Here is a 72,089-nt window from a genome sequence, read left to right as displayed (position 1 = left end):
AAGAAGAGCCAGTGCATACCTGTGAAGGCTCTGTTCTTGTTGCTTCAGTCTCTGTGAGCACATGCGAATCTTGCTTACTAGATTCAGAGGGCCTTGTTCTCCTGGTGTCTTCTATCCCTTCTGGCTCTTAAACTGCTCTGCCTTCTGCATGATACCCTGAGCTCTGAGAGGAAAAATTTGCTGAAGACCTCCAATTTAAACTCTATGTCTAGCTGTGGGTCTCTGTATCTGTTCCCATCCCATTGTCTCTATGACAATGGTAGGAAAGGGCACTGTTCTGTAAGTATAGCAGAATATCATTAGGAATCATTTTATTGATGCTTTTTTATCAGTAATATTTGGTTTTACCCTGGATTACTGGGCCATTGAATCTCTGGCTCTTGGTTACCCAAGAAGTGTTAGGTATGGGTTCCTTCTCATGGAGCGGGCCTTAAATCAAATTGGACATTGGTTGGTTACTCCCACAAGTTCTGTGCCACCATTGCCCTAGCATATTTTGCAGGCAGAACAAATTGTAGGTCAAAGGTTTTGTAGCTGGGTTGATGTCCATGTTCTCTTTTGGTAGCCTGCAGAATACTTTCCCACACCAAAGAGACTAGAAAGTAGGGGTGAAGGCTCCATGTAGGCACAAACTCTACTTTTCCTCACTCATTGAGTTGTGAGAGTATTGTCCTTGGCAATGGGACCCTGCTGTTAAGTTGTAACAACCCTTTTTCTTAACAACAGTCTGGGTTGTTTGGAGGATTTCCAAAGGACCCCTTGGCCAACAACTTAATTGAATTCAGCCCAGTCTCCCACTGGAAATCTTGGCTGGCAGTAACAGATGGCCAATTGAAACTCCATATCCCTCATAGTAGGAGTGCTCATTGTAGGGTAAAAGGGTTAACCAAAGAAACACAGTGCCCTGACCCTGAAATCAGAGCCAACAAAACCATACCTTGGCCCTAAAACCAGAGTCAGTGAAAGAAACACACCCTGTTCCTGAAACCAGAGCCAAAAGTTTAAAAAGGGACAGTGAAAGAAATATACTTTGGCCTTGAAACCAGAGCCAAAGAAACACACTCTTTCACCAGAATGGACTGGAACTGAGAAGTAACAGCTTTTGTCAGAGCAGGATAAAACTGCTACATTTATGTGGGGGCTGTCCCCCCTTAGCTCAGTGGAGCAGAGAAGTAACAATTTTTGCTGTGGCAGAGAAGCTATAACCATATCTGTGGGGAAACTCCCTTAGCAGAGTGGAGCAGAGCAGAGCTGTAACTACTCTCTTGGAGAGGAGCAGAATTGCTACATTCATGGGGGGAACCATCCCCCACTGGAAAACAACTATAAGTATATAGCATGGCTTCCAACAGTCAGGATAGCTTTCCTTCCAATCTATAGATATAGCCAGGCTTCTGGCAGCCAGGATACCTTTCCCTTCAGAGCTGTAACACTTATACTCATTGGGATCACCTTCATAGAGTCTAAGATATTTCTCCTGCACTAGGTTTCTACACTACCCTCCCTCCAAATGCCCTCCCCCAAGTCCAGCTTTCTTTCTGGACAGTTGCTTCCTCCACCCCATCTTCCCAGCACCACCTGGTTCCTCTTCCCCACTAGGCCCCCTTGCTCCTACTCCACCTGTCCTATTTCCCTCTTCTGGGGAGATACATGTATTCCCATTTCACTTCTCATCTTTACCTAACCTCTCTGGTCTATGGATTGTAGTTTGGTTATCATTTACTTAATGGATGATATCCACGTATAAGTGAATACATGCCATATTTATCTTTCTGGGTCTGGGTTACTTCACTCACAATGATTTTTTTCTAGTTCCATTCATTTTCTGCAAATTTCATGATGTCATTTTTTAACAGCTTAAGGCATTTTAACAATTTAAGGCAATACGCCAATGTATAAATTCTTCTGTTGCAGGACATCTAGGTTGTCTCCAATTTCTATCTATTATAAATAAAGGCATAGTGTACATGATTGAGCAAGTATTCTTGTAGTAGGTTGGAGAAACCCTTAGATACTGTCAGATACCAGATTCCACAAAAATACCACTTACCAGGGGAGGGGCATGGGGATTAGAAGAGTTAGTAAAGGACACGAAGATGCAAGTGAAAATAATAAAACAGAAACAGGATAGTACCAGGAGGGAGTTCCATTGAATACTGAAATCTCTGCATTTAATATTCTATACACTTTTATATTCCAATACCACAGGGGGAAGAAGACAAAAGACTGCTTTAACATGGTACAAAGGAGAACTAGAACAGTTATTTGCTTCAATACTTTGAGTCATCAAGCCATTAATCTGTGAGAAAAGCATTCTGTTGTTTAGGCAGTGAACTCACCCTAGACCAAGTATCCTGAAGGCAGCCTCTCCCAAGGTCAAACTTCCTAATTCAAAAGAAGGAGCAGAAGTATGCTTGAATATCCTGACCATTGGTGTGTGTGGGGGGAGTAGATCTACCTGTATGTACCATCTTAATGTCAAAAACTATCAAGTAACCACACCCTAGGTAAGGACGTTTGCCACATTGTTGTCAACAACTTTGAATAAGCTAAAACTATCTGACCTTCAGACAAGATGGAAATAGGCTTGATGTGGGAGGGTCTTCTGTTTGAGTTGATTTCATTGGTTAATAAAGAAACTGCCTGGCTCATTTGATAGGCCAGGCCTTAGGTGGGTGGAGTAGACAGAACAGAATGCTGGAAGTTAGTCAGACCGCCGTGCCTCTCCTCAGGGAGACAGATGCGATGAAGCTCCAGCCCGAGATGGACGTACGCTAGAATCTTCCCGGTAAGGCACCACTTTGTGATGCTACACAGATTATTAGATATGGGTTAGTCAAGATGTGAGTAAGAGGCTGAAACTAATGGTCCAGGCAGTGTTTAAATGAATGCAGTTTGTGTGTTGTTATTTCGGGGCATAAGCTAGCCAGGCAGCCAGGAGCAGGGTGGCGGGAACACGGCCCACAGCTCCACACTACATAGGCTCACATTTTTGGGCCTTCACAGGATACATGACCAAAAGTGGTCTATGTGAGTCTTAAGGTAAACTGATTCCCAATTATCTGAGGAACTGCTGTATTGATTTCCATAGTGGCTGTACAGGTTTACATTCCTACCAGCACTGGAGGAGAGTTCTACTTTTTCTACATCCTTACTAGCATGAGCTGTGCTTATGTTATTGCTTTTAGCCATTCTTAGAAGTATAAGATGGAATCTCAAAATAATTTTGATTTACATTTCCCTGATGACTAAGGATATTTAGCATTTGAGTGTTTCTCAGCTGTTTGAGTATCATCTACTGGGAATTCTCTGTTTAGATCTGCATCCCGCACTTTTTTATTTATTTGTTTGTTTGTTTGTTTTCAGTTAGGCATTACTTATAAGTCTATCATACGGTGACATACTGGGCATATGGCTTGATACTTAGAAGGTGCCTACCACTCTCCCAACCTCCACCCCCAAGTCCTTTCTACAGATGGGGGAAGGGGCTCCTGGACATGTTCCTGCAGGGATGAAAAGAAAAAAAGCAGGATTTAACCCTGAAAGTAAAACAAAACTAAACACAAGCCTTGCCATGGTAAGGCCGTGCCATGGTGAGATATTATTTGGGAGCTAGTAAATGGACGCAGGAGTTCTCTGTTTCTTGAAACTCTTTTGTGAGTCTGAAGTTATTTCAAAGTAAAATAACATTTAAATAAGTACATAGATATTGTATACACGTATTTGTGTTCATAAAGCTCATTTTAAAAAGGCCATGCAGGATTAAAAAGGAAACATCAAAATGTTCTCAAGTCAGAAATATTTGAGCTCTAATACAAAAGCACAAGTGAAAGTTCAACTTGATCGTGTATGACAGGTTGCAGGCTCATGAAAAAGTACTGTATTAAGAGACTCTCAGGCCATGGGAACACAGCATGGATGAGGCATCACTGAATTCTTGCACCCCACATTTAATTGGATTATTTGGTTTTTTTTGATAGTTTCTTGAGTTCCACTTTACATTTTGGATACTAGACCTCTATCAAATGTGAAGTTGTTAAAAAATCTTTTCTTGGGGGCTGGAGAGATGGCTCAGAGGTTAAGAGCACTGGCTGCTCTTCCAGAGGTTCTGAGTTCATTTCTCAGCAACCACTTGGTGGCTCTCAACCATCTATGAGATCTGATGCCCTCTTCTGGTGGGCAGGTATACATGCAGACAGAACATTGTATACATAAAAAAATAAATAAATTTAAAAAAAAATCTTTTCTAATTTTGTAGATTTTAGCTTTGTCCAATTGATGGTGCCCTTTGCCTTAAAGAAGCTTTTAACTTTCATGAGGTCCCATTCATTAATTATTGATTTTGGTTCCTGCACTATTGGTGTTCTATTCATAAAATCTTTTCGTGAGCCAATGTGTTGAAGGCTATTACCCATTTTCTTTTCTATCAGGATTAATGTACCTGGTTTTATGTTGTGGTCTTTAATCCATTTAGACTTGAATTTTGTACAGTGTGATAGCTAAGGATCTATTTGCATTCTTTTACATATAGACATCCAGCTTGGCCAGTATCACTTTTTGATGACACTATTTTTTTGTCCAGTGTGTGTTTCTGCTTTCTTAAAAAAAAAAAAAACAGGTGTCTATATGTGTGGGGGTTTATGTCTGGGTCAATTAATTGATTCAATTGATCAACATATATGTTTTTATACAAATACCATATAGTTTTTGTTACTATAACTTTGTAGTACAACTTGAAATCTGGAATGGTGAGACCTCTAGCAGTTCTTTTATTGTGCAGGATTATTTTAGCTATCTGGAGTTATTGTCTGTCATATATGTAGATGGATATTCTTTTCCACCATCAGCCTCAAATAATGACACAGAGACTTTTTATTAATTATGAACACTTGACCTGTAGTTTGGGCTTGTTTCAACTAGCTCTTATAACATAAATTAACCCGTTTACATTAATCTACATTCTGTCATGTGGTACTATCCCTCTTTCATCCTGCACCTCCTGTTTCCTCCCTGTCTAGCTATAGACTCTGCCCTGTTTTTCCCAGAGACCTTGCTGTACCTGGAAACCTCAACTAACCTCTTCCTAGCTAGTGATCATTTAGCTTTTTATTACATCAATCACAGCTCTCACCCCCTAATATCTGACTCCAGGTTTTTATTATTAAAACCAATTAGAATTTATGCAACAATCACTCTTGGGTATGATTATTTCTTTTTGTTTTAGAGCTTTCATGTATGCTGTTAAATTGGCAGTATCAGATTTCTCCAGTTTTTTTCATGCAGGCACTTAGTGTTATGAACTTTCCTTTTAACACCACTTTCATTGTGTTCCACTGTGTCTTGTGTATTCATTTTTATTGAATTCGAGAAGTCTTTAATTTCTTTATTTCAGCCTCCCAGCTTTTATTCCATACAGAATTGTTCAGATTCCATGAGTTTGTAGACTTTCTGTTGTTGTTTTTGTTGTTGAAGTTTAATTTTAATCTCTGGTGATCTGATAGAATGCAGGGAGTTATTTCAATTTTCTTGTATCTGGTGAGACCTGCTTCGTGATTGAGTATGTGGTCAACTTTGGAGAAGATTCCATGAGGCGTCAAGAAGAAGGCATATTCTTTTGTGTTTTGGTTAAATGTCCTGTAGATTTCTGTTAGATCTATTTAGTTTATATTATCTGTTAGCTACAGTATTTCTCTGTTTAGTTTTTGTCTGGATGACCTGTCTATTGGAGAGGACAGGGTATTGAAGTCTCCTACTATCCAGGTGTGAGGGTCAATGTATGATTTAAGATTTAGTAACGTTTCTGTTACAAATGTGGGTACCCTTGCTTTTGGGTCAGAACTTTTAAGAATTGAAACATTATCTTGGTGGGTTTTTCCTTTGATGTGTATGAAATGCCTTTCCCTGTCTCTTTTGATTAATTTTGGTTTGAAGTCTACTTTGTTTCTTGGATCCATTTGTTTGAACTGTTTTTCCAACCTTTGAGCCTAAAGTAATGCCTTTCCTTGTTGTTGAGGTGTGTTTCTTGGATGCAGCAGGAAGATGAATCCAATCTATTAGTCTGTATCTTTTTATTGGATAATCGGGAGTCCATATATTGGGAGATATCACTGACCAATGATTGCTAATTCCTGTTATTTTTGCTGTTGTTGGTAGTGATTGTATGTGTGTGTACTTCCCTTCTTTTGGTATCTCGGTGTGAGATTATTTATTGTGCTTTCATGGGTGCAGTTAATCTCTTGGGTTGGAGTTTTCCTTCTAGTAACTTTTTGAAGGCTAGATTTGTAGGTAGATATTGTTTAAATTTGACTTTATCATCTGTATTTGTCTTTATATGGCATTTATTCCCCCTTGGTTGCTGTTTCCTCTTTGGTCTTCTGGCTGGTAGAGCAGGGGATCTTTGCCTGAATTGGGTCTGGGACAGGACTTTTGTTTCCCTATATTTCTTTAAGTTTTTTTTTCCCATTTCCTCTTCAAGGACCACTATCATCTTCATATAGTTGGCTTTAAGGTCTTTTCCTTTTGCTTCAGCTATGTTTGAATATTCAGGGTCTGCTGTGGTAGGATAACTGGGCTCTAGTGTTGACATATTGCCCTGGCTGTTTTTGAGTGTGTTATTATGCTGGATTCTAGGCATCTGGGTTTGAGATGGTTATAGGTGTAAGTGCTAATTTCTGGATTTGTCTTTTTAAATGGTTGTTTTGTTCCTTAGTTTCTGCTTCCTTCCTGTATTTTTTTGCTGAGGGTGATGGCTGTGTGTTTCCTGTTTTTCTGGCCTACTCAGCTAGTATAGTCACAAGGAATTCCTGTTGGTGTTGGAGTCAGCCAGATCTGGACACCACTTGCTCCCTGTTTGCTTAGGGCTTTCATACCTACAGCCAGTCCTCCTTGGCCCCAAGTTCAAGATAAGCACCAAGTTTTCAGCATCGGAGATTTCTCACGCCTTTCATATTGACATTTCCTTTGAGCCATTGTTCTGTCGCAATTAGAAATGCAAATCTGTGAGCCCTACCCTAGTTTGGCAGGATTATAGCTGCAGGAACATGGCTTTTCAGGAGCTGGCCTAAGAATGTGACACAAGGACTGTGAGAACCAAGGGTTTAATGAGTCTTTGGAGGGGCTCAAAGGAAAGAGAGAAATCTAAGTTTTTTCTTCTGGTGAACCATTATCTTTTCCTTTCTCTTTTCTTTCTGTATCTGGCAAGAAGGCAGAGGAGAGAAAGAGACAACCCTTGCTTCTCACTGATGAACAGATGCTAGAAAAATCCCTTATGTAACTTAAGGATTTTCTTTTCAAAAAATTTTCTTTTATGTGGATATGTTGAATGCTTATATGTATACCACTTTTGTGCCTGGTGCCCTCAAAGGCAAGAATTCATCAGATCCCTTGGAACTGGAGTACTGGTAGTTGTGAACTTCCATATGTATTCTTGGACCCAAACTCGGGTCCTCTGTAAAGGCAGAAAATGCTCTAAGCTGCAGAACCATCCTTTCAGCCCCCTCATAATGTTTTATGTTGCTAATAACACAATTATACAAACAGTGAAAGGGTTTTGTGACAAAAAGGTATCTCAGCAATCGGGGTGCAGGAATACCACAAAATCACAACACACAACACACCTCATGCAAGAGATTTATTGGGGACTGGCAGAGCACAAAATGACTGCCTCTGAGTGGAGCTGGAGATAGCAACAGACCAAGATGTAATGGCATAGAACATGCACATAGGGAAAATACATCAAAAACTGGCATAGGGAAAATGTGTCACATTGACTATTAGTGATGATGGTAGGGCTGTTGTTGTTAAGTCATTGAAGTTGGGGTAGGTGAGGGAGATTTGAGGAATCTGGTTCCAGACTGTGAGGGGCTCTTAGTTGACCAGTATACAGTGTTAAGTGTAATGGTAATCTTCACGGTCAATTTGAGTGGATTTGAAACAATCTAAGACAAACACCTCTGAGCATGTCTGTGAGAGTGTTTTCAGAAAGGTTTAACTGAAGAGGAAAGGTACCTTGGACCTAGCTGCCATAATCCCATGGATTAAAGTTCTGGGATGAATTGAAAATAGAAAGGAGAAAGCAAGATGAGCACCAGCATTTACATATCTAACTGCAGATATTCTGTATTTTTGGCTGCCCTCCCTTCCTAGCTATGACAGACTATATCCCCTTGCACCATGAGCCCAAATAAACTTTTCTTCCCTTAACTTGCTTTTGCAATATGTTTTGTCACAGCAAGGAGGACAATAAATACCATAAATTACAAAGGAAATAGATTTATTTTTGGCTCATAGCTCTGGTCCCAGGTAAAGGAACTGGATCTGGTATCAACCTTCTTACTGACAATGGCCCAGGACAACACAGAGAATCATATGACAAACAATTGAAAACACAAAGGGATCTCACAAAACAGTACTTTAAATATCCACTCTTAAAATAACCCATTAATTTGGTAATTGTACCAATGGATTAATCAATTCAAGAAGACAGTTCTAACCACTTCTTAACATAACAAGAATTACATTTCCATCTGAATTTCGAAAGGCAAGTGTGGTATGCCAGCCTAGCTCAGGCCTTCAATTCCCAATGCTCTCTTGACCTAGGCCTTGTGCTACAGCATTAGTGGATATCTTCACATATGCTCTGAACATCACAGACAACTGTAGATTTTATGCTTTAGACAGGAATAACTCTTTCTCTCATCTCCCTTCCCTTGTTTTTATCAGAGTCAAGTATATTCTTCTTCCAGGCTTAATGTCCTTCATCAACAGGTCTAGTCATCCTCTTTTTTTCTCAGGATCTCAGAGTCTTAGTCCCAAGGAAGTAGGGGAAATGGGATGAAATGGAAAAGGGAAAGGGGGGCTCACATTAGCTCTGGGGAAAACTTTGAGCTTTTAATGTTGCATAATGAATAATGATACTAATTCTAACTTCTTTCTTAGACTTTGATTCAGGGTATTTTTATCTTCCTTACCACTCCCTTATTATCAAATTCTAGGAGATGTTATTTCAGTGTAGGTATTCCCATCCCTTGCAGAGGAAATTAAATCACCAGCTATAAACCAATGTGTCTTCTAGGAGGGGAATAAAAAGGCTATGTACAATTTTTCCCCAAAAGAGAGGTTTCAGTCACATTTAAAAGCAAAGTAAAATAATAACTAAATCAAAAATGTAAAAACAAGAAGAAAAAGAAAAGACTCTGCCTTGTCTGAGACCACCTCTGTCTCTTCTCTCTCTCCAAACTCTGATGACTTACCACCTTTCTGAAGAGGGATTGAAGTTGAATCTGTGAAATGCAATTTTTAATTAATCTTTTTCTTTATTGGAAAAAGCTTTATTATGGATAATTTCAAACATTCAAAATGCAGATAGAATAGTACAGATACCCTGAGACTCAATATAGGCCCATAACCAGATGAACTTATAATCTACTGAAAACATTGAAAGTGGACAAGAATTTAACACACCTGTTATGGTTGAACTTTTAAATGTGTCCTACAAGCTCATGTATTCAATGTTTAGCCCCAACTAATTATCCTATTTGGGAAGGTTACAGAAACTTTAAGAGGTAAAACTTAATTGTGAGAAATAGGTCACAGGGAAATCCTGGGGGCATCTTGTACCTGGCCCTTTCCTATGTACATCTTTCTCTTAGTTTTCTGGCTACCATGACTTCCTTGGTATGATGGACGGAACCCTCTGAAACTGTGAACCAAAGTAAATCTTTTCTTCTTTGAGTTGACATGCCATGTGTTCTGTCACTAACACCTAACCTACTACTATATCATAGCTTGGTGATATAACACACTGTGGTATCAGTTATTGCTCCTTGTGATATCACATATGACTGGAAGCTGCCACTGGGCACTGTTACCAAACATCAACAAGGAGGTTCAAATGTCATATGGTAAGCCTAGAAGAGTCAAATTTAAATTTTGAAGTCCAGTTTTTACTGAATTTGCATTATTTTCACACCAGTGTAAAGTTTTAAAAAAAAGAGTCAAATCAACTTGGGGGCCATCTACATGGTGAAAATCTACCCATTTAGCTTCAACAGCTTCCAACTTATGACGAGTCTTGTTTCATTTATCCTCTTGTTTCTCTTATCATACTTTTGCTCTTGTTTGCTCATTTTTATATAGTGTCTTGTTACATAACCTAAGTGGGTTTCTACATACAACAATCTTTCTGCCTCTACTTCTCAAAGGCTGGGATCACAGGTTCAAGTTGTTATACTCATCATTTTCTTCTCATTCTTTTGAAAATTAAATCTCAGATGTCATTTGCTTATGCATCAGTATTTCTAAATGGAACTCTATAGTAGCTGGTGGTATAGTGCTTGCCTGTCGGTTCCATACCTAGCACAGGAGGTAGAGCTCAATGATATAGGAAGTAAATTATAATAAGTGTTATATATAAAAGTAGTGTATCTGTAATACTCATAACTAAAAACATCAAAACTTTTTAATATCATCATGTATTTTATCAAATTTTCAGAAATAGTATTTTATAAAGAACCATAGTTATTGCTTTGTTTGAATTATAATCAATAAAAAGTCCATATATTTTCATTGGTTAATACACTTTAGGTCTCTTTAAATCTAAAAATCTTGCAATAATTTGTCAATGACTACATACTCTTCTTCCTATATATACTTACATTGAAATGCTCCTTATACCATAAACTTGATCAAGTTCAGATCTGAATTTTTCTTTTGCTGTTTTTTTGTGAGAATGCTTCATTTGTAGATGATACAATACATTTCACAAACAAATAATAAGTATTATAATCTGAATAGTCATTGGAAGTATATGAATCACCATTCAGGCCTCATCATACAAATTCTTGAGAGTCCACATCCTTCAGTGTATTTGAAACCAGTTTTAATTCTTTGGAAATTAATGATTTTTTTCTAGCAGAAGAATTATATGAACGTGTTTGTAGCAGTGTAGTTTGGGAGGGCACTGAACTCTCAACCAGACCAGACAGCCATTCAATCAACAGTTCAGGCCTTTGCCTTTTGAGTTTTCAGCTTGCAGATGTTTCTGGAAAAGTTTTCCAGAAGTTAAATTTAACAGTACTTAAAAATAGGATTTTTCTGATTTCTTTCTCAATCTACTTATCATCTGTATAAAGGAGGGATACTGATTTTTTTCTTGTGTCCTGCCATATTACTAAAGGTGTTTATCAGCTGTAGACATTTCCTGGTAAAATTTTTGGGGTCATTTATGTATACTATCATATCATCTGCAAATAGTGAAAGTTTGACTTCTTCCCTTCCAATTTGTATTCCCTTGATCTTCTTTCATTGTTAAATTACTGTAACTAGTGCTTTGTGTACTATATTGAATAGATGCAGATAAATCAGAAAACATCACTCTTTACAAAACTCACAAATAACATAAAATATCTTGGGGTAACACTAACCAAACAAGTGAAAGATCTGTATGAAAAGCACTTTAAGTCTTTGAAAAAAGAAATTAAAGAAAATATCAGAAAATGGAAAAGTCACTCCAGTAGTAAAAATGGCAATTTTACCAAAAGCAACCTACAGATTCAATGCAATCTCCATCAAAACCTGTAGCATAATTAATAAAAACCCAGAGACAGATATTGGTGTTCAACCTGACTCTTACCTCTACCTCAAACTGAAATGGCAATCTTGCCTCCACAAACCCTCAGAATGAGACTGTGTCTAAGACCTGTCTCCTCCAGTCTTATATTCCTCTCTAGTGCTGGGATTAAAGGCATGCACCATCACTGCCCAGCCTCTGTGGTTAACTAGTGTCGCTACTGGCTGCTGTAATTAAAAGTGTGTGTAACCACGGCCTGGCAGTACGGCTGACTAGTGTGGCTGCTTTACACTGACCTTCAGACAAGCTTTATTTATTAAGACACAAATTAAATATCACTATAAAAATCTCAGTACAATTCTTCACAGACCTTGAAAGAATGATACTCAGCTTCATATGGAAAAACAAAAACCCAGGATAGATAAAACAGTAAGGGACCTTCTGGAGGCATCACTGTCCCTGACTTTAAGCTCTAGTATAGAGCTATAGTGATAAAAAACAACTTGTTACTGGCATAAAAACAAACACATAGATCAATCAAATTGATTGAAGACCCTGGTATTAATCTACACACCTATGAACACCTGATTTTTGACAAAAAAGGCCAAAATTATACAATAGAAAAAAGCAGGTTTAACAAATGGTGCTGGGATAACAGGATATCAACATGTAGAATAATGCAAATAGATCCATATCTATCCCCATGCACAAAAGACAAGTCTAAATGGATCAAAAAACCTCAACATAAATCCAGTTATACCGAACCTCATAGAAGAGAAACTGGGAAGTAGCCTTGAATGCATGGATACAGGAAACTACTTCCTAAATATAATACCAAAAGCACAGGCATTGAGAGTAAACAATTAATAAATGAAATTGAGAAGCTTCTGTAAGGCAAAGGACACTGTCAATAACACAAAATGGTAGCCTACAGAATGCAAAAAGATCTTCACCAACCCCATATCTGACAGAAGACTGATTTCCAAAATATATAAAGAACTCAAGAAACTAGATACCATAGCATCAAATAATCCAATTAAAAATATGGTACAGATCTAAACAGAGAATACTCAACAGAAGAATCTCAAATGGCCAAAAGACATTTAAGGAATTGCTCAACATACTTAGTTATCAGAGAAATGTAAATCAAAATGACTCTGAGATACCATCTTACACTTGTCAAAACAACTACAATCAAAAACACTGACGACAGCTTATGCTAGAGAGGATGTGGAGTAAAGGGAACACTCATCCATTGCTGGTGGAAATGCAAACTTGTACAGTCACTTTGGAAATCAGTACAGCAGTTTCTCAGAAAAGTGGGAATCAATCTACCTTAAAACCTAGCAATACTATTCGTGGGCATATACCCAAAGGATGCACAATCATACTACAAGGACATTTGGTCAACAGTGTTTATAACAGCATTTTTTTGACAATAGCCAGAACCTTGAAACAACATAGATGCCCCTCAACTGAAGAATGGATAAAGAAAATGTGGTGTACTTCCACAATGGAGTACTACACAGCAGTAAAAAATGACATCTTGAATTTTGCAGGCAAATGGATGGAGCTAGAAGATATTATTTTGAGTGAGGTAACCCAGGCCCAGAAAGACAAACACAGTGTGTACTCACTCATTAGTGTATATTAGATGTAAAACAAAGCATATCCAGGTTATAATCCACAACCCCAGAGAAGATAGGTAAAAAATAGGACCCTAAGAGGGACACACATGGAGGGCCCCAGGAAGGGGAAATAGTCAAGATCTTCTGGATGAACTGGGAAGTAGGTAGAAGTAAGGAGATGGAAGATGGAAACATGAAGGGTCAAGGAGGATTAGTTGAGAGGGGGATGGAGGGGAAGAACAATGAAAGAGATATCTTGATAGAGGGAGATAATATGGGGTGAGGGAGAAACCTGCTGTTAGGGAAATTCCCAGGAATCCACAAGGATGACGCCAGCTAAGACTCCTAACAATAGTGGAGAGGCTACCTAAACTGGCCTTCCCCGAAATCAGATTAGTGACTACCTTAATTGTCATCATAGAACCTACATCCAGAAACTGATGGAAGCAAATGCAGTGACCCACAGCTAAGCACTGAACTGAGCTCCTGCAGTTCAATTAAGAGAGGGAGGAGGAATCAAATGAGTAAGGAGGGGGGTGGTCATAATCCTGATGGGGAAAACCACAGAGACTGCTGACCTGAGTTAGTGAGAGCTCAAGGACCCTGGACTGATAGCTGGGGAACCTGCCTGGGACCAAACTAGACCCTCTGAATGTAGGTGACAGTTATGTGGCTTGATCTGTTGAGGGACACTAGCAATGAGACCAGGACTTATTCTGGGTATATGAACTGGCATTTTAAAGCCCATTCCCTATGATGGGATACCTTGCTCAGTCTTGATACAGGGGAGAGGGGCTTGGTTGTGCCTCACGTTGGTATACCAGACTTTGTTGACTCCTCATGGGAGGCCTTACCCCTTCTGGCAAGTGGATGGGGGTGGGGAGGGGAAAAGTAGGAGTGGTAGAAGGGGAGGAAAAGGAGTTCTGGGGTTGATAGACAAAATGAAAAAATAAGATTCTTATTGGGGTTTGAATTTGAAATGTCCAAAGATATTTCAAACAGCCATAAGATATCTATCAAGAACAATAATTTTATTTTCTTAATAATATCTACCATCTTAATTTTTATATATGAAATGAGATATCTTTAAGAATACTATCTAAGCTGGGCGGTGGTGGTGCACACCTTTAATCCCAGCACTTGGGAGGCAGAGGCAGGCGGATCTCTGTGAGTTCGAGGCCAGCCTGGTCTACAAGAGCTAGTTCCAGGACAGGCTCTAAAACTACAGTGAAACCCTGTCTCGAAAAACCAAAAAAAAAAAAAAAAGAATACTATCTAAATCTGCTGTTGATTCATTGTGAAAGAATGTTTCTTACAAGCTTTTTCCTTTCTCAAAATTTAACCTGAAGAAACAAGGATCCCAATTATTCATGGTAGTAAATGTTTACTCTTATTGTTGGGTCAAAGTAAAAAAAAATAAAATTTTCATAATGGTTGTTAGAAAGGGCAAATATCAGTCATTAAGTTTGACTTAGATGTCTGTTAATACTTGGAATAGTGTTTGTCCAACCAATTAGTTTCTATTGTTGTTTAAAGAAGCAACTGGCTTAGAAGAACACAAGTTCCATGTCTTTTAGGTATGGAGATCAGCATCCACTATGTGTCACAGTGGGATGAAAACCAATGCTTCTGTTTATGCTGGGTAGAACATTTCTTTGCTTTTTTATTTTCTAGGCTTCCCTCATTCCTTACATTATGGTTCCTTTCTTCCATCATAAAAGTGAGTAACATTAGATTAACTCCTTCTCTACCAGTATCACTCTGATATCTTCTGTAAGATCTTTCCAGATTTAATGATTTAATATAATTAAAATAGTTAAATATTTAGCTGATAGTTTTTTGATTGGTCTCAGATTTTTTCGAGAAATATAAAGAAATACATTTATTTTAAGTGCTGTTTTCTACTTTCTTTTTACATTTCTAGTTATGATTTCCTCACATATTATGATAGTTTTGAAATACAAATCAAAATATATTTTCATTACATATCAATAAGTATAACATTTGTTTCAATACAAGATAAGTATATTCAGATATTCATTTTTTTAAAGTGCCAGGTTTCAAGAGAAAAATAGCCCATTAAAAAGACACATGGTTGTCAGGCGGTGGTGGCGCACACCTTTAATCCTAGCACTTGGGAGGCAGAGGCAGGCGGGTCTGTGTGAGTCTGAGGCCAGCTTGGTCTACAAGAGCAAATTTCAGGACAGGTTCCAAAGCTACAGAGAAAACCTGTCTCAAAAACCAAAGCAAAACAAACAAAAACAAAACCAAAAGCAAATTAATAAACAAACAAAAGACACATGGATACATGGGCACAGAGTTTCTCATTATTTCAAAATACACTCTTACATTTAAAGTTGAATTCATTAAATTATGTGTTTATTCCTTACATAATGAAAGTAATTTCCTGGTTGAAAATGTAGAAAGCTTTGGCATTAACTTGATACCAGGTAGGCAAGGAGTTAAATTTGAGGTAACCAAGGAAACTGCAGTGGCATTTTGGTAGTTGAATTTGTTGATGGTCAGAATGTTCCTTTGTGCTTAATTGTCTTTTTAATTGAGGTTATAAATAGCTTGTTCCTGTTATATCATAAATTACAGAGTTAGGGTATTATCCAACACCTGCATGCTGTTCTAGTGCTGTGAAAAGACACAGTGAGCAAGGCAACTCTTGCAGAAGAAAACATTTAATTGTTTATAGTTTCAGAGATTTAGTTCATCGTGGTGGGGAAAAATTTCAGAGATTTAGTTCATCATGGTGGGGAGGAAGAGGATATACATGGTATTAGAGCAGTAGCTGAGAGCTGAGAGCTACATCCTGATCTGCAGGCAGAGAGACAGAGGGGTGGAGAGAGAGAGGCGGGGAGAGGGGGAGACAGAAATGTTGGGCTTGGCATAGACTTTTGAAACTTCAAAGACTACTTCCAGCTATGTATTTCCTCCAAAAGGCCATACCTCCTAATCCTTCCAATTCTTCACAAATAGTGCCACTCCCTGGTGACCAGTAACTCAAATATATGAACCCATGGGGCCACTCTCATTCAAATCATCATGTTACACTCCCTGAACCCCATAGGCTTGTGGCCATTTATAATGGAAAATGCATTTAGTCCAACTTCAAAAATTCTCAGTCTTTCACAGTCTCAACACTGTTTAAAAGTACAAAGACTCTTCTGAGACCCAAGACAATCTCTTAACTGTAACCCCTTGTAAAATCAAAATCAATAAGCAGATCATATACTTCCAAAATACAATGAATGACACAAAATATATACTACCTTTCCAAAAGGGAGGAAAGGGAACATAGTGAGGAAATATTGGACCAAACAAGACTAAAAACCAGCAGGGCAAACCCCAAACATTCACTTCTATGTCTGATGTCAAAGTACTCTTCAGACCTCTGATTCCTTTCATCTTTGTTGACTGCAACACACTTATATCTCTTGGGTTGGTTCTACACTCTGTTAGCAGCTTTGTTCAGCAAGTATCCCAAAGTTCTGGCATCTCCAACATCTTGGGGTCTCTAAGGTAATCCAGGCTCCACTTTCTCAGGTTCACACAATGGCCTCTCTGGACTTTCCATTTAGGGACACTCTTCCTTATCCATGAAGAAAGATTCTATAACCCCTGACTTGTATCCTTGATTCTGTGGCCAAAGCAGCTTGATGGGTCTGAAACTTAGTCCCCTCATTCAGTTACATTTACATCAACTTTCTGTTGTTGATGGTAAAGGGAATATGGCCAGCTTGAGTGTGGCAGGCATGACGCTGGCAGGACTTGCCTTTCTCTTTCACTCCCTCTGTCTTGCCAAAGCTATCTACCAAGGTCTATATAAGCCCGGGTCTTTGGCTTCCATCTTTGGAGGCCCAGTCCCTGTGCCCACCAAATCTTGACTCCTCCCCAGAGGAGGGTCAAGACAAGCCTGCCAAAGTCTTGACCACGCCCTCGGTCTATTTAAACTGCATCCTTGGAAAGTTTCCTCATTGTCTCTTTTGCTTCCTCCTGGTGGTAGCATTAGCAGCCTCCTGCTTCCCCCTCGGGGCAACCCTAGAGTGCAGGGTTATCCCATTAAACCTGGATAATTTTTAATTTGGCTTGTTGTGATTTAGCTTGATTGGGATTTTTGTGTTGACCTAGTCTACAATCTGAGCTCTCCACACCACACTAAAACTGGCTCCTGGGCTACAGTGGCTGCGTCTTGGTGAGTCCCTTTTTCTTATCTATGCTATAGGGTTGGGGGGACCCATTCGTACTTACTTTTGTCAATTATTGGGCTCTTGAAGCCGCGAGCTTGCACCAAGAGTTTGATTTCAGCAGCAGCTAGACTGGCAAGACTGGGAATAGCTGAGGTGGTCTTTGTTTGCTCCAGGGATGCCTAGCATTCAATTTCCACAACCCCGTTAGGCCTAAGAGCTATTTTAGTGGGCACGCTGTAATAGACTTAGGCCACATGGTTGGGCATAGACTTTAAAATAGGCACTTGCAGTTCAAAGCTAGATCTGATGTCGCCCCTGGGATGCATCTTACAAAATCTTTATAAATTGGGCCTGTCCGATACAATCTGTCCCGAACAGCTAATTTCCCTACTAGAAGGAAGCCTTGAGCTTACCATGTTCCAGGATCTAGAAAATATTTTGTCACCATAAGGACAAATGGGCAGAGCTTACATATGTCCATGTTTTTGGCGGCTCTGTGCTCTGGCCCTTTCCTTAGTAGCCAGTGTCTCGCAGCACCAGTCTTGGTCACTAAGGCTACAACACCTCCAAATTCCTGGTCATCTGGGAATTGGGACCCCGACAATTCCAGCTGGACCATGCAGCCAGAGGCACTGGCCTCTCCCCCACTCCCTCAAGCCCACACTACTCAACCCCCTCCTGTGGAGCAACATTCTCCACATTTCTCTTCTTCCCTGTCTACCCCCTCCCTTCCCAATCTGGAGGTTCAAAGTCAACTTCCACCTTACCTACCTTCCACCTCCCCTCCCTCTCCTACCTCATTTCCCCACCCTTGGACCCCCCTCTTCGCACTGGGCTAGCCCCTCCCAATCTTCCCCAGTCTCCTCCCATACCAGATCTCACCATAGCTCTGCCCTTCTTCTCTGTCTTCTCCGGAGGTGGTGGGTGTCAATGGAATTATGAAAGTTCATGTTTCCTTTTCTCTTCCAGATCTCTCTCAGATAGAAAAGCAGCTAGGTTCCTTTTCTACTAATCCTTCTGCTTAAAGTTAAGAAAGGTTGAGAGGGTCTGCAAACCCCTATACGGGAATTGGTGAAAATGGTCTTTAAAGTTTTTAATGCCCGAAAAAATCAGCGGAGTCTTCCCGACAGACAAAGCTACAACAATCTACAGGCCCAGGCCTTACCAGCTGCCCTAAGGTCACAGGAAGGGGGATAAAGGAAGCCAACCACAAGGCTCTACTTTGGTGGAGCCCAGCCTAAGTCAACCTCACAGGGAAACTATTTCAAGTATGGCCTAAATGGTCATGTGGTACCATATTGCACTACACCTCCTCCAAGGTTATGCCCTATCTGCCAGCAACCTGGACACTGGAAATCACAATGGTCCCACAATGCAGGCTTGTCCTCTATGCCATGCCATGGAGGTCTGGCCTCACCAACATCAGCAAGTGAAACTGTGCCAGCCTTCGGACTTCTCAGCCTTACAGAAGATTGACGCTGCCCAGACATGGTATATCCCATAACAGACTTGGTATATCCTGTAACCCTATTCAAGCCTAGGGTAAAGCTGCAGGTAGCAGGTAAGTCCATTACTTTTATTTTGGACACGGGAGCCACCTATTCTGTTCTAACATCTCACTCAGGCCTTATGTTCCCCTCACCAATTTCACTTATGGGGATAGATGGGACCTGTTTCTCCCCACTTAAAACTTTGCCACTGTCCTGCATTCTTACAGAACAATTTTTCTCTCATTCTTTCTTAGTGATACTTGCTTGCCCAGCACCTTTACTACTCGGTTGAGAAATCCTAGCCACTTTCCTAAAGATTTGTTCTTCTTCTTGGAGCCCCCTTTTTACTCCCATCCTCTCTGAGATCATATTTTATAGGTTCCTCCTCCTGCCAGATGTGTGCCCGACCACCCCACAAGGTGTTCTCTCCACATATGGTCAGGTCCTCTACACCAGCTTTGCAGACACCAACTGGAGAAGATTGACAGGTTGATTTTACTCATATGCCTACTCATAAAAAAACTCCATTATCTTTACCACTTGTTGACCCTTTTACAGGATGGATAGAAACATTTCTGGTCCCAGGGAAACAATAGATGTGGTGGCTCAGGTACTTCTGAACCACATCATTCCTCGGTTTGATGTTCCATGAACCCTCCAGATGGACATGGGGGCCAGCCCCCCACTTCTAGGGGTCATGAGTTCATGTCAAGAAGCTCTCAACATCTCCTGGTAATGTCCACACTCCTTGCCATCCATAATCCTCAGGAAGATGGAGAGGGCCAATGGACTCATCAAGCAACAACTAACCAAGCTCTTCTTCTCCCCATTGCCCTTACTTGCCTCAGGGCCACCCCATGTTCCCCTATGGGGCCTGAGCCCTTTTGAACTGCTTTATGGCAGGCCCTTTCTCCTTAACCATCACCTCCCAGGTCCAAACTCCTTCCACTGGAGGGATACCTAACCTATCTCCTCCCTTTTAAGGTCCATTCTCATCCACATGTTGACAGTTGTCTTCCCGACACCCACACCAGTGGACCTAATGCCCCTAACCTCCCTGCTCTCCTCCCTGGAGGACAGATACTCCTCAAAACACTAACTCCTAGGTCTCTTGAACCTCAATGGACAGGGCCTGACACGATAATCCTCACCACCCCCCTTGGCTGCCAAGCTCTTGGGACACCCATGCTGGTACCATCCCTCCAGGCTCAAGCGGGCACCTACTCAGGATGCTTGGTTTGTCCAGCAGACGGGACCTTCCACTCTCCGTTTTCCAGGATGCCACAGATGAGGGCCTACCTGCTCCTCATCCTGGAACACTCATACTTTGGTTATAACATTTTTTCCCTAGACACCTGCCTTCTCACCTCCCCCCAAGGAACAGATGCCTGATATCTCTGGGATGAGAGTACATGGGATGCCTTTCCAGCCACACCTCTTGCTGAGTGTGGACCCACCAATACCTAGCTCTCCCCCTTCCCCATGTTTGCCCTATGCCTGCAGGAAGTAGTCCAGACTTGAGTCAACACCCCTTTTTCCTAAGACAAGCCTAAATGTTAGTCAAAATATCACCTCAGCTTCCTGTTACCCCTTATAAAACAGTCTGGAATGTAAGCCCAGTGTCTCTGGCCTCCCTCTTTGGAGGCCCAGATCCTGTGCCCACCAAAATCTTGACCTCTCTCCAGAGGAGGGTCAAGACAAGCCTGCCAAAATCTTGACCATGCCCTCAGTCTATCTAAACTGCTTCACTGGAAAGTTTCCTCATGGTCCTCTTTTCTTTCCTCCTGGTGGTCACATTAGCAGCCTCCCAGTTCCTCCTCATGGCTACACTAGAGTGCAGGAATCCCCATTAAACCTGGATAACTGGATAATTTGGCTTGTTGTGATTTGACTTGAGTGGGATTTTTGCAATCGGCAGAGAGCTTGCATTAGGAAAAAATTCCTAAGTAGTCTATTCCCTTATTTGGCCTATCCCTCCTCCTAAAGTTGACTAGGCAAAGTCCAGCAATCAAAGTATTGAATCCAGCAATCAACAGCCCCCTTTGGCATACATAATTAATATGCCCATTAAAATTAAACACCTCATTCTAACACAGGATTTTCCCCTTTTCATTTAGAAACAGTGATTTACTTATGGGTCACATTTGTCTCCTCATTATGCAGAGGTAGTTACTTTGTCTCTCTGGGACAAATACCTCTTACCTCTCTCTTGTTCATCATCTCCATATCTCCTGTCTTGGTCTCTTATTTCCTAACCCTCTGCCACTCTGGAACAGAAGAAATTTCCTTTATTCTGAGACTTGGTTTGGGGTCTGTGCCCATAATTTCTCTTTCAGATGTTTCCTTAACTGTTTAAACTCTTTAATTGTTTGTTCACAAAGGGGAAGCTTGGCTGGTGGAGCCGTGCCCTAAGGTTACCACTCCCTTTAATTCCATTTATCATCAGGCTTTTCTTTAAACATGTTTTCTCCTTGAGCACAAGTTAGCTTCATTACACTTCCTGGTACTCCTTTTCTCCTCAAACTGAACATTTTGATTTTCTCTTTGTTCAGCTTGCTCCTTCTCATAATAGATCTGTATATGATGATTGCTGTGAGAGCTAAAGTTATGTTTTCATAAAATAAAAATGCCTCTAACCTGTAAGCCCCTTGCGGAAGGACAGATACTTCCTAAAATTCAGAGGCTATTGTTTGTGTTTTTACTTCCCTAAACAAGTTTGTTTGACTCAACTGCACCAAATGTGCTTGATCACATGTAGGTGGGAGGTACACAGGCAGAAAATACATCAGAGTGTATGCTTGCCATTGATTGGACATGATGGGAAAATGGTGGCCTTATTGGTTTGACTTTTAAAGCCTCTGCAAAATGTAATTGATTGTCATTTCCTGAGAACCCAGGAATGGACCTACCCAGAGTCCATCATCCATTTATTAAAATGTGGCTTCATGTTGGCTCAAAATTGTTGTATTGGTCTTATTCTCTCCTGATGGGATTAACATTACTAATAACCACATGATCAATACTACTCTGTCTTAAAATCTTCTCTGTCTGTGATGGGGCAAGGCAGTGCAAAGATTTCTCCATATTGTATTCTTACAGAGGCCATTCCAAGTTTAACTAGAATCTGATCTCCTTGATGGAGAATCTAGTGGAAAACTATCCAACTCTATTCTAGGAGTCAAAGGTTTAGATGTCTTAACTTATCTTAGCCTTTGCTAAAACTGCTTATTTGTGTGGCCCCCTCCTCCAACTAATTGTTCATTTTAGCTGCCTGTTTTTGTTGAAACTCCCTGTCTGTTTAACCACTTAGCTTTTTAAAAAACTGCTTACTCTGTAAAGACTCAGCTGCAGTTGCCAAGGGAAATGCCTTGACAAGATCTCTGCCCTTTAAAATCTCATGTTAAGGACACTTGCGGCCACATCTAGGTGTTTGGTTAGAGTTTCTGGCTCACCTCTGAAGGGTGAAGAGTTCTCTCCAAACACCAGCTACTCAGAGAATCTTTAAACAAAGGAAAGGTTCCAGAAAGTCCACATTTTTGGTGGTTATTGTAGCTTCCTCCCCTGAAGTTGCCAGCCACCTAAGTCCCTAGCTAAATGCTCACCTTTTGACCATACTTGAGCACAAACCCAGCTTATGGTGGAAGCATCATCATCTCTTGCCTATAGTCTGTAAAACTTTCCTTCCCTAGCTCAGTCAAATCACAACAAGCCAAATTAAAAATTATCCAGGTTTAATGGGATTCCTGCACTCTAGTGTCACCCTGAGGAGGAACCGGGAGGCTGCTAATGTGACCACCAGGAGGAAGGAAAAGAGACCAGTGAACCCAACTGTGAGTTGCTTTGCTTAATATGGCTGTTGTTACACTTTTTCAATTTGGCTTCATCAGGCTTACTGTATCAGCGGAGTAACTTCTTATGGGAGGTAGCAGAAAAACATATAAATAGATCTCCTGAATATTTGAGTGGTGGTCCCAGCTGGCTGAAAGAAAGATTTTCAATTGAACTATAAACTGAATGGTCATCTCTAGAATGTTACACATTACATGCCAATGCTATTAATTCAAACTGCTTAATTTAGCCCGAGGGCAGATATTTTTAGGACAAAGAGCAGAAAACAACTACATTTTTGCCAAAATATCACAAGAATGCTTTCTAGGCCACATACTAGTATCCTTCCCATCTGAAATCTCCTGAGCCAGACTGTCATAATCTACATTGCTTTCAGCATGCCTGTCTTATGTGATCCTATTACTATGGTTCATGAAGCCCCACTTAAAGTATTCAAGTGCTTTCCTAATCTAAAGTTCCAAAGTCCACATTCAGATAACAAGAAGCATAATCAGGCCTGTCATATCAATATCCAACTTCCTGGAAGCAACTTTTTTCTTAGTCACTGTTCTATTGCTGTCATGATACAACTCCCATCCATATCAAGGGATACTCTAACTCTCTGTTTCTTCTTTTTTCATCTCTGAGGGTGGTACTGAGATTGACTGAGGGCTGTGGATACTTCAAGAAGGTTAGTAACTTGTGGTGGTTTGAATAGATATGGCCCCCATAGACTCCTGCGTTTGAATGCTTGGCTTCTAGGGAGTAACATTAGGAGATATGGCCTTGTTGGAGTGGGTGTGGCTTGATTGGAGGAAGTATGCCAGTGTAGGGCAGTCTTTGAGTCTCATATGATCAAGTCACACCCAATGTGGTACATAGTCTCCTGCTGCCTGCAGATCAAGATTAAAGAACCTCTAGCACTATGTTTGCCTGCAGGCGCCATGCTTTTTGCATGACAATAATGGACTAAACCTTTGGAATGAACTGTAAGACATCCCCAATAAATGTTTTGTAAGAGTTTCTGTGGGTTGTGCTGTCCTCTTCACAGCAATGGAAACCCTAAGAAAGTGCCTTAATAGGAAGTGTAATTTATGGTTCCTAAGAAACTAAATGAGATTGTACCATCTCTCCTCTAGATCACTATCCTTTATGGGACCAACAAGGGGTGGCACCGCTGTAAGGGTTAGAGCTTATTTCCTTCCTTCCTGTCACACTGGGACCCCCGGGACCATGTGGTCCATTGCAAATATCTTTTATCCTTCCATGGGTAAATATAAAGGCACTCCTGGGACACTCTCACCACCTTTGTTTGGCATTTGTTCTGCATGTGGATGACTCCCATTTTGCCTTCCACAATCCAACATCTAGGTTAGTAAACCTTTAAAGTCTGTAGAAATTAACTGCCACTTGCTGGTCCCCATGTGTCCGTTATAGCAGGATGAATTTTTCTGAACACCTATCTCAGCAAGGATCACAAAGTGATTCGAAGCAGAGATGAAAGGTCTAGGTAAAGTAAAGACATGGAAAGTCCAGATGTACCAAAATTCTTGGATGTGATAAGGATGTTCTAGGTCTCTACCAGGAATCTCACAGAGCACCTCTGCTTCCAGGCTATCTTTCTTCTCTTTTATAATGAAAAGGAAAAGCCAAGTTCCATCACAATGACACTTCCTTGGATCTGTCCTAAAGAACAATTTGATCTAAGACCCTAAAAGAGAAGGCTAAGGTTTCTTTGATACCATGGTCTGGCTATAGCTAACAATTGAGAATCAATGACAAAGATGGCACTTACCTACAAACCAGATATATCTTAAATACAGAAAAATAGATGGGGAAGAGTTCCCTATGTCTAGGTTTTACATTTCCTGGAGGGATAAGCCCAACTTCTATAAACGCTGTACATTGGTTCCAGTTCAGGTGATTTATTTCTGTGGGACAAATCTCTTGGCCACTTGTAGTGAGAGGCGGGCAGGGCCCACTTTTCATTTCGCCCCACTCCCACACAGCTAGCTTTAACACCGGAAATAGCAACACACAAATTGTATTCATTTAAATACGCCTGGCCCATTAGCTCTAGCCTCTTACTGGCTAACTCTCACATCTTGATTAACCCATATTTCGTAATTTGTGTAGCACCACAATGTGGTGGCTTACCGGGAAAGATTCAGCATGTCTGACCTGGTGGCTGGCTTCATGGCGACTAACTAACTTCCCTTTTTCCCAGCATTCTGTTCTGTCTACTCCCACCTATCTAAATCCTGCCCTATCAAAAGCCAAGCGAGTTTCTTTATTAAACCAATCAGAGTCCTCATTCCTCATTTCCCCTTTTTCTGTTTAAAAACAAAAAGAAAGGCTTTAACTTTAACATAGTAAAATTTCATATAACAAACAGTTATCAAGCAAGAATTACAGTTACAATATTTAGATATTTTTATCTTTTATCAATCTAAGGAAAACCATAACTACCTATTTTATTCTTCAACTTCATCAAAGACTCCAGAAGGATATATACTACCAAAGTAAACAGGAAGTGCAATTGTAAGCAACTTCCAAAACTCTCGAATTGACAGAGATATCTCACTGCTGACAGTCACCCAATGTTTCTTCTGGACCATTGGGCATCCCATCTTCAGCCTCAGGCCCATAGTATCCAGCAGACATTTCCATGAAGCAGGAAATTTCAAAGGCAGTTCAGTCAGTTTTCTGCTGTGTCCTGCAGAATGTCTTGCAGACTCTTCATGAGTCAGGAAACCCCAAAAGACTATCTCACTTTAGGCAAGTTCAGCAGGTCCTCTTTCTGCGGGTTCTTTGTGTCCAGTTTATGCAAAAGTCCAGGCAAGAGCAGTTTCTTGCCCAGATGTCTATCAAAGTCCATAAGGAGCCTCTTCGATGCCCATCTTCCTCTTGAAGTAGATTGGTGCTGCCAGAGCAGACATGTTTCATTGTCATGAAAAGCCTAAGTTATTAAAACATTAAATGACATATTCTGCAGTCTTTGAAAGATATGAAAAGTCTATGTAACTGAAATAATCTCTATATATCTAGGAATAAATTCTATCATGATTTCAAGTCTAACTGTTATCGGTGATTGTCCATTAACAACCTATATACATTAAATTTTAAATGAACTACATAATCACAAATACCTTTAATCAGTATCAGAAATACATTATATGTATAATATAATAAAATTTACCTTAAATTTTAATCACTAAAAGCAAAATCCATATGAATGCAAATATTCATATCTATATCATATCCCCCTTTAAATGTAAAAGAACATTTATAAGCAATATTGGGAATATGGATGTAGTTATTTCTCTCCAAACTGATTCCTGATATATAGGAGCGCTGTTAATTAGGTCTTTCATGGTGTAACCTGTGTGCCAAGTTCATCTCAGTCATCAGTTGGGTGAAGTAATTTTTTGAGGATGTTCACAGCAACCTTTCAGGAGGGTGTGGTCTATCATACCATATGGTATAGAAGCAATCCACAGGTCTCATCTCTGTGAAAACAAAAGAAGAATCTCTTTTCACAAAGTATCATATCCTTAGATCCAAATTCTGGAAGTCAAGGTATTTTCAAAATATCTATGTTGGATTAGTTCAGCAGCATTATAAACAAATATCTTTTAGCAGCTGTTGCTCCTTCCTCAGCATCTGAACAATTCAAAAAGAGCGTTGTAGTATACAGCATCAAGATTCTCTGTGTATTTTCCATCTTTATGTGGCTTTACTTAACCTCTATTTCTTTTATTTTTACTTTACTTTTTGAGGACAGGTTCTCTGTAATATCTTTGCCCTGGAATAACTCTGTTGACCAGGCTGTCCTTGAACTCACAGAGATCCATCTGTCTCTGCCTCCCCAGTGCTGGGATTAAAGGTGTGTGCTACAATACCTTGAACTCACAGAGATCTTTCTGTCTCTGCCTCCCCAGGCACTGGGATTAACAGGTGGTGTACCACCACACCCAACTTCTTTTTTCTTTTTCTTTGTTTTTTTTTTTTTTACTTTTAAGAACTTTAACCTTAGCCTGCATATATTTTTTAACACACTGTAAACCACTTAGACATTTCTTTCGACTTGAATCTTACTGTATATCTCTCTTTTTGTGGACACATGAGTCTTTAATTTTACAAAACAAATATAGGTAGGACTTAAAGCCTGGACTTTGACAGCTGGATCCCAGCCCATTCATTAGCTTTCCAGCCTCATGGCAGAGGTACCGGCTGTAGCCATTTTATTGCCAGCTAGCTTCTATGGCATTTCAAGGTCCCTGCCAGCAGCAAGCTGCAGCATTCTGCTCACAGACCACACTCAGTCAGAGTGCCTACCTGAAAGAGTCAGAGTCCTGGTCAGGACGGCCCAGAAAGCTGGGCATTTTAAAATGGCAACAGCTTTTTTCCTGCTATGGCTTTGAAAACTGAAAAGCATGCATTCAGCTTTTCATCAACACCGTTTAAGTGTTTCGTGGCAGGACCTCTTAAAAGAGCTGAAGGGTTTTGCAGCTAAAGCTGAGTCAGGAAGCCTCTCTTAGATGAGAGTGTTTGCTTGCCTCTAGAAAGCAGAGCAGACCCGAGAAATTGCTGCCACCAAGAAGCCATGCTTTACTCTATTCTTTCCCAAGCTTTCTCAAGCTTTCTGTGGATTCAGTTCTCCACATGGGCACCATTCTGTAGTGATGAGGCGAGCAGGTCTGCTTTTCATCCTGCCCGGCTCCCACATAGTTAACTTTACACTCGAAATAGCAACACACAAATTGTAATCATTTAAATACTGCCTGGCCCATTAGTTTCAGCCTCTTATTGGCTAATTCTTACATTTTGATTAACCCATTTCTAATAATCTGTGTAGCACCACAAGGTGGTGGCTTACCAGGAAAGATTCAGCATGTCTGACCTGGTGGCTGGCTTCATGGCAACTGACTAATTTCCCCTTTTCCCAGCATTCTGTTCTGTCTACTCCACCTATCTAAATCCTGCCCTATCAAAAAGCCAAGGCAGTTTTTTTATTAATCAATGAGAGTCTTCCATCAGTACCACACTATACTGTCTCTCCCTCTCTGTCTTACCTTGGTCTTCTAAGAAAAAAGCAGCTATTTACTAGATTCCCAGCTTTCCTTTGGGGCAGATGACTTTTATATCCTAAATTGCAATCACAGGGTTAAGAGATAAACATTTTGGGCCCTCTGTGTATTTTATCTTACCATTTTGTCATCCAAGGTCACAGAAAGCCTTTTTTCTCTTGGTCAGTTTTTTTCTGGGAATGTAACATACTGTAACTCTCAGAAAAGAGATAGAGACAGAAAGAGAATGAGAGCAATAACAAAATCTAAGCAACAATAATGTAAGCAAACAATAATTTTATAGTTTAACAATGTGTAATCTTAGTTTATTACAAATATTTGGATTCAACTATTAAATAAGTTGTTAAATTTGATTGTTATATTGCTATGTCTTGATACTAAGGAAAAAGTAAGGTAGAAATGAATCAGTAAGTTGAAGAAAGAAAACAGTATATAAATATGAATATATATATATATATATAATATTGAAAAAAGAATATTTTGGGATAAGAAATGAGTTTTATATGGTAAAATATGATTATTGTACCAAGAAAAGATAACTAGATTTCACCAAATAAAAATGAGACATGGGAGCAAAACTAGAAAATTAAGCATACCACAAGATGATGGAAGGTAAAGTTTAAGCCTGTTCAGCTGGGTAGATGGCTCAGTTGGTAAAGTGCTTGCCATGCAACTGTGAGAACTTGAGTTCTGACCTCCAGAATTCATGGAACCCCAGTACATGCTGGTAGCAGAGAGGCAGGCAGATCACTGGAGATCTTTGGTCACCCAGTCTAAGCAAACTGATAAGCTCCAGGTTCAGTGAGAGTCTCTGTCTCAAAAAATAAGGTGGAGAGAACTCAAAGAAGAGACCTGATGTCAACCTCTATGCTACACACACAAAAGCACATGTGCATATTTACTCACATGCACTCACACAATGAACACATAACACATACACACACAGACACCTGACTTAAAGAAGTTGTGTGTATGGTGATTAAAAGCTCTCAAAATTCCTAAAGTCAAAATTCAGTATGCTGATAGAAAGCTAAAATTTGTTAAAAAGGAAAAAAAGGATTCTCTTCAGATTGGTGTGCTTCAAAGAATACATATTTTTGTGTTTTAGAAGAGAATTATATTTCCTCTTTCATTTCTTGCTTTTTTAACTGTTTAGTAAAACTAGTCTTAACAGAATTAATATTATTTGAAGATCTATTCGTTTTCTTCCAAGCTTTATCTCAATGTATACAAAAGGTAAAATGAAAATCCATGGCTTCCTCTTCTAACCTTCTAACCTAATGAAATTGTCCTAGATATTCAACAACTAAGTCTTGATGAAATTTGGAAGCCTGAGCCAATGAAAGTGAGAGAGCTAAAAGGATAGCCATTATTGTGATCATTGGCCTCTGAGGTTAGCCAAATTCTAGGGAATGATATTCTCTGAAATGGTCCTGACATTCTAGTTCTTTACCAAGTCACCTATCTCTGGATCAGAGGCCATGGAGTCCCCTGAGATTGGTCTCCAGTTATTGCTTATCCCTGCAAAGAAAATTCATGAAGTGGGGAGAATACCACCTATGCTATCAAGGGAAGCCATGTTGTCAGCAAGACCCTGAGCCATCCCTGCAGATTGTTCGGCTGGTAAAAACATAAAGGAGCTAAGGATTCTTCATAAGCACAAGAGTAACAACCTCTGTGGAGCTAAATCTCAACCACTTTTGATATTCACCTATTTTTTTGGTCACCTATGTGGTCTTTGATACAGAACAGGAAAATACAAAAATCAAATAATCACTAATAGTATAAAAATAAAATCCTACCATTTCTAACCAGGTGTCTCTGTTGCTCTTAGAAACACACAGAAACATTCAGGGTGACCAAATTTACACAATTTCAAAGGATGTTATCAGGTCTTCCCAAGAACTTCAATAGCTATCAAACTCTAAAGAATTCCTAACTAGGTTTACTTGTCCAAAATAACCTTATTTTCCAAACAGTACTGGAGATATGAGAAAGCCTTATTGGAATAGCAAGTAAAGCAAGGATTTGCATTTCTTCAAAGGGGCCTCAAGGGGCAACTAAATCTGTGGATTCATGATCCTTAGCTACTGGTTTGGATGTTATCTAAATGGGAGGCATCTTGATACTTATAATCACCTTGACCTGTTCCTTACCCAACAAATCTTTATTGCTCCTGCCATGACATCTTTTTAAATATGTTCTATTCATCTGTCCAAACTTCTTTGTCTGGCTTTCATGAAATCAAAATCCCATAGAAGGGATCAGGTAGGGATTTGAGGGAGGGATGGAGGGAGCTAGTACTGGGAGAGATAACTGGAGAATGGGGGGGGGTTGAAAGAAAGGAGTGGCACTATTAGGCAGTATGGCCTTGATGGAGGAAGTGTGTCACTGTGGGGATGGGCTTTGAGGTCTCTTTTGATCAAGTTTCCTTCAGTGCAACTATCAGTTGACTTACTACTGCCTTCTGGTCAAGATGTAGCATTCTCAGTTCCAGCACCATATCTGCCTGCTTGCTGTCATGCCCCCTGTCATGATGATAATGGACAAAACTTCTGAAACTGTAAGCCACCATCCCTATTAAATATTTGCTTTTAAGAGTTACTGTGGTCATGGTACCTTTCCACAACAACAGAAACTCTAACTAAGACAGAGTCATTTAGGGAGTAATGTGGAAACTCCCTGGAATCTACAAAAGCAAGCCTAGCAAGGACTCCTAGTAACTGGGGATACAGAATTTGAACAGGTCATCTTCTATAAGCAAATAAGTCTTTCAGCAGTGGGACTGGGACACCAACCCAGCCACAAAACCTTTGGCCTTCAATCTGTCCTGTCTGCAAGGTCTGAATGAGCCTATGATCAAACCGGACTCTCTGTGGCTGACAATGAGGGCTGACTGAGAAACCAAGGACAATGGCACTGGGTTTTGATTCTACTGCATGGACTGGCTTTGTGGGAGCCTAGTCTGTTTGGATGCTCACCTTCCTAGACCTGGATGGAGGGGGAGGACCTTGGACTTCCCACAGGGCAGGGAACCTTGACTGCTCTTAGGAATGGAGAGGGAGGGGGAGGGGTATGGAGGGAGTGGGAGGGAAATGGGAGGAGGTGGAAATTTTTAATAAAAATTCAGTGAAATGATTTCTAATGATATTCTGCTATATTCATAGATGTGTGCCTAGTCCAATTGTCATCAGAGAAGCTTCCTCCAGGAGCTGATGGGAGCAGATGCAGAGACCCACAGCCAAACACTAGGCAGAACCAGAGGAACCCACAGAAGAGGTGGAGGAAGGATTCTAGGAATCAGAGGCATCAAAAGATATCGTGAGAACACAGCCCACAGAATCAACTTAGCAGGGCTCATAGGGACTCACAGAGACTGAAGGGGACAATCATGGACCCTGCATGGGTTTGAGCTAGGCCCTCTGTATATATGCTATGGTTGTGCAGGAGTGCAGTTCCAGTGGGGATCAGATCCCAAAGAGGAGGTGTGGAGTCCCTGAAGGGAAGGAGGAGACTGACATGATCTGAGGGTGAATGGGAATGGTGTTCTCATTTTATTAAAAAAAAAAGGACTACACCTTTCATACTCTATAATTGTGCCATAGTTTAGCCACAGGCAAAAATTGAAAGCCAGCTCAATGGTTCAGGGATTTAAGCAGCCATTATCTTCATCATAGCATTTTTCTAAGACAAAAATGGTAAGTTCAGCAAGTATCTGAATGCCTATTGTTCTTAAAGGTTCAGTAAGTCCACCAGACACCCTCTTATACCACAAGTTCCTCCTGCCAGAGATAAGGAGAATAAAGAGATAAGGAGAATGCCCTGCCTGCTTTTAGCAAACAGGAACTTTCTTCAAGCCCCCAGGGAGAGGAGGGCCTTATCAAAATGCCTACCTTGAGAAAAAAAATTTCTAGGGACTGAGCATTTCACCATGATTTTAAAGAAATTTTCATTCCTCAAAGGCCATGATTGGTAATAAGCACTGAGCTGTTCCCTAATTGTGTTCCTTTGGGTCTTAATAATTACTATATGGGCCTTTTCCATCATATGATTCCAAAAGGGAAGGGTTCTGATATCTTACATTTTTTCCTATTATACTTGTACCATTCTGATTTTCTATACTTATTAATTGAACTCTTGCCCTTACTACCCTCAGACTATGGGATATGGATTATAACCTTTTCATCCTTAGGGTCAGGTGTGTCCACTTAGTAAATCTTAATTTCCTTGGTTGTTGATGTAATCAGGAGGGCATAATGGGGATTTCTGTGTGCAAAATCATCACTTTTATGGTTCCATAGTGGGACTTTTTTTCCAAAGAATTATTTTGCTTAAAGAGGTGTAGGCCCATATTTTTTACATGGTGTGACAACCAATTTCTCGGACCATGGTTGGTTTTCAAGGCAGTTACTATCCTGACAGAAAACCTGTGGCTACCTAACAAAAGGCTCAGGAGGTACTGCTCCTTCTCTTTTTATTATGTAGATCACCTGGGAAGAGGTGTGGATTCCAAGCCGGTGATAGAGCTAGAGACTTGACTGCAGTCCTGCTACCCCCCAGAAAGAGAATATTAATGAGTGTCTGCCTTGGTTTACCTGGGGGAATAAAAGGTATTTGAATAATAAATGAGGGTGATCTTCCTGAGACTCCCTTCCCATTTTGCTGTGTTTACTGTGTCTCGTTTTTTCCCACGCCTCCGCACTGGTCCAGAGAGGGAAAAGTAGTTTATGTTGGGGCATCGGACCCCGACAAAGAAGCTGTCATTTTATACATTTTCATCTTTCACCAAAGCCCTCACAAAATTTTCTGCAAGAAAAGGCATAATAAAATGCCCATAAACAAATAGTGAAGAATCATTAAAAATGAAAGTAAAAGGTTTCTGGACAATTGGTGATCCACAAATCAAAATGCTGGAACTTTGCAAGCAGGCAATAGTCGACATACATTCCAAGCCATGGTTTGTAGTTTGGGTGTGTTTTTGTGGGGACTCCTAACAATGGGAGTAGGACCCAATTCAGAGTAGGACTCTGACTCATTTGCCTACCCTGTTGACCCTTTTTCTCTGACTGGCATTGCCCTTCTGTCCCAGCCTTGATATGAGTGTTTGTGTCTAGTACTTATTGTAACCTTGTTATGCCAGCATGCTTGATTGATATCCTTGGGAGGCCTGCTTGTTTCTTGAAAGGAAAATGGAGGGATGAATGGATCTGGGGAAATGGAGTAAGTGGGAAGTTGGGTGGAATGGAAGGAGTGGAAAGTGGTGTTTGGATGTAATTTATGAGAGAAGAACAAAAACAAAACAAAACAAAAGCCCACTCCTCTGGTTCATTCCACTATTATTGCTGAAGAAAACTATCACAGAAGGGCCCTATCACCTTCATCCTTCAGCTTGACCTGTGGGAAATTTTACCTCAGTTTGTTTCAAAACATATCCCTTAACTCTTCCTACAGTCTCATACTCCAAATTAATTTCCAGGACATCACTGGAGACCTGATGGATTCTAATCTTTCTTGAACTCATAATATCCTAGTACAATTAAACCACAAATCATCTGTTGCAGATCCCAAGTGGCTGCAGTGGGCCATGAGACCATGCAGTAGGGTCCCTGAGCCGGGGCAGGCATCAGGCAAGGGGCAGGTAGCAGGGTGTGGTGCAGGCAGTGGGCCAGAGCAGCAAGTCCCAGGCAGGTCCTCCAAAGGTGGCTGGTTCCGGGCAGCAGGTGAGAGACAGAGACATGGATAGGCACACCATGCAGAGTGAGGTTGGATGTTTATTTAGTGGGTTTATGGAGGGGAAAGGAAGAAAGGGAGAACAGAGAGAGGCAGAGAGAGGGGGGAGGCAGAAGGGGGAAGCAGAAAGGGGGAGAGACCAGAAGCTTGCCTCTTTGAGAGGAAAGACCCATAGCCACAAGCAGGAGGGAGATCTGCCCTACTTCAGCGGGGAGGGAATGAGTGTGGCTTGTCTCTTAGACAGGACAGGACCATTATATTATTCCAGCCTAAGTATAAGGAGTGTTGCTCTGATTGCTTTGGCTATTTGTTGAGTGCTTTATACATGGAAGGACAGGGAACATGTTCAGATTACCCTCATTTCTTTCCTGGTACATCTGTATTAACACTACCTTCTAGAAACATAACTAAAAACCTCATGCTTGTTTTGAAGCTAGGTAATGTGGTGGAGTATGACATTTTTGATTGACAGCAAAAATTTGTCCACGTTCGCCTCAGAAGGACCTTTCACATCTACAACCCCAGTGACACGGAGAGGAGACCACCTGTGCATCTTTATCATTCACTAGTCCTTATAAATTGCATCAACGATTGAACAGTTTCTCTACAACTGGCTGAACAGTGAAAGCAGTTTTGCTGTCATGGTCAGACCTAGTAACTAGGGACCAATGAGCCAAGGTACTCTCCTTCGTTACTTTCAGAAGCACACCTCGATCTTAATTTCCCTTGATCTCTGAGAAACATAAACAACACCAACCTCATCAAAATGCTGTTGTGATATTGAAGAAAAATCTATTTGGTTTACACAAAATAAGAATTAGCATGCATCTTTGTCGTCCATCTTTTTTTTCAGTTTATTTCCTCGTATTCTCCAAGGAGCTGAAAATTAAGTAGATCTCCCTTATTTTCCAATTTAGGACACATTCTTTCTCCTTTTTAATGTGCATGAGAGTTTGTCTGCATATTTGTCTGTACACTCCTTGAGTAGAGTATCTGGTGCCCATTGATTTCCCTAGAACTGGAGTTACAGATGAGTGTGGAATTGCAATGTGGGTTATTTAGTTTGAAATATTTTTTTAAAGATTTAATTTTAAATTTCTCTCTCTCTCTCTCTCCTCTCCTCCTCCTCTCCGCCTCCTTCCTCTCTCCAGTCATCTCCCTCTCTCTCGTCTCTCTCGGTGTGGGTGGGTGTGTGGGGTGTGTGGTGTGTGTGTGTGTGCATATGAGTTCAGGTACCCTCAGAAGCCAGAGAAGACATGGAGCTGGAGTCACAAGCAGTCTTGAGTTGTGTGATATGGTTGCTAAGAACCAAATTTGGATCTTCTACTTGAAATGTTTTTAACTTTTCCTTTTAACTTTTTAATTATTGTTTTCTATTGAGCTACTTATTTTTCTCTGCTCCTCTCACTTCCTCTCCCTTCCTCTTCTATATACCCTTCCCATAATCCCCAAGCTCCCCAATTTACTCAAGAGATCTCATCTTTTTCTACTTCCCCATGTTGATTAGATCCATTCAGGTCTCTTTTGGGGTCCTTATTATTGTCTAGGTTCTCTGGGATTGTGATTTGAAAGCTAGTTTTCTTTGCTTTATGTTTAAAAACCACATATGAGTGAGTACATATGATTAAATGTCTTTCAGGTCTGGGGTTACCTCACTCAATGTGATATTTTCTAGATCTGTCCATTTGCCTGCAAATTTCAAGATATCATTATTTTTTCCATTGTGTAGTACTTATTATACAAATGTACCACATTTTCTTTATCCATTTTTTAGCCTAGTGGCAATTAGGTTGTTTCTAGGTTCTGGCTATTTACAAAGAACATGGCCAACAAGACAAAATGGCAGCCAACAGAATGGGAAAAGATCTTCACCAACCCCACATCAGAGGGTGATCTCCAAAATATAAAAAGAACTAAAGAAATTGGTCATCAAAGAACAAATAATGCAATAAAAATGGGTTACAGACATAAACAGAGAACTCTCAACAAATGAACCTAAAATGGCTGGAGGACACTTAAGGAAATGCTCAACATCCTTAGCCATCAGAGAAAAGCAAATCAAAATAAATCTGAGATTCTAATCTTACACACCTGTCAGAATGGCCAAGATAAAAAACACTGAATGACAAATTATGCTGGAGAGGCTGTGGGGTAAATGGAACACTCCCGAATTGCTGGTGGGATTGCAGACTGATACAGCCCACTTTGGAAATCAGTATGGCAATTTCTCAGAAAATTATGAACCAACCTTCTCAGACCCACTTTTGGGTATATATCCAAAGAATACTCAATCATACCACAAGGACATGTGCTCAACTATTTGTAATACTTTGAATATTTTTTACTTTATAACTATTTGGTGGTTTTCCAGATATATTGTTATTGATTTCTCATTTAATTTTATCATAGTTTATGAGTATGCTTTGTGTTGTCTTTATTATATTTTTAAATGTGATGCAGTTTCTGCCTATTTTGTTGTAGTACCTCTTTCCTACCACAAATTAGTCTATCTAAAAATCAACAAAACAGAAATGATAAACCTAGATATAGTAGTGCATGCATGTAATCAGGAGACTGAAGGACGAGGATAGTAAATTTGAGTCAAGGCCTAAGCTGAATAGTGAGACTCTATTTTAAAGCACAGAAATAAAATAATAAGTGAAACAAAAACAATCAGAAAATACAGCATAGAACATATTTTATTTTCTGTCATGCCTGTCATAACTCCCTATTCAATATATTTATTTTTGCATCATTAGATATCTTAGTTCAATAAAAAGCAACCAGAAAACTACAACAAGATACTATTTAGAATCCTGAACTCTGGATCCTTTTTAATGAATCTAATAGTTGTTATGGATAATGGTCAGGAAAAAAAGCTAAACAACAGAGATTAGATGCAGGGTTCTTATTTTGAAAAGAAAAAAAGAGAAATGCTGTGATGTGGGATTTACTTCTGTATGCTGTGATTACCATTGGTTAATAAAGGAACTGCTTTGGGTCTATAGCAAAGCTATAGGGAAACAAAGCTAGGTGGGGAAAACTAAAATGAATGCTGGGAAAATGAAGGGCAGAGTCAGAGAGAAGCCATAGAGCCTTCACTAGAGACAGACATGCTGAAATTTTAGCTGGTAAGCCACAGCCATGTGGAAATACACAGATTAATGGAGATGGGTTAAATTAATATGTGAGAGTTAGCCAATAAGAAGCTAGAGATAATGGGCCAACCAGTGTTTTAAATAATACAGTTTCTGTGTGATTATTTTGGGAGTCTAAGCTTTCAGGTGGCCAGGAAATAAGCAGCCTCCCAACTACAATGCTGTGGGATCATGCTCTTACATACTGTAAAGATTTGCCACTAGTCCTAGTTTAATAAAATGCTGATTGGCTAATAGCCAGGCAGGAAGTATAGGTGGGGCAACAAGACTAGAAGAATGCTGGGAAGAGGAAAGGCAGTGACATAGTCTCCATCCAGAAACAGAAGAAGCAAGATAAGACTGCCTTACTGAGAAAAGGTACCAAGTCACATGGATAAACACAGATAAGAATTATGGGTTAATTTAAGTTGTATGAGGCAGTTAGTAATAAGCCTGAGCAAATAGGCCAAACAGTTTATAATTAATATAAGCCTCTGTGTGTTTCTTTGGTACTGAATGACTGTGGTACCAGGCAGAACAGAAACATCTGCCCTACAGCCTGATTACTGATTACATCATGAGTTCAAGGACAAAACAAGAGTATAAGCTCAAGACTAAGAAGCTTTAAAGGAAACTCCTTAAATTCAGGAAGTAAAAAACCCACAAATCTTAGGAAGACTCTAGAAGTCACCAGATTCACAAGACACCCTCATTGCCCAAGATTAGAGAAAGAATAAGGATTGCTGAGGGGAGGAGACTCCTCTACCTGTTGAGCTGCTTCCAAATTGTATAGAGACCTCCAGAGTTCCCAGCCTTCAAGCATTGGCACCCATGCTAAAGTTGACTTTTGGTGATGCCTTTGTGTTATCCAATCTCAGGTAAGTAACCCCAATAAACTCACTGATTCAGCAAGTTGAATTTTGCTATCATTGTTTCATCATTGGTTCCCCAATTGGTGTAAATAGATGTTTGATATGTTTTTCCAGTATCATAGAGCACAGAGCTTGTCATGTAGCCAAGGTTGACCTGTACCTTGTGTTCTTGCTGTTTCTCAGTTTCCCAGGTGCTGAGATAGTAGATGTTCATCAAAATACCTTGCTTCTTAGTCCATTTTGATAATTTCTATCAAAATGATCCTAGCACTTTGTAACTGGTCCACTAGGCTTCAACCTCACCCTTGCAACTCAGATAATAGAAAGTAAAAGGGTTTCCAAAGCTTTACTGTGCTGTGCTGTGACTTCCTCCTCCTCCTCTTCGTCTTCCTCTTCTTCTTCCTCTTCCTCTTCCTCTTCCTCTTCCTCTTCCTCTTCTTCTTCTTCTTCTTCTCTTCTTCTTCTTCTGTTCTTTCTTTCTTCTTCTTCTTCTTCTTCTTCTTTCTCCTCTTCTCCTTCTTCTCCTTCTTCTTCTCCAGTTGCTATCTTTTTATTAACTCAAACATAGCTACTTGACTTCTGGTTTATTGCCACAGTAAGGTCTATCAAGTGGCTGGACAAAAAAGCTTCAGTACCATATTCATCAGAAGGACACTCTTCGACGAAAGTAACTAAGTTTGCCATTTTCATCACTTTACAGTATTTCAGTACAGACTACTTAACCTTTCTCTTCTGCTTGTTCTTCTTAGGGGTGGTGTAAGACTTTTTTCTTTGTTAGCACCACCACAAAGTCTCGACACAGGATGAAGGGTAGACTAATTTAAATGTTGTAGTCGGACAATGCACAGCCATCTGCAGCTGCTTACCAGCACAGGTCAACAATTACTGATTGGGAAGAATTCCTTCATTATTCCGGATCCTGGCCTTTATATTTTCTAACTTGAGACACTATAGAAGGGTCTTCTTATAAAGGTTTATATGATTATGTGCATCTTGGCAGTAGTTTCACCATAGATGGCTGATAAGAAAGGTGAACCTTCTTAAAGATAATGAAACTGGGTATGGTAGTGCATGTTTGTGGTCTCAGAATTCAAGAGACTGAGACAACCAGTTAGAAAAAAAGTGCTGATTCCACAGGGTCATATCTAGTATACTGCTTTGATACCATTTATAAAATGTTCGTTGTCTTTGGGGTTGTGGTGGAGAGACAGCCCAGCACTTAAAAGCACATACTGCTCTTTCAGAGGATCAGAGCTTCGTTCTTAGTACCCATGTTGGGCAGCTAATAATTGTATGTAATTACAGGTTTTGGAGGTCTGACACCATTTTCTGGCCTCTGTGGGAACTATACTCATATGCACAACATTAAAAATAAAATTAAAAGACCTTTTTATAAAATTTCTTGTCTTTCTAGATTTTATAAAGTGCTAGGCACCCATTAAAATTATGTGTATCCTGTCATGCTTCAATAATTTTGAGTACCTGTCAGTTTCTAATATAATGGACTGAAAGAAGATCAAAAGTAGAAGCTATTTTGGAGATGGGAGTTCTGAGCCAATAATTGTTTGTGATAGGATAAGCATCAAAAGCAAAGAACAATAGCTTAAATAAAGGTTAAATAAATGAGCACTTAAAAGTCTGTATCAAAGAAACGGTTGAACTAGAGCTTGAAAGCTATTAGATCCCTGTGAACATGGGTGTAAGAGGCATCTATAATAAGTGAATATGTCAAATAGAACAGGATTGAAAGGCATTTTGTCAGCCTTAAAAAAATTCACTGAAACAAACAGGAAGCAATTTCCAAAAGTAAATAAAGCTACTCACAGACTCCAAAAACAACCAGATTTTTTTTTTATGTTAGGGGATTTTTTTTCCAGTTTATTTATTTTTTATTAAAAATTGCCATCTCCTCCCCTCCTCCTCCCCCTTCCCTCCCCTCCCCTCCACCCATACCCCCACTCCCCCCTCTCCAGGCCAAAGAGCCATCAGAACCATGAGGGATGCGTTCACCCACTGAGACGGCAGGACAGAACTAATGGGAGACCACCAAGTCCACTTGGAATGGGACTGATGGAACATGCGACCAAATCGGACTCTCTGAAAGTGGCTGATGGTGGAGGCTGACCGAGGAGCCAAGGACAATGGCGATGGGCTTGGTCTCTACGACATGGAAGGGCTCTGTGTGAGCCTTGTCAGTTTGGTTGCTCACCTTCCTGGACCTGGAGGGAGTTGGGAGGACCTTGGACTCAACATAGTGTAAAAAACCACCAGATTTAACAGAAATTTTGTATTACACTTAGGTTTCAGTTTCCAGGAGTGTCACAATAAATTAATCATATGACATCATTTTGTATAATGTGAATGCAGTCCTAGGACATATAACTTAATTCCAGAACAAAGGAGGTATTGGTCCTATTTTGTTCCACCTGAACTCTATGTGAATTTCATTCTATTCTCAATCACATATTTCAAGTTATGTAGTTAAATAAGACTATGCTTAGTCAAGGAAGTAGGATAAGATGTTCAGACAACCTCTTATATGACTGGAAGCTAATTTGGACAGTCTGTAGGTAAGAGAAGATAGTGGGAACACATAAGGTGATCTCAAGAATTTAGGATTTTGTCTTATGAAGGAAGAATTATATTTATTTTTATGACACTCTGGATTAGAATTTTGATGATGTAATGGAAACCCTAAAAATCGAAGTTGTACTCAGTGAAGATGAGAACTGTAGGAAGGGCTAGAAAAACTCATTAGGGAACTGTCCAAAACAGCCTGAATGGCCACAGAGTAGAAACTCTGGAAAGTGGATTTCTGTACTGTGGGGAAGTTGAACCATATGGTGTTCAATAAATCTGTCATCTCTCAAGTATCATGATTCTATGATCTCCTAGGAGGAGACATCCCAGACACAAATTGCTGATGCTCAAACTCTCTCATTTGGCAAACAGCAGGAATTTATTTCCTTATAGTTTAAGGGTCCTGAAATCTGAACTCAAGGTTTTGGAAACATCACCTTGCTTTTAAAGTTCTAGAGGAGAATATGCCTCTTGCCTCTTCTAGCTTCTGGTGACTCCAAGACTTTTTTAGATTGTGGCTGCTCCAGTTTTCTGCCTCCTGGATCATGTTGCCTTTCCTTCTGTCTTCTTCTTCTACATGTTGGACTTGACAAACTTAACATTGGACTTGAGCTTCTTGGATAAAGTAAAGTCATCTCCACATCTTAAAAGCTTTAAGTACATCTGCAAAAATCATTTTTTTCAAAGAGGGTAACATTCATAGATTGTGGTTATCAAGTCATTGGGGTATTGTTTTGGAAACCACCATTCAAACCCATTATGCTCGTTTTAAGTACATAATAATTTTATAAATGATAAATAAGATATACATATCTCCAGCCATCATAGATTTTAGAATGAGATGGTATCATTAGCTAATAAAGCATAAAATTATAAGATATCTTTGCCATTATGATAGTTGGGGAATTTATAAAAACTAGAAAACCATTGAGATGTGGCATACAACCCAAGAAAAATTCTGAAAGAGAAAGGTCCTCTGTATATGGGAACATAGTCCTAATTTCACTGAGGAACTAGTAGGGCTGTGTTGGACTGAAAGCCCTGGCTATATCTGAGAAACTGACTTAGGTTGAGCATTTCTCATGTGAAAATGATCCAAAATTGGAAACCTCTTGAGTACCAATCTGCTGACCTAAGGAGAAAATTCAATGCCTAACCTTATATGATATGTTGCAGTCAAAATACAAGTGCCTTAAAATGTATAAAGTTATCTTCAGGCTCTATGTATAAGGTGTATATGAAGCATAAGTGAATTTGATCATTAGGCTTGGGTCTGTGAGAAATAAGATAATAAAAATTTCAAGAAACTAATGAAAATAAAGCAGTTTTTAATATACAGTTCTGCAGAAAAGGATACCAACACAGAGAAAAGCCAAAAATGGCTGTTTCAGGACAATAGTTTTTCAAGTCCTCTGATTATGAGAAATTCCTATTCTTTTTCCATGAGCCAGGACTTGCTCCCTTCTCAAATTTCCCATCTTGTTGGTGAAGGACACAGAGCCTTAGCTAATCAATAACTTGGAGTTTCGTACTGTTCCCTTTTCTGATCATAGGTCCAGTGTTAAAAAGGAGACTACCTTTTTAACTTTTCAACTCAGAGTTCTGAGGCAAGGAGACTCTATCCAACTATAGGAGAAAGAGACCTAGCACTCCCTGTTATCTGTAACTTTGATGAACTTTAAGTGAACCTCATACTGAAAATGGACTGTAACAATTTATTTTTATAGATTCCATAACTAAGATAACTCATTAGACTTATGCAAATATTCCAAAATCAGAAAACATTCAAAAACTATCTTCATGTATTAGTTTTGCCTGGGGAGTAGGGATCTGTTGAAAGATATGTGTCCTTTGTTCTTCAACAAAACCTTAGAGATGAGAAGGCTTTCTAGTTATGTTATCCAAGAAATAGAACACAAGACCATAATTTTAGTATAAACTGTTTCTTTGGAAGATAATCCTAAGAAACACCAATGATGGTTTGCGACAGTCAGATAGGTAAGAAAAGAACACATGAGTCCTCGGTTACCACTGTGCTTGAAGTGGAGCTTCATTGTATAGAAGAACTATAGAATGGGATGTTGAATACAGCAGTCAAATTATCTATGTAAACTCTTTGTGGGTCATTTGTTAGGAATTGTGTCTAAGAAGCTTTCCCAACAGCAGTACAGGCACGGTGTAGAAGAAGGAATAGGCAGATGCCAATGATGGCTGTTAATTAGGGTCAAAGAGACACAGGTAGGTTGTATACAGTATGTGATACAGGAAAAAAAAAATGGCATGCTCTCAAGCTTATTTCAGACAAATGTTCTGGCTGCTTAAATCCAGAAACAGATTTTAAATTAATAATAGTCTTTCAGAAGTTGAAATGATAACCATTTCTTAAGAGCTAAAGAGGTCCTGGAGAGATGACTGGTAGTTAAGAACTCTTCTATTTTTGCAGAAGTTCTGTGTTCATTTTCCAGCACCTACATGGCCTATCACAATGCTCTGTAACTCCAGTTCCAGCATCAATGTCTGGGTCTTTGTGGGTTCCTCAGACATGTGGCATACACAAACTCACACAAACACCTGTGTACACATAGAAAATTTTTAAAATAAAAAAGTTATATGAGATGCTTGTGTAAAGTAAAAGCTTTAAAGAAGAGTTTCATCCAATGGGATTCAAAACAAAGTTAGAGAACTAAAGATGAAGAGAGTAAGCATCATTATTCCAGTTGGTATTGAAAAAGGTAACAAATGAAAGAATGGCACACCTTTGTCATTCTTTTAAGGTGCATAATGTCTATTTGATTCATACATTTTTTACAATCTGTCTCAATGTATGAAAGGACCATCTTTCTGCCTGAGATGCAGGGTATTGTTTCAGAGCCCAAACTTCTTGCTTTAAAATGGATAGCCAAATCCACACTGATATCAGAGACCAAGTGCTGTCAGCACTATGTCATGATTTTACTTAAAGCTCTGACAGTGTCTTTCTGGATGTTCTAATATCATTCCAAAAGTAGCTTTATTTATTAAATTCAATATAAATGTCAGTCTACTTTGCCTTTGCAAAGAAGCAGGGTTGGAAGTTAGGAATGGGGACTGGGATGCTGGAGTGAAGACTCAGACTCCCAAGTACCAAGTACCTAGAATGAGCAAAACCCAAGTGCACCCTCAGTCATTTACAGAAATTGCTGGGCTCCTATATCAGCCTTAGTTTTGGCAAGAAAGATATCAAAGGTACAAACTAATAATGAACAAGTAAGTATTTAGAGACAATACGTGCCCCAATCTCCTTCCATAATGCCGGGAGAACAAGGAACTGAAAAAATATTTGAATATTACCTCAAATAATCCATGGCTTGTAAAATTAGAGGCATTTATTCTGTTTTGAGAACTATGCTTTTCCATGTACCATTTTATCAGTCTCAAGGTCACTACCAAGTTGAGGAAAATGAGGCTTAAAGTCTTTCCCCTACTCAGGGTCTTTCCTTTACTCAGGTAAAGCTGGCGTCTAAACTAAAGTAATTCAAGTTTAGAACTTGCTCTTTAAGGTGCATATGACTGCTTCCCTGTGTGATAAAATAAGAATGTAGACCTGGGTAGGAGATAGTGGTTTTATCTATATGTCTGTCTGTCTGTCTATCTATCTATCTGTCTGTCTGTCTGTCTGTCTGTCTAATCTCTCTATTTTAGAAATGTAGTGTAGCATAAATTATCTCAGGACTGTATTTTCTTTTTTAGAATTCATTACCCTTGGAATACATTTTTGAAACATTTATTTTATTTATGCCTTTCTGCTAAGTTTGGAGTTTAGGAATGCTGGGCTCTGTTTTTTGTGTGCCTCTGCATTCCCATTTCCAGCACAGCTGGCTGGTGAAAGGTTGATGGAATAAATGATCGCATTTCTATATTTCCTTTTGTTAATGGGAAAAAACACAAGTTGTTGAGGAAAGTAATACAATTTTATTGTTTGCTTTTTAAAAGCATGGTGCCCTGTACTGACAGCTCTTAGTACTTGCAATATCTAATTATTTGGGAGGCAACATTTGTCAGTTGTCTTATTTTAGGCAGAATATCACAAATAATGTTTTCGTGCTAATAGGATTCAGAAATGTACCTTTCAAACTGTTTGTGGGAGTGGTATTAAATATGCTTTTTAAATATTGTACTTAAAGGTCTAATTTGGACTTTTCTTTTGTCTGACAAGCTTTTCCTAGCTGTGGCCAAGGCTTTACTAAGAGTACCCCCTGGCAGTAGTGGATGTGTGGCAGAGTATCATATTTGGAAATGCCTCTGTGTGTACCTTCTATTCCTCTGCTGCCTTAGAAAAGAAGCCCTACTTTAGGTTCTCTCACTCTCTGCATTTGTGAGAAGTACAAAATATTTAGCTGGCTATCTAGTCAACTAAATGAATGAGCATGTGAAGGCATGGTTTGAATCAACTTGATACCATTTGAAGAGACCATAATATGTTCCTTGTTTGCTTAAAAATGACAAAAACTCCCATATGCATCAATTTAAGGGGACCTTAGCCTTGAGCTTTGGATCTAGATAGAATATAGATACAGATGTGCCCCCAGTAACATAGTAGTTGTCTTATTTTAGGCAGAATATTACAAATAATGTTTTCATGCTTATAGGATTCAGATATCATATCAGATATGAATTGCTCCTGTGAAGTAGAATTTAAAAGTTAACCAGAGAGCAATTGATTTACCCCATAGCAGTCATGTTATTATTCCTCCAGTGGTCAGTTTTGATGTAATATATATTTCTTTAAATGCACTGAAACCAACAAGTCTCTTGACATTTGCTAAGGTGTTCTACATACACATAGGGGTATGTTAGAATGAAAAGGTAGGCAAAACTGCACCTTTGACTTATCTTTTTGTGCCCTGTCCCAAGATCAGATGGATGTGAAAGTTCCATATCATCTGAGATCCTTTGGCATGCACCCACATAGCGCAGCACACCAGGATGTGATCAATCCAGCTGCAATTTTCAGGACCTTGATGGCGGTGTGACTTTAAGATTTACACAAAAAAGTGATGATTGAGGGCATTTTCATTCCATGGCCAAAATTTAGGGCTGTGATCTGGGCTCCTTCAATCTTCCTGGTGGTTGTCATGTCCAAAGAATGAGCATGTGATCAAACTGGACTCTCTGAATGTGGCTGACAATGGGGGCTGACTGAGAAGCCAATGATAATGGCACTGGGATTTGATCCTACTGCATGTACTGGCTTTTTGGGATCCTCGTCTCTTTGGATGCACACCTTCCTAGGCCTGGATGGAGGTGGGGAGGGGCCTTGGACTTCCCACAGGGCAGTTCTCCCACAGGGCAGTCTCTTAGGACTGGAGGAGGAGTGGGGGAGGGTGAGTGGGGGTAGTAGAAGGGGAAATGGGAGGAGGGGAGAAAGGTGGAAATTTTTGAATGGTATTATTTATAAAGCAATAAAAAATGGCATGTGGCAAAAAATAAACAATAAACTCTTAAAGAACAAACCTCTGTTCCCCCAAAATTCCAAAAGGCAGAAGGGACAAACAGCTATCTGTGGTTCCTACTGGTATATCAAACTCATGCTGGCCTCCAGGCTCCTCCAGTATCACAAATACCTGTTACACATTTCAAAGTCCATTGCTAGCTTCCTAAATCTCTCACCTTCCCCTTACTCCTAAACATCCCTCCAGCCCACAGCCCCCTCCCCCCCCCAGCTACTCATTCTTTTTATAACCCCTGGTATTTATTGATCTCTCTCCCCCTTCCTGCTTCTCTCATGACCATGTTCCGACTACTTTTTTCTCTGGCTGTTCTTTCTCTCGTATCTATAATATAAACCTTCCTCTAACCATACTATGGAGCAGTCATGTCTTCAGTTTTATACAGTGGTGAGGTCACCAGTTGCTTATCATGTCTGAGGGCAAAGGAGTCTCAGGGGGGACTATAATACTCAGGCACCCCCTCCCTCCACCAGGTGATCTGTCAGATAAATGAAAGGGAGGCTTGTCTCACTATGACAAGTTTTATAATTCCTTCAAAATAATGGCAATGTTCACGTATGTTCATTATTTCTGACATTTTGTATTTTGTTTCAGCTTATTTTTTACAGTAATTTATTTTGTCTGTTTTTTTATGTGCAATGCATATACTGAAGAATAAAATGAATCTTTTCTCCAAAAAAAAAGTTAAGAACATATATAGTAGACGGTTCTTTCCAAAAGATTTTGCCTTTAATCAAGGAGGGAAAAAGTCATTGGACCAGTTTTGTGAAGTTTCCTTAAGGCAATCTACAAAGTGGGGGTTTTCATTAGGTCCTAGGGCAACAGTTGCCAGTTACTAGTCATGCTTCTCTACCGTTCAACTTAAATTGTCTGGTAACGTTGTCTTTTAAGGTCAAGTTAACCTCTTGGATTTCAAAATTAAACTTGTGTCAATTATGAAGGATCATACAAGACTTGAGTTTAAAAATATTTGTTATGATGAAGATTTTAAGAAATCTAATCACAGTTGTGCAGAAACACCAAGAGATACTGCTGATATCTCAAGCTGTACCCCCTCTCTCCATCACTGTGATTCATTGAAAGAATTTTAGAAGAAAAAATGGATATAGAAGTATAGAATGTAGGATATACAATGTATTAAAAGTGTAATGTGGGATATCCCTTCAAGGGATGACAGAGGTCAACAGCCAAAAATTATCACTGCAGAGGAAACACACTCTAATGCGTGAGATTAGACAATGGCTAGAGATACCATTGTCTGAAAAGGATGAATAGTCGCAATTTTTGCTAGAGCTCTTCTTACTTCTGTGAAAAGCAAGTTTTTGCTTTTCCCTTTTCTTTTTGTGGTGGCAGGGTGTTGCCAATGTATCCTATAACTATCTAGATAGCCAAGGTGTTGCCAATGTGTCCTGTAACTAGATAGCCAAGGTTATTCTCAAACTTATGGTTTGCTTCTCTCACTCTTCTAAGTGCCAGGATTATGGGCATACACACCATGCTTGATTTAGGAATGAGTTTTCTCCACTGTTCCAGAAGAAAAAAAGGAAACATTTCAGGAAAAAAGAAATCCTTTATATTTTTCTTTGCCTCCTTATGTTTATATTTTGTGCTTTTAAGGAAATAAAATGGATTCTCAGACACTTTCTTATGAACCACAAATTTATTGCACTTCGTATTGGGAGTGGAGAAACCAATACTGTGGTGTTGTTCCCCCAGGAGTCCTTCTAAACAGTTGTACACTCTTCTGAATGTCCCTAGGGTCACAGTTATTTATTCAGGCACATGTTTGTGATAGTTTCAATTTTATTCTTCTATGAAACAGATGATATTTACCACACTCTTATGAACATACTCAAGGTGACAAATGCCACCTGTGCATTGGCTTTCCCAGAAAACATATCAGAAAGAAGTAGCTATTTTTAACTTATATCTCCCAAGGACAAAGATTAGAGTGCTAGTAATTAATCCTGGAAAGAATACCAGTATTTACTGCAGATCAGGATAGAAGACAATGAAGGGAAGGAAGTCAACAAAGATGGTATTCAAGAAAGTTATCCCTGTGGGCAGCTGCAATGCTGTTCCACTTGGAAATTCTAAGATAAACTATAAAAGATACCCTCAGGATTCTGTCATCTGAGGTGAAAGGAAATCCAGGGTGCTGGGTTTCTGTCATTCCCACACTCACAAATTGAGGGCTAGAGATCTCTACCTAATTGATATGTACAGGGGAGAGACAAGAGAATTGGGTAGGGCACTAACAGTGTCTACCACAATGTTTGAAAATATTGTTGGGTTGGTTCTGGTTTCTGTGTAACAAGAAGTAAATGATTTATACATCTTTGTATCCAACTCTTACTAGTTGTGATGGCTGCTTTTTTTTTTTTTTTTTTTTTTTTTTTTTGGTTTTTCGAGACAGGGTTTCTCTGCAGCTTTAGGAGCCTGTCCTGGAGCTAGCTCTTATAGACCAGGCTGGTCTCGATGGGCTGCTTTTAATGTCAAGTTGCACAAAGTTAAAATCATCTGAGAAGGGAGCCACAGCTGAGGGGTTGGCCTCATTGTTTTAGTATGTATGGCAAGACCAATCTCAAATGTGGACAGCATCTTCTGGTCACATATAAGATAGAAAGGTCATGACCCAAGGAAGATTATTCTCCTTTTTCTTGCTTGGCCTTCCCTCTTGCCACAAAAGTTGATTTACACTGTTGGTGCTGTTGCTGTCGCTGTTGTTGCTGTTGCTTCCTTCACTGACACCAGACAATTTCCATCCTAGATGGAGAAGAACCAGTAGCTCTCCAGACACCTTCAATTTTTCTGTACCAGATTGGGAGTGCTGAGGCCAACCAGCCTTCGTGGATTGATCAGCCATTGGGTTTTCAGCCTTTCCCATGAAAGGCAACCATTGTGAAACTACTCTGACTCCTGATACACCCAGCCGCAAGACATTGAGCAACTAACAGATTGCTTAGGCCTCTTCCCTGTGAGACAGTTGTCATTACCATTTTAATGTAAGCTGCTTTAATATATTCATTCTATTGGTTCTTGTCCTCCATAGAACCCTGACCAACACATTAGTCACAAATAACTATAATGTACCTTGCGAGAAAGGATAAAGCTTACTGCTTACAAAAAGCATCTATAAGAAGTAAAACTAAATGCCTTACATTAGGGACTTTGGTGATAATAGCATGGAGCTACTAATAATAACAACCACAAGATTGATGTAGTATGTCAACAGGCTCTTAGAAGCACACTGACTCACTTGCTGTACATACCACACAGTAAGTAAATTCATTTGTGTCTTTCCACTGACTGGGTTTCATTATCTTCACAGACTTTACCAGAGATTTCCTGGCCTTCTGGATAGAAACACAAAGTAGTAAACTCTTTTGCTTGGTTATACACAAACATGTTTTTTGCTTTCTGCCTTTATCTGTAAGTTCCAGTGTCTCAATATAAGACGCCATCTGCAGCCCTTTAAGATCAAGTGTAGGTACGGGAAGGTGTCCACATTCATTTTCCCAGGGATAGAAAGGAGAGCTTGTCAAGGTTTTCTTCACATACTATAGCATCTTTTTCAGACACAGCCATTCATCTCCTTTCCTAAGGCACCATGATTGGGAAATGTTGTCATTTATTTATGGATCCAGAGTTCACAGGACTGGGTATTTGCTGTACTCAAATTGGAAATGCTTCCCTAACTGACTTGGTATCTCCACATATACCTCACTAAGTGAAAACTTTGCCACCTCTTTTTAGCAACCTTCTGATGACGTCTCCCATATGTTCCCCTTTCCAATAGACTCTTTCAGAAAACTCCACCACTACATTTTTTCTCTTTCTACCAATCCTTTGGGGCATTTTCCTTCATTCCTTTAAGCTTAGCATAAACTTTGATTCCAATTTCCTTACCAGTTCCTTGTGACACATTCAGCTAACTTTTCAAGAACCCAATTGTTTGCTGTCAGGCCCAAAGGAAACACCTGTTCCCCAAACTCCAAAAGGCAGTCCAAATATCCAGAAATGAACTCAACCTGGACTCCAGTAGGATTTGTGGCATTAGATAAAAGCCAGCAATTCCCTCAGGAACTTGTGAAAGTGGTTCCCCAGTTTTTAAAAGAAGTAGTTTCCCTTACCTCTGGCAGAAAAAGTAAATGGCTTACCTGTGGTGCCTATTAGCTATCAAAGCAACATGTGGCCTCCAGGCTCCTTCAGTAGCACAAGTACCTGTTACCCCCATTCAAAAGTCCTAGCCTTCTCACCTCTGCCCTATCCTAATCTCTCTCTAGCTCATGGATTTCCCTTCCCTCTGCTATTCATTCTCATTATAATCATGGTATTCTCCCTCCCCATATGTTTCTGGCTCCTGCTTTCTCACTATGTTTCTCTTTTGTTCATCCCATTCTATTCCCCCTCTCTCACAGATAGCTCAGGTCAGGTTCAGTCTGCTAGGCATGGTTAGTCTACTTCCTTCTCTCTTTGCTCTGGACTCATTCAGATGCCTCTGACTGTTTGCTTTCTCATATCAACAATAAAAACCTTCTGCTTAACTGTACCATGGAGTGGTCATGTTGTCAGTTTATGCACACACAAAGCTTCCCAGTCCCACATCTTCTCTTCTTAATTCATCTTTATAATCTTCACTTATTTATGGTGGATGCTGCAGGTAGGCCTAGAGAAGGAGCATTAGGAGAACCAATTTGGCCTTGGTGGCTGATTCAAAGGGACATTATGGTGATATTCATTGCCTGCTCAAGAGAGCATTCTATTTAATTTAATTGGACTAGTACTAACCCAACTTATGTAACATGTCATACATAGGCTAAACCTCAATTTCCATATCTTTCAGATAGGGAAAAGCAATGGATTTACAGATTACAGGAGACTCAGCACATAATAAAAGCTCAAAAGTATCAACCATACAATAGGTAGAACTTCTGTAGGAAATATGTAGAAATAGTAAACTGAGACAGAACCATGGGATTTGAACTGTTATCATATGTAGGGAGAGAGTAGTAAAGTCCAGAGTGAATGTGTATTGTTGACATGGGCATAACCATATCAAGGACTCCAATGCATCATCCCCATGGGAGTGACCATGCTTTGCCTTCAGTGAGGTTCAGGAAGATGGCAAAGCCTTCCATTGTGTCTGAGTGCAGATGTTGACACTATATGAAGAAAATGTTCACTGTATCTTTCTTCCTCCAGATGTTTTATAGCCTGAAGAACCTACCCTGTGGTCATGGTATCTCTTCACAGCAATATAAAAACCCTAATTAAGACAGAAGTTTGGTACCAGGAGTGGGGTATTGTGTGATAGGCTTGACATGTTCTGTTGGAGTAATATAGACTTTTGTACTTTGGGTTATGAGAGCAGTGGAATGTTTTAAGCACTAATCAATGGGCCATAATAGTAGGAGAATAATGAGTTATTTTAACTATGGGGGACCTCACTCAAGAGATTTCAGAGGTTAAGAATTTTAGTATGCTGCCTAGAGGCATTCTTTGATATTTTGTTGAAGAAGTGGCTGCTTTTTGCTCTTGTTTGAAAAAGTCTGCTTGCAGCTAAAGTGAAGAATTTTGGGACAGTTGGGATGGAGGAAGAGTAATATGGAATCAGGGAAGTATATATCTTAATTAAGGGAGCCCATTTGAAGGTAGGCAAGAGATTGGACTCTAGAGGGGTTCCCAGGTATCCAAGGAGATGTCCCCAGCTTGCTCCTTGAGCAGCTGAGGAGAGGAGGCCTGAACTGGCCCTTTACTATAGCCACACTGATGAATATCTTGCATATCACCATAGAACCTTCATCTGACGTTGGATGGAGATGGAGACAGGAGACCCGCATTGGAGCATTGGACTGAGCTCCAAGGTCAAATGAGGAGCAGAAGGAGGGAGGGAGAACAGGAGCACGGAAGTCAGGACTGTGAGGGGTGTGTCCATTTACCGAGACAATGGGACTGATCTAATGGGAGCTCACCAAAGCCAACTGGACTGGGAATGGATGGAGCATGTAATCAAACCAGACTTCTCTGAACATGGCTGACAAGGAGGGCTGACTGAGAAGCAAGGACAATGGCATTGGGTTTTGATTTCCTACTGCATGTACTGGCTTTGTGGGAACCTAGTCTGTTGGATCCTCACCTTCCTAGACCTGGATGGATGGGGGGAGGAACTTGGACTTCCCACAGGGCAGGGAACCCTGACTACTCCTTGGACTGGAGAGGGCAGGAGGAGGGAGGATGGGGGAGGGGAAGGGAAATGGGAGGAGGGGAGGAGGTGAAAAATTGTAAAATTATATAATTAATAAATAAATAAATAAAAAGAATTTTGGAGTAATTTCATTGGCAGAGGAAATCTCAAAACGGCCTAGTATAGACTATATCATGTGGTTGCTAGTGTTAACTCTAATGAAGATATATAATGAAAAGGAGCAAGGAGAAATATTTGAGGAGAAAATGAACACTAGAAAGTGGGATGGAGCTAAGTCCTGTGTTCAAGGAGATAAATAGATTAACAAATGAAATAAATGGAGTGGGGCCCGCAGGACAAGATCCTACCCAGCTAAGTTTCCAAACTTGCGAAAAAAAATTAAAGTTTAGAGTGGAGTGTGGTGGTGCATGCCTTTAATCCCAGCACTGGAAAGGCAGAAGCTGGCAGACCTCTGAGTTCAAGGTCAGCCTGCTCTAGAGATCCAGTTTCAGGACAACCAAATTTAGGCAAGTAAAGGACAGAAAGCTGGTGTAGATGTAATTGAGTGAGTCAGTCATGTTTCAGCCCTAGTAAGCAGAAGAACTTGGTATCCTCAGCCTTGTGGTTTAGGCTTTAGAGTTAAGAACAGAATAAATGGGTTACCGAATTTGCCTCTATGCTTACAGAAAGCTGCTGAGGCCAGTCACGTGTCACGGGTGTCTCTGAATGGTGGACTATTGGAGAGGCCATTGCCTGAATTGTGAAGTTGAAGCCTGGATTGCCTTGGAACCTAAAATGTGAGAGATACCAGAGTTGTGAAATACTGCCAAGGAGAGCTGCTAACAGGGAGTGGAACCAGCCCACAAGAAAGAAGTGTGCTGCAGTCAACAAGGCTGAATGGTCCTGGAGACCTGAAGAGCATTTTGACGTCAGGTACGGAGATGTAGAGTTTGGAGTTTGCCCAGCTGGTTTTCAGTTTTGCTTTGGCCCACTATTTCTCACTATACTCCCTTGGCGAGGGAGATATATATCTCCTGTGCTATTGTATACTGCAAGTATGTGATGTGCTTTTTGATTCTGATTTTTACAGGTGATTATAGTTTAAGAGATTGTATGAATCTCAGAAGAGACTTTGAACTTTGGACTTTTAAACATTATTTGAGACTATTATAGACCCCATGGACTTTGAAGTTAGACTAAATGAATTTTGCAGTATGATATTGTATAACCTTTTGGGGACCAGGAGTGGAATGTGGTAGTTTGAGTGTAATGGCCCCCATAATCTCATAGGGCAGTGGCAATAGTAGGAAGTATGACTTTGTTGGAGTGGTTATTAGCCTTGTTGGAGGAAGCGTTTCACTGTTGGGATGGGCTTTGAGGTTTCCTATGCTCAGGATATTGCCCAGTGGTTTCAGTTGACTTCCTGTTGCCTGCAAGTTGTAGAAACTCTCACATCTAGCACCACATCTGCCTGCATGCTGCTATGCTCCCCACCATGATGATAATGGATTGAACTTCCATTCAGCGAGCCATGACATTTAATTGTTTTCCTTTATAAGAGTTTGCTATAGTTATGGTGTCTCTTCACAGCAATATAAAAATGCTAAGTCACACCCTACAGAGATTGTTCCTGCTTCTTTTTAAAAAATCTGTTTGAGTTTTTTTTTTTTTCACAAATCCACTTTTATTTATTTACTTTCACTGGTTTAAATCCGGATGGGTACAGCATCACACGGATTCTGTGTCCAATGGCCTTTGCAGGAAGGTTGCTTCGGAATTTGGCACGGACCATGCCACTGTTTCCATGGGCCCCGAGTCACCTTCTCCAGATCACTCTGGTTTTGTTTGGTTTGCCTCCAGGTGTCACTGGTTGTTCTTTGCTTTATACACATAAGCGCATCTATTGCCCAAGTAGAATTCAGTTTCATCTCGGGCATCAACGCCTTCAATTTTAAGGAGAGCCGTTTGCTCTCTCTGGTTCCGGAGACCTCGCTTGTAGCCAGCAAACGTGGGCCTTGCACCACAGCCTTCCCAGACATAGTGTCTTTTAGAAGTCCTGTTCCAAGCAGGCCTCCACAGGCGCCAAGATGGCCGAAAAGAGGCTGTTTGAGTTTTTGAGACAGGATTTCTCTGTGTAGTCTTGGCCAACCTGGAACTTGTTTTGCAGAATAAGCTGGCCTTGAACACAGAGATCCACCAGGTCTCTGCCTCGTGAGCGCTGGGATTAAAGGTGTGTGCCACCACCACTCTGCTGCCTCCATTGTTTATCTGTGTGTAGTAATCCTACCCCCTTTGTTCAGTTGATGCAGTCACACCACTTCCCTATTCAACAGCATATAATAAATATACCATGCTTCTAGGATGTTTGCAGTTTCTACATCTAAGGCATTCAAGGCATCCAGATCCCAGTATAATATGTGTGTGTGTGTGTGTGTATAAAATCTGCCCTTTTGTCATTGCCTCTTAGCCCCCAAGTTGGTGGTTCTGGGATCCAAGCTACGTAAGAATGTAGCAATTGTACATTGCAGCAGAAGTTAGAACACTAATGTATTGGAGAAACATGAGTATCTTCGTTCCACCAGGTAGTAGAGGTGGGTATCTGTGTGACCCTTTATAGTGCAGGCTAGATACCTCAGAATTGGTGGAACTGAGTTTTATCATTAATCCTGTTGAAAAGGTGAGGTTGCACAGAAAGACTCTTTTAAAATGGCATTATTGCTAATTTTTATGTATTTTCCCCCAATAGGGTAATGGTCTAGTATAATATTTCATTTATATAATGGGATTACAGAATTTTAGAGGGAAGGAACCCCAAGATTGTATGCTTCCCTACATCAACCTGAATACTTTCCAGGAGGGGGTAAGTCTACTTTATTTTAACTCATCAAGGTCAGCATTGTATGAGTAGGATACGACTAATAAAAAATAATGATGATCTCATAAAATTGAGGATTCAGTGTGAAATTCCACAGCATAAGGTGTTCAACAGTGTAATTATTTAGATGTCAGTACCTGTACCAAAATACTTTAATGCCTCCAATGTGGATAGACCATCGTCTCTGAGCTTTCTGTCTTTTTCTATATTGCTATGCTGAATAAGTATGTTTATCACATATGACTGTCATGCTTTCTTCATAATTCTTTCCCCAGTCCTGTTGTGCTGTAGTAAGGTACAGTCTATGCACAATAGAGCTCTCATTTGCTTAGGTGTGGTCTACTTGGTACCGAGCTCTGATGTGGGCACATTTACATCAAAATGCATTGCTTTCATCCATCATATTGAATTTTATCTTTTGATATTGGCATAAAATACCTTTTTGAAACAGTTTTGGTAGGCTAACACACAAAGTAATATTTTTCATTATGGGAGCTTTATAAATATGGATGTGTATTCCATCACTCTGCTCCCCCATTGCCCCCCATGTGCCTCCTGCCCTCTCTGCATAGTTCCCTTCCCTCTCATTAAAATACCCTCCTTTCCTTCTTGTCACCTGTATTCCATTTCTTTCTCTTTCTCCTCTCCTTTAAGATCACTTCCTCCCCACATATGATACCCTTCTCTAGTTCATGAGCAACATACTATACCTTCCACCTTCACACATACATTAAAATCTAGGGTTCTGAATATTAGAGAAAGATGGTGGGCCATTTATGTTTCTGAACTTTGGCTTATTTAGCTTAACATAATAATTTGGCTTCTAATCCATTTTCCTGCAAATAACATGATTTAAGTTTTCTTTATGGGTGTATAGTATTCTGTTGTATAATCTTAGTCAGGGTGTTTTTATTTTTATTGTTTTTTTTTGTTTTGTTTGAAGAGACACCATGACCATGGCAACTCTTACAAGAAAACATTGAATTGAGGGTGATGACTTTAATTTCATAGTTCATTATCATTATGGTGGGGAGCATGGCAACATGCAAGCAGACATGGTGCTGCCTACATCTTGACCAGAAGGCAGCAGGAAGTCAACTGACTGTCACTGAGTGAAGCCTGGAGACTTCAAAGACCCAATCCCCACAGTGATATACTTCCTCCATACCTCCTAATAGTGCCACTTCTTTTGGGGCCATTTTCTTTCAAAACCACATGTATGTGTACAGCATTTTCCTTATGCATTCATTGTTGATGGATATCTAGCTCAGTTGAATTTCCTGGTTATTGTGAATAATGCAGCTATAAACATGGATGCCCAAATTTCTCTGTGGTAGGATATAGAATTCTTTGAGTATATGCTCAGTTGTGCTATAGTTGGATCACATGACAGTTGTAGTTTTAGTTTTTTTTGAGGAACCTTTACACTAATTTCCATAATGGCTACACTAGTTTACATTGCCAGGAGCAGTCAATAAGGGCTCTTCTTTCCCTACATCCTCACCAGCATATGTTATATGCAGTGATATTTCATTTGTATTTTAATAAATAAAGCTTGCCTGAAGATCAGAGAGTAAAACATCCCTACTGGTCAGGCAGTGGTGGCACACACCTCTAATCCCAGTAGCCACACTAGTTTGCCACAGAAACTGGAAGGCAGTAGTGCACTCCTTTAATTCCAGTCTTAGAGAGGAATATAAGATGGGAGGAGATGGCTCTCACACTCAGTCTCATTCTGAGATTCCTGGAGGCAGGATCATTATTTCAGACAGAGGTAGAGGTAAGAACCAATGGCTGGCTGTTTTGCTTTTCTGTCCTTCAGGTTGAACCCCAATATCTGTCTCTGGGTTTTTATTAGATGTGCTACAGTTATTCCTTGTTTTCTTTTTAAAACTAATGAAATTATGTGTATAAGTATGTGTGTGTCTACGTGTGTGTGTACGTTCATATCTATGACAGTGCCCATGGAGGCCAGTGGTATCAGATTCCCTAGAGTTGGAATTTCAGTGAGTTGTGAACTGCCTAATGTGGATGCTGGGAACTGAACCTGGGTCTTCTGCAAGAGCAGTATGGTCTCTGTTGCTGAGCCATCTCTCCAGGCCTACATTTTTGTTTGTTTTGTTTTTGTTTTGTTTGGTTTTGTTTGGTATTTTTTGGAGAGAGGGAGAGAGAGAGACAGAGACAGAGAGACAGACAGAGAGAGACATACATACATACATACAGACATACATACATACATACATACAGACAGGCAGGCAGACAGACCAACAGACAGGTTTTCTCTATGTAGCTCTGGCTGTCCTGGAACTCGTTTTGTAGATGAGTCTGGTCCTGAATTCAGATATGTGCCTATTTATGCCTCCCAAGTACTGGGATTAAATTTATGTGACACCATGCCTGACCCTGTACTTGAGACAGTGTCTCTTTGGCTATCCTGGCATTCATTATGTAGATCAGGCTAGTCTTGTACTTAGAGAAATCTGCCTTGGCCTTTTTTTTTTTGATAGCCATCTGGATGGCATGAGATGATCGAAACTCCAAGCAATTTTAATTTTGATTTCTTTGTTGGGTAAGGATGTTGAATTATTTTATACTGTTTATTTGTCATTTATAGTTCTTTTTCTAATAACTGTCTCATTAACCTATTTATTGACTGGAAGATTTTGTATGTGTGTGGTACATAAATTCATTTGGGTGGGTTCCCATGCATATGCAGGTAAATGTTTGTGTACACGTATAGAGGCCAGATGTTGATATTGGGTGTCTTCTATTACCACTCTCCACCTTATGTTTTGATATAAGAGGCTTGCTCACCAATAAGTTAGAAGATTTGTCTGTCCACTTTTCTAGCTCTGGAATTATAGAATTTGTGCACTACAGTCCTCATGCTTATGTAAGTGCTGATCATTGAAACTGAGTCTTCCCACTTATGCAGCAATTGCTTAACTGACTGAGACATCTTCCTGGCATCTGGATTTGCCTTTTGGGTGTTTAAATTTTGCAAATATTTGCACACCCAAGATATTGATCCCCTGTCTGATGTGCAGTTAACAAAGGCATTTTTTCCTCCTTCTGTGTGCTGTTTCATTATTCTGATGGTTGTTTTCTTTGCTGTGCAGATTACCAATTGTTAATTCTTGGGATTATTCTGGGGTAGTAGAGTCCTCAGAAAGTTCTTTGTCTATGCTTATTTCTTAAATGCTTTCCCCATGGTTTTCCTCTATCAATTTCAAATTTTCACATCTTACCTTAAAGCTTTGATCCATTTTGGATTATTTAGTGCAGGATGAGAGACAGGGATCTAGTTTCATTCTTCTATATATGGAAACCCAGGACCCAGTATATATTGCTAATACTGTGATTTTTAGCCTTAATATAAACTTGACAGATCTATAATCACTTTGTGCTTCCATGTAAATTTTACGCTTGTTTTTTTCATAGTTTTTTTAAAGATAACATATATATATTAATTTATTAGATTTTTTAAAAATAAAAATTCAAGTTCCCACTCCCTCCCCTCCTCTACTATTTCCCTCTACACACTCCCTCCCACCCCCCCATCCAATCCTCAGAGAGGGTAGGGCACATTGCATTGTGGAAGGTCCAAGGCCCCTCCCTACTATATCTAGGCTGAGCAAGTATCCTCAAAAGAGAATGGGATCCTCAAAAGCCAGTACATACAGTAGGATAAATCCTGGTGGGCACTGCCTGTGGCCCCTCAGTCTGTCCCAGCCATACACCTGTCAACCACATTCAGGGGGACTAATTTGGTCCTATGCTTCTTCCTTCCCCGTCTGGTTGTTGGTGCTGAGCTCCAATTAGCTCAGGTTGACTGTTTCAAGTGGGGTGTCCCCATCATGGTCTTGACCACTTTGCTCATATTCTCACACCTCTCACTCTTCAACTGGACTTTGAGAGCTCAGTCCAGTGCTCTGATGCAGGCCTCTGCCTCTGTTTCCATCAGTGCAGGATGAAGGTTTTGTGGTGATATTTAAGATATTCATCAGTCTGACTACAGGGCAAGACCAGTTTGGGCACCCTCTTCTCTACTACTTAGGGCTTAGCTGGGGTCATCCTGGTGGATCCTGGGAATTTCTCTAGAGCCAGATTTTTTTGCTAGCCCCATAATGGCTCCCTCAATCAAGATATCTCTTTCCTTGCTCTCATCTTCGTCCTTCCTCCATCTCCACTATCCAATTCCCTCAAGTTTCATTCCTCAACTTTCCCCTTCTCCCCTCCTCTCACCCCTTCCCCATAGTTTTGTGAAGAATGTCATTGAGACTTAATGGGGATCCATTGAATCTGTTGATCACTTTAGTAATATGGCCAGTTTTACAGAATTAATTCTGTCAATCATGTGCATGGGAGGCCTTTGCATTGTTTAAAGTATTTTTCAATTTCTTTTTTCAGAATCTTATAATTTCCTTTTGTAGACATCTTTCATCCTCTTGTTAGGCTTATTTACTTATTCAGTGGACTTGATTGGCTAGTAGCTAGAAAGTAGGCTTTTAGAGAGAGACCCACCACTGAATGTGTTCTTTAAACAATTGGTTGTGGACAATGAAAAGGTAGTTTGCCCTCTTCATGTCTATTTCCCTTCCAGGCAGTTGCATCCAGAAGAAAACTCTTTTGTCCCAATCTCTACTTTACTCCTGTTAAAATAAAAACAGGGGTTGACTTATGTCCCATTCCTGAATACATGTAAAGTTACTACAAAATATCTTTCATGAAAATGATTGGTAATCTGTAGGCATTATTACTTGGGAGATGTCTTAAGATATAAAATCCCATCCTTTGGGTTGAGGGTTTTTTCCTCCAATAAATCCAGTCTTTACATTGAATGAATGAATGAATGAATGAATAACTAAATAACTAAATAACTAAATAACTAAATAAATAAATGGAACCTCCTGAAAACTGAATAGCTCCTGACGTAGGCAAAGGATACAGTAAATAAGACAAAACACCAATCTACAGACTGGGAAAGGCTCTTCACTAACCCCACATTGGACAGAGGTTTAATCTCCAAATTATACAAAGAACTCAAGAAACTAGAGATTAAAATACCAAATAACCCCAATTAAAAATGGAGTTCAGATCTAAACAGAAAAATTCTCCACAGAGAAATCACAAATGACCAAAGACACTTAAGGAATTGCTCAACATCCTTAGTCATCAGGGAAATGCAAATCCAAATGACTCTGATATATCATCATACACCAGTCAGAATGGCTAAAATCAAAAGCACCAAAGCCGGGCGGTGGTGGCACATGCCTTTAATCCCAGCACTTGGGAGGCAGAGGCAGGTGGATCTCTGTGTGTTCGAGGCCAGCCTGGTCACAAGAGCTAGTTCCAGGACAGGCTCCAAGCCACAGAGAAACCCTGTCTTGAAAAATCAAAAAAAAAAAAAATCAAAAACCAAAAGCACCAATGATATCTTATGCTGGAGGGAATGTGGAGTAAGGGGGAACCTCCTCCATTGCTGATAGGAGAACAAATTTGTAGATCCACTTTGGAAAATCAGCATTGTGGTTTTCTCAGAAAATTGGGATCAACCTATCTCAAGACCCAGCAATACCACTCCTTGGCATATACCCAAAGGATACAGACCCAAAACCACAAGGACATCTACACAACTATGTTCATAGTAGCATTATTCATAATAGCCAGAAACCTAAAAAACAACTCAGATGCCCTTCAACTAAGAAAGGCTAAAGAAAATGTGGTACATGTACACAATGAAGTACTAATCAGCGGTAAAAAGCCATGGCATCTTGAAATTTGCATACAATTGGATGATACTAGAAAAAAAAATCATCCTGAGTGAGGTAACCTAGACCCAGAAAGACAAAAATGGTATATAGTCACTTATAAGTGGGATAGTATAATATATATATATCCTTCATCCAGGATGTAGAGATTCACAGTTAAACACTGGGCTGAGGTTCCAGAGACCTAGTCCTAGAGAAGCAGGAGTGATAATATGTTAAAGGGGGTCAAGACCATGATGGGGATACCCACACAAAGAGCTGACCAGAACTAGTGGAAGCTCACTGACTCTGGACTGACATCAGAGGAACCTGCATAGAACCAAACTAGGCCCTCTGAATGTGGCTGACAGATGTGTGGTTGGGGCAGTCTTTGTGGCCACTAGCAGTGGGACCAGAATTTACCTCTACTGTTTGAACTGACTTATTGGAGCCCATTCTTTTTGGATGGATACCTTGCTCAGCCTAATTATAGGGGGAGGCTTGTTCATGCAATGCAAATTTATTAGTCCTTGAAAATTATTACCAACTGTTTAGGATAATAAGGAAATGGAGGTTAGTAGTTAATTACCTATTATAATCAAACTTGTAGTCATATTGGGTATGTTTTCACAGTCAAACAAAGATATATTTTAGTTACGTCAGATATCTACAGAACATGGTATTTAAGATGTTTTAATAACATAGGCTCTTTATTATGACAATGAAACATGTCTGCTCCTGGCAGCACCAATCTTCTTCAGAGAAGACAATGGGCATTGAAGAAACTCCATATAGAGTTTGTTTTCTTTGTTGCAAAAGTAAGCCATTGGACAAGAAATTGTCTTTGCTTCAACTGTTAAAAGTATGCTGTCCTAATTGAACAAGCAGGACACAAAAGAAGGTGACTGCCAAACATTGTCAAGACAAGGTTTGGCAGCCCTTCAGAATATTCTGCTTCACAGAAAAGTCTGTAAGATATGCTAGGCCTGTAGGCCAAAAATGGATGCCCCAGTGTTGCAAAGGAACTTTGGGTAACTGTCCAGGCAGCCAACTGTTTCTGTTATTTCTCACATTTTTTGGAAGTCGCTTGCTTGCATTTCCTGTTTACTTAGCTAATATTATTTCCTTCTTGGGTTTCTGAGGTAGTTGAAGACTAGATAGTTATATTTTCTTTGTATACCTGACACAGAAAGCAAGAGAAAGTAAATTAGATACAAGACTTTGGACTCACCAAGATAGGATACATATGGAGTATTTTCTCTGAATTTATCAATGCGAATGGACTAGACATTGTTTATGTATCTATTGTCTGCATATATTGTATTGTATTGTTATTGTACTTACTGTATATTTTCCCTATATTAGTTATAGCCTTCTTTTTATTTTAGACAAAAGAGGGGAAATATAGTGAATATATTATTGTGGTTTTAATAAATAAAGTTGCCTGAAGATCAGTGCAAAGCAGCCATACTAGTCAGCCATACAGGCCAGGTGGTGATTGCACACATCTTTAATCCCAGAAGCCACGCTAGTTAGTCATAGAAGCTGGTTGGTGGTGGTGCATGCCTTTAATCCCAGCACTAGTGTGGAATATGAAATGGGAGGAGACAGATCTTACTCTTAGTCTCAATCTGAGGATTCATGGAGGCAGGATCACCCATTTTCAGAGTTAGAGGTAAGTGCCAGTGACTGGCTACTTTGTTTCTCTGATCTTCAGGTTGAACACCAATATTTGTCTCTGGGTTTTTATTATTCATGCTACACCTATTTCCCCTCCCCTCCCTACCTGATCCTTCTGTTCCCTCAATCTACATATAAACTCTCTGTATTTCTCTCTCCCTTGCCCTCAATTCACACATAAAATCTATTGTATTTCCCTCTTCCAGGAAGATCAATGTGTCTCCACTAGTCCATTTCTCTATACCTAACCTTTTTGGGTCTATTAATTTTAGATTGCTTATCATTTATTTAATGACTAATATTCACTTATAAGTGAATACATACCATATTTATCTTTCTTAATCTGGGTTACCTCAGAATGATTTTTTCCTAGTTCTACCCATTTGCCTGTAAATTTCATAATGTTATTTTTAACAACAGAGTAATACTCCATTGTGTAAATTAGTCCATTTTCTTTATCCATTAATCAGTTGAGGGATATTTAGATTGTTTACAATTTCTAAATATTATGAACAGAGCATCAGTGAACATGATTGAGCAAGTGACTCTGTGGTAGGATGAAGTGTCTTGGGTATATACCCAAGAATGGTATAGCTGGATCCTGAGGTAGACTGAATGTCATCTTTCTTAGGAATTGCCTTGTTTACCCATCATAACTACATAGCAGTACCCTATTTGTATTGATGTCACACATTTTGTCTGTAGGACATCTTATCTTGAGCTTTGATTCTCATAATATTGGGGTAAAAGTTTGGGGCTGATGTATCTGGGTTTTGCAAAGTTAACTTGCAGAAGTTAACTGAAGGTAAAGACAACTTGACTTCTTCATTTTTATCTACAGTACCTAAAGCATTATGTGGTATGTAGCATGCAAAAGTTGAGCATGTGCTATGTCTTAATATGTCTTTCTCATATTGATGTTTTTTTTCTGGCTGAAGGGGCTTGAGAAGTTACAGATGCAGACAGTGTGGTTTGGACTAATCCCCCTTTTACCTATAACAAACCATAAAAATTCCTGTGAAAAAGAAACCGTTTGTATACTAAGTGGAATAGATAACTCTTATCAGCAGTGACTGAGAATTGATGCTATAATGAGTTTGTGTAAATAAAATCTTTCATCCACTAGTTTTGTATGCTTCCTCTATAGGCCATCCTTAGAATTTGCTGTCCCAGGTCACATTCATCCTCTTAACAAATTCATTGTTCTTTGTGTAAAAGATAGAAAAAGTATTCTGCCTTGACCATTTATTTGTGTCTTACTATCTTGTGAGAATCATCATGCCTATGTAAAATAAAACTTATGCTTTTCTGCCCTTGATCTGTTTTGTGTTAATTTAATTCCTATACCCAACTAAATAAAATAAGCATAAACAGAGACAGACAGACAGACAGACAGACACACACACACACATACACACACAGAGGGGGGGTAGATCTTCAGCCACCCCATTACTAGAGTTTTGGGAAGTCTTTTTGAAGTCTCTGGATGATACCTGAAAAACTGTTCCCCTCTTAGTGTTCCTATTCTCCTTAATAAAGCAACTGAAGAATGGACTCAAATGGAAACTTGGTAACAACTTCATTTTTTGAGATAAGGGTCTCACTATGTAGCCCTATCCGGCCTTGAATTTGCTATTTGACTAGGTTAGCCTTGACCTCACAAAACTCCATCTGTTGCTGACTTTTTATTGCTGGGATTAAAGATATGTGGCACTATGCCAACCCAATAACAACTTTATTGGCGCTTTGAATAAAAGACTTTAGGGCACAAGCTGTAAATATCAGTATCTGAGAAGAGTAGAATGGAGGAAAGAAGGAAAAACCATACTGGTTGAATTCTAGGTGTGGCAGTCTACCGTACAGCAGCAGGCAGCAAGATAGTGGAGGGGATGATTTTAGAGAAAGAACAAGGAAGCCCAATGTATCAGAAAGAGCATACTTAGGTCCTGGATAGCATCTGGAAGAAAGAGCCGGAGAAAAAGAAAAAAGAAAAGTTTTACCTTTGTGGACTCAGAAAGGTGGGCAGGCCCTGCTGAACTTAATTGTTGCTAAGATTGTAAGGATTTTTTGCTGGGCACAGAAATTCAGAAAGAAAAATTACCATATCTATTGAAGGAATCATTATTCTACCTGTCTCTATAGATTGGTGTGGTGGTTTGAATAAAAGCGGTCCCCATAGGCCTATAGGGAGTGGCACTATTAGGAGGTGTGGCCTTGTGGTAGTAGGTTTGGCCTTGTGGGAGAAAGTGTGTCTCAGGAGGTAGAGACTAGGAGATCTCTAAAGTCCAGCCTGCTCTACAGAGCAAGTTTCAGGACAGTCAGGGCTACACAGAGAAAACATATCTTGAAAAAAAAAAGTAATGGAGAGTTCCTCAATGTGGTCTGATACAAAGATATTCTAAAGTGACACTTATGTCTCTCAATCTGACTATCAAATTATTAAAACAGTGGATCTCAAAGAAATGGGAATTTCCCCCCAGGAACCTCATGTTAAGAGAAGATGCCACAGAGGGAAAAGAGATTCTCTCAGTTTTAGCAACTTCTCAGAACATGTTTTACAGGATGAGGCTGTAGCCCAGATAATGATAGGTCAATTGTGGGTGGAATATATCTTAACAGGACTCCTTAGATGTGCATATCCTTGACCTTCTCTTTAAAGAGGATAGGTACAATCTTCCTGCTCTTATAAATACAGTTTTATTGGAATGCAGCCTTTTGGACTCCTGATAATTTGTCCATGGCTGCTTTTGTGTTACAACAAGGACTGAAGGGCTTTAATGGAGACCATTTGGCCTGAAAAAGTGGAAACTATTTATTATCTGGCTCTTTACATGCCCATGCATGATATTCAGAAGAAAAGATCTTAGCTAATGAGGTGGGTGTTGGTTGCCATTTATGCCCTATTTGGATTCCTTTTACCTGCTTTTGCCAGCTGCTGGAATTACTGGCCCAAAACTTAGAAGCTCCTTCTCTAACTGACCATTTCTCCTGAGAAAACTGTCCACAACTTTTATGCTCCACCATTCCTACCACAGACCTTGACCAATGATTGATCAGTTTGTGCTTCACAGCTTTTGTATAGGATCAGGTTGACTGTGGTCTCCTGCTTGAATAGCAGATTATATTTTCAGCTAGCATCTACTCCCCGACCTGCAGTCTTTCCTGCATAAGTCACTTCTACAAAAGTTCTCTGCTAAAACTTCTTTTAGAAACCCCACTACTGGTAGAAGACAAGGTTCTTATCAGACGTGGCCTAGTCTTTGAGGTATACCTCATGGAAGTTGGTCATGATAGCTTCAAAACCTGACTGGGATAGCTGAACCAGGGAAGTCACTCCATACATGTGTTCTAATGAACTCTTTTTTTCTTTTATTTCCCTCTGAACCAAAGTTCTATTTGAGCTAATATATTTCAAAATTAAATATGAAAATAAAGAGATCTTTTTATAGCATTGGAATCAAAAAAAAGAGTAAAGAGAACAAGATATGTGGTTGGGGATACAAGTGGTTTCTATAAGAAGACATGGAACATTGACAGAGGTCATTGATCCATCAGGAGGTAAGAAGACCTTCAGGATCCAGGTTTCCTACTGACCTTTGAAATTCCTACTCTGAACTTAATGACCAGATATTCAGATGTAATGTTGGGGCGAGCAGGCCTGCTTTTCATCCCGCCCGTATCCCTCGCGGCTAGCTTTACACCCAAAATAACAACACACAAACTGTATTCATTTAAACACTGCCTGGCCCATTAGTTTCAGCCTCTTATTGTCTAATTCTCACATCTTGCTTTAACCCATATTTAATAATCTGTGTAACACCATGAAGTGGTGTCTTACCGGGAAAGATTCAGCATGTCTGACTTGGTAGCTGGCTTCATGGCGACTGTCTCAGAGAGGAGAGGCATGACGATTGCCTGAGGCATCTGCCTCACTTCCCTCTTCCCAGCATTCTGTTCTGTCTACTCCACCCACCTATGTTCTAACCTATCAGGCCAAGAAGTTTCTTTATTAATTAACCAATGAAATCATCAGATAGATAGAAGACACACCTACATTATTCAGATAGTAAAAATACTTGACTCAGCTATTTCTGGAAGAACACATTGCTGGCTCAATGAATGCAGAAGTAAAACTAAGTTCATCAGCTCTTTAATCATAGCTTGTTGTTGTTCACTTTCATATTCACCGAGGCTGCTTAATGCTTGCAAGTGAGTGTTCCTATGCTGCTGGGCAGGACATGGAACCTGTAAGTAGCTCATGTTTGAAGCCTCAGGAAGAGAACAAATCTGCTCAGTACCATACTTCAGAGCAACATCCAGGTACTCCTAAGCTCTGAAATATGTTGCTGGCATAACTATCTGCATGAATCCCTTGCTTAGGAGTTACCAGTGGGTAGGAGTGTGTCCCGGCACAGCTCAGGAGTGCATTGTTCCAGAAAAGCTATCATAACAGTTTTCTGCCTCACTCTCCATGACTGACTGTCATTTTAAGAACAGAAATTCTGCCCTTGGAAGTTTGCTTTATCTACTACTTTAGTAGCCAGAGGACTTTTGGGGGAAAGCCCACATCATTTTGTTTTCTGGATATATTTGGGAAGGCTATTGCCAAGGGCCTACTATATATACAACATACATTACTGTGCTGTTCATTATTTCTTATTATAAAAATGAGAGAGATGGGGAGAGAGAGAGGTTGATTCAAGGTTATTTTGATAATATTTTTGATTGTACTTAAAAATGTATTATTTTATTTTGTGAGTGTGTGTGTGTATATCAGTCTATGTCTGTGTACACATGAGTTCAGATACACACAGAGGCTAAAAAGGGCAATTGGATTCCCTGAACTGGAGTTACAGATGGTTGTGAGCCACTATGTAGGTGCTGGGAACTGAACTTGGGTCATTTGGAAGAGCAACCAGGGCTCTTAACCTCTGAGCCAACTCTCCAGCACCACATAGACTTTCCCCTCCTTTTCTAATCCTTATACTTGTCTCCTATCTCCCAGGAGCTCCTTTATACCTTGACTGACAGACAACTAACAGATCGCTTCTCAAGGCTTACAAAGATAGCTATTCCCTCAGCTTCCAAAATGAGGCTGCACACTAATGATCCCAAAAAGAGACATGGAAGGAGTCCTAGTTTGGGTTTCTATTGCTGTGATGAAAATGGGTTATTTGGCTTACACTTCCATATCACTGTTCATCATTGAAGGAAGTCAGGACAGGAAATCAAACAGGGCAGAAACCTGGAGGCAGGAGCTGATGCAGATGCCACGGAGGGGAGCTGCTTGCTGTTTTGCTCTTCATGGCTTGTTCAGGCTGCTTTCTTATAGAATCCAGGACCACCAGCCCAGGGATGGCACCACTCACAATGACTTGGGCTGTCCACCATTAATCACCAAGAAAATAACCTAATTCTGGGTCTGAGGGAGAAATTTTCTCAATTGAAGTTCCCTCCTTTCAGATGACTCTAGCTTGTGTCTCTTTTTCTCACTGACTTTTTATTACCAGTTAGGAAATGATGGAGGACTCTCATTGGTTAATAAGAAACTGCCTTGGCTTTTTGATAGGGCAGGATTAGATAGGTGGAGTAGACAGAACAGAATGCTGGGAGTGAGGCAGATGCCTCGGGCAATCGTCATGCCTCTCCTCTCTGGGCAGTTGCCATGATTCTCCGACCTGAGACAGACGCAATGGAGCCAGCCACCAGGTCAGACATGCTGAATCTTTCCCGGTAAGACACCACTCGTGGTGTTACACAGATTATTAGATATGTGGTTACTCAAGATGTGAGTAAGAGGCTGAAACTAATGGGCCAGGCAGTGTTTAAAAGAATACAGTTTCCATGTAATTATTTTGGGTAAAGCTAGCTGAGTGGGAGCCGGGCAGGATGAAAAGCAGGCCTGCTTGCCTGCAGCTCCTCACTACAAGGAAAGTCATTCAACTTAGATATTTTAACTTCTTTTATTTTAAAGCACAATGCAAATATTGAAGCTTTGACTAATTTGTCCCCAAAACTTCCCCCACCCCAAACTGTTAGAGTTCATTATTACTCTTCTTAAAGTCCCAAAACTTGCAGAGGGATTTAACAGTGAGAATCACAGTGACAGAGCCTATGCCTAGCAGAAGAGCATCATTTGAGAAAGAAACTGGGTAAAATCTGTTTACCAGAGTAAAAGAGGACCTAGATAGAAAAATGGTGAAGCACTTTGTCTAACCTGTGGAGATCAGACTGTGCTATGATCTCATTAACTTTATATTATGCAGAACATTGGCTTACAGGCTATACCTTGCAGAAATAACTCCCTTTTATACAAGAACTTTTTGCTCTATATCTTGTTTATGCAAGTAAACAACTACCATCTGTTCAGCATGAGCCATGAAGCACAGACTGATAAATATCTTATTTTCACAGATAAACATTGCCATGTATAAGCGCATCAATATAAATCAGGACCACACGACAGGTGGAAATATCAAATGGTATCAAAGAAAACAAGCCTGGAAATTTACAGAACACACTATACCAATGAATGATGCAACCTACCACCTGGATTGAGCATTGTGGTACCCACTGACAGTTAGGTCATCAGACTTTCAGGTGTAGGCCATGATGTCCATCTCCAGGACTTCAGCTCAGTATAATCTTCTGTTTGATTGAACTCACTCAAACTGCTGTTAATTTGGTCTTAGTAAGCCTGGGACTAATTCCAAATATCTTTTAAGTAATCTCTGTGTATTGTTCATTAGGATAGAGGTAAATTTCTTTTTTTCTGGGTTGATATCTGAACCAGCATTTTATTGACAAAGGATCAGAAATTCTCCAGGAACCCTCCAAGTTTTTGTCTCCATTTGGGGAGTTCTGAGGCACCCAGCCTTTAAGATGGAGCAGCTACTAGTTTCTCAACTTTTCATGTGTGCGATAGCTGTTGTTGGACTATTTCAACTGTATTGTGTTAGCTTGTTTAAAATATCCTTTAATTGAATATATTTTATGTACATGTTTATTATGTTTATATATGTTCATTCTATCAGTTGTATTCCCCTAGACACTCCTGACTAGTACAATGTCCTCCTTAAAGATACTTCAGAAAGCTCCTTTGTCCTCTTTTACTATGTTATAGTGGAATGCATAAGCACCATCTATGAGAAAATACCTCTCTGTAGATATGAAATCTGCTTGTGTCTTGACTTTTGACTTCCTGGTCTCCAGACTGAGACACAAATGTGTGCTGTGCCTGTGGTGTTTTGTTCCAGCTGTGTGAATGGATTTGTACTATGCTTCTCTTCAATGAAGGGTAGGCAAAGACACCCTTCCTCCTCAGCAACCTCACGCTCTTCTCGGTTCTGCTGAGAGCAGCACTGAAAGCAGAAGAAAGGCAGAAATTCTCTGTCCAGTAGTTGAGACCTTTGATCTTATCTATTATGTGGGATGAGCCCAGCATTCCTAGATACTGAAATTACCCATAGGATGTAGGAAGCCACTGGCTTTCTTAGGTTAAATGTGTGGCTTAACATGTGGTCAGTAGTTCAGGATCATGAAAGGGAATCTAGAAAACTTGTTGTGTGTCTCTGAATGGGTTTTTTCTCCTCTTTGAATAATAGTTTTATCGATTAACTCATTCTTGAGAATTCTCAAACGGCTCCTGATCTGTCTCTGGAGCATGCCCATGCTCTTCTCTATGACTTCTGGTTGATGAGTGGCTTCAGCAGCACAGAAGAAGCAAGACTGGCAGGGAGAGGATTTAGGAGGGAGGAGGAGTAACTGAGGTTGCCAGTACTGTTCTCTGCCCAGGAAAGAACTGGATAAACCATGTGACTCTAAAACCAACCAGAGAAAAGACAAGGTCGTGCCAAAGCTTCTTGTTCAACAACTATATACATCAGGCAGAGCGAACTTATGAAGTTCTTTAAAAAGCTTAGTGTTCATTGTATGTGTATGATGTGAGTACAGTAGGTATACAAGTGCCATGACATACATGTCGGGGTCAGAAGACACCTTTGTGGAGTCAATTCTCTCCATGAGTTCTAGGGATAAAACTCCTGCTGTCAGACCTCTACAGTAAGCTCTTTACCCACTGAGCCATCTCACTGATCTTGAAGTTGTCTCATCTCATATCTGCTTCCTCACCCAGAGTTTATTCCTAAATAGCCACACTCCAACCTTGTCTCTTCTTTTGTCCAAATGCTCTGCTCCAGCTGGCTCCTGCTTTCTAACCCTTCACATACCACCTGCTGTTTTCTGCCCCTTCTCCTTTGCACATGTTGCTTCCCTTTCCTAGAATGTGTGCCCCTCTCATATCTGGCTCTCCTAGTCATCACAAAACTGACACTGAATCCTAGGTCTTCTTAATGCCTGCACAGTCTTCACCCAATGTTTAAAATATCCTTGTTGAATATTTCTAGTGCTTTCTGTCTGGGTCTTTCCCTTGAGATCCTAATCTCTTACATGCAGCCCTGCATTGAATTTGCTTGTAGTAGACTTTCTATGTGGTCAAAAATACTGTACAAATAATTTGATCTAACTTTACCCAAAGTTGACCACTTCTCAAGACATCTTTGCTCCTTTTGCCAAGGTAGTTCTTGGCTTCCCTTCATCTTTGGATGCTTTTGTTTGCTTCTTAGAGATGGAGTTTTTGGGAAAAGCTATGATAAATAGCGAAAAAAAACCCAGAAATCAATATGAAATAAGAAATTCTGGTGGTAATATTCAGTCCAATTTTCTAGTTTGAGTTGTGGTGCAGTACCTGAGAGGGGCATACAGCAATTAGCAAGTAATTATGACTATCTAAGAATAAAATAAAAATATTATTTCCCATTGTTTTTCTTTTAATTTATGCATATTACCTTTTCCAAATAACTATTATGTTGCTAGGATACACATTTATTTATTAAATTGCCTAGAGTGAGCTACTTAGCAAATAGAATTATTAAATATTTCTTTTGGCATAGAGCTCCATGGGAAATTATCGAGACAGTAGGAATATAGTGAATGCCAGTGACCCAAAGATATGACCTCATCAAGAGATAGAGCACAGGCCAAAGTCAGAGCTATGAACTATGTAAAGTTAATTGTGTGATGCTTGAGATGTTAAACATCATATCACACCTTTTTTTCAGTTAAAAATTTCCCAGATATCTCTGGAAGCTCATTAAGACATTCTGCTGGACAGTTTTAAAAGCACAGACCTTAAGAAGTACATGTTTACAAAAAGCAGAAAAGATATAAGAACTTACAACATTACTCTTTTAAAAAATAGTATTTTTATTAACTCTTTGAAAATTTCATACAAGCTGGGTATGTTGGTACATGCCTTTAATCCCATCACTTGGGAAGCAGAGGCAGGCAGAGTTTTGAGTTCTAAGACAGCCTGGTATACGAAGTGAGTTCCAGGACAACCACAGCTACAGAGAGAAACCCTGTCTCAAAAAACCAAAAAGCAAAAGAAATCATGGCAGAGGTGACTGGAGAAACAACAAGGCAGCTCAGAATAGCAGAAAAAGTGTACTTAAGTTCTGATAGCATCCAAAACAAAAGAAAAAAAGACAGTCATACCTTTTGGAGTTAGAAAGGTGATCAGATCCAGCCAAATGACATTGCAGCTCTGCTGGTAGAGACTGCTCTAGGGGGTAGAAATTTTGGGAAGGAAAAGTACGTTATCTCATTCAAAGACTATTTAATTCTCCTATCTGTTTAGTATAGCTTAGGGTAGTCCCAGCTTCCTGAGGGTAGTCCCTTAACCATACCAATGACCCTGTCCATCTGAAATGTTAGATCTCCATTTAGTCTAGAGATCTCATTGTCTTCACTAGGCCTTGTTTTGCCATATTCCTGTAGCTTTTAGGAACCACAACAGTGATGTGCTCACTTTTCCCAAGAAGACGTTAATGAATGCCCAATCAGATGGGCATCAACCAGAGACCAAATTATGGTATGACCAAAATTCAATTTGATGAGACCAATGAGTTTATTAGGCTTACAGAGCACT

The 72,089-nt window shown here is 39.9% G+C and overlaps 1 pseudogene; it reads right to left on the bottom strand.

Moving 5' to 3' along the window:
* Positions 1 to 43,160: 43,160 nt before the first annotated feature.
* Positions 43,161 to 55,343, bottom strand: LOC119804193 (annotated as a pseudogene).
* Between the last annotated feature and the right edge of the window lie 16,746 nt (positions 55,344 to 72,089).

This window comes from Arvicola amphibius, chromosome X, assembly GCF_903992535.2.
Source record: "Arvicola amphibius chromosome X, mArvAmp1.2, whole genome shotgun sequence".
Lineage (NCBI taxonomy): Eukaryota > Metazoa > Chordata > Mammalia > Rodentia > Cricetidae > Arvicola > Arvicola amphibius.
Note: the sequence above shows the minus strand (reverse complement) of the source record. Positions and strands in the feature narration are given on the sequence as shown.